The 60948-nt window shown below is 32.9% G+C and overlaps 5 protein-coding genes across 10 annotated transcripts; 3 read left to right on the forward strand and 2 right to left on the reverse strand.

Moving 5' to 3' along the window:
- The first annotated feature begins 25655 nt into the window (after positions 1-25655).
- LOC133699515 (arginine decarboxylase) lies at positions 25656-28569 on the forward strand. Its single transcript, XM_062122785.1, has one exon. The coding sequence runs from the start codon at positions 26094-26096 to the stop codon at positions 28287-28289; it is 2196 nt and encodes a 731-aa protein (XP_061978769.1). The 5' UTR covers positions 25656-26093; the 3' UTR covers positions 28290-28569.
- Positions 28570-35006: 6437 nt separating this feature from the next.
- On the forward strand, positions 35007-39033 carry LOC133698139 (uncharacterized). 4 transcript variants are annotated; one of them, XM_062120969.1, is made up of 10 exons: positions 35007-35159; positions 35647-35708; positions 35811-35891; positions 36260-36284; positions 36376-36408; positions 36505-36626; positions 36745-36875; positions 37409-37632; positions 38359-38609; positions 38712-39033. In XM_062120969.1, the coding sequence occupies exons 2-10, from the start codon at positions 35706-35708 to the stop codon at positions 38805-38807; spliced, it is 966 nt and encodes a 321-aa protein (XP_061976953.1). In that variant the 5' UTR covers positions 35007-35159; positions 35647-35705; the 3' UTR covers positions 38808-39033. The 4 variants fall into 4 exon arrangements, with proteins under 4 accessions (XP_061976953.1, XP_061976955.1, XP_061976954.1 ...); XM_062120971.1 differs by having other exon boundaries at positions 35814-35891; XM_062120970.1 differs by lacking the exon at positions 35007-35159 and adding an exon at positions 35160-35287.
- A 5461-nt stretch (positions 39034-44494) lies between these two features.
- On the forward strand, positions 44495-44985 carry LOC133699023 (small ribosomal subunit protein bTHXm-like). Its single transcript, XM_062122145.1, has one exon. It carries the CDS (start codon positions 44539-44541, stop codon positions 44821-44823), a length of 285 nt encoding a protein of 94 aa, XP_061978129.1. The 5' UTR covers positions 44495-44538; the 3' UTR covers positions 44824-44985.
- A 2256-nt stretch (positions 44986-47241) lies between these two features.
- On the reverse strand, positions 47242-49826 carry LOC133698543 (NADH dehydrogenase [ubiquinone] 1 beta subcomplex subunit 9-like). The gene is made up of 6 exons (XM_062121497.1): positions 49518-49826; positions 49376-49417; positions 49127-49208; positions 48663-48718; positions 47975-48049; positions 47242-47495 (listed from the first exon to the last, which is right to left on the reverse strand). Exons 1-5 carry the CDS (start codon positions 49653-49655, stop codon positions 48008-48010), a joined length of 360 nt encoding a protein of 119 aa, XP_061977481.1. The 5' UTR covers positions 49656-49826; the 3' UTR covers positions 47242-47495; positions 47975-48007.
- Positions 49827-51410: 1584 nt separating this feature from the next.
- On the reverse strand, positions 51411-59053 carry LOC133698556 (kinesin-like protein KIN-7F). Of its 3 annotated transcripts, none has more exons than XM_062121522.1 (16): positions 58811-59053; positions 58255-58436; positions 57590-57692; positions 57253-57494; positions 56456-56545; positions 56275-56375; positions 56063-56176; positions 55896-55977; positions 55755-55822; positions 55566-55631; positions 55349-55473; positions 54253-54589; positions 53691-53795; positions 52630-53595; positions 52192-52511; positions 51411-51922 (listed from the first exon to the last, which is right to left on the reverse strand). In XM_062121522.1, the coding sequence occupies exons 4-16, from the start codon at positions 57470-57472 to the stop codon at positions 51595-51597; spliced, it is 2922 nt and encodes a 973-aa protein (XP_061977506.1). In that variant the 5' UTR covers positions 57473-57494; positions 57590-57692; positions 58255-58436; positions 58811-59053; the 3' UTR covers positions 51411-51594. The 3 variants fall into 3 exon arrangements, with proteins under 3 accessions (XP_061977506.1, XP_061977504.1, XP_061977505.1); XM_062121520.1 differs by having other exon boundaries at positions 57253-57491; positions 58811-59052; XM_062121521.1 differs by having other exon boundaries at positions 57253-57491; positions 58607-59052.
- Between the last annotated feature and the right edge of the window lie 1895 nt (positions 59054-60948).

Below are 60948 nucleotides of genomic sequence, written 5' to 3' on the forward strand. Positions count from 1 at the left end.
GCCACGAAGAAATGCAATTTGCAAACGGACTGTATGGCCTAAGATCCTGAGATCAAGCTTATATCATCAAGCTTTTTTACTCTTAATCAAGTTTTACTCGCTTCTCAGTTTCGGCAACAAAAGTTCTAAGCAGGCTTTGTGAGATTCAAGGGCCGGGATAACCATGCATGGCGTCCCTTCGGGCTACCCATAAAATTGAAGCCATGCCACACTCCACAGCAGGACGACAAATTTTGTTCTTTTATATAGCTATTCAATATTTTAATTGTAAAAGAATTGATTAATTTGTACTCTTTGATAATCACTTTCAACCAATCAAGGCTGAAATTACATCACAACTAGCTAATTGTCCCCCGCTATGCTGGTGGCTTGTGTTCTTTTATTGTTTTAAAAAATTATATTTCTTCAATCAGATCGATAACAGAGTGCACGATCTTTCAACGATGCTTACAAATACTTAGTTTCATGAGTTTTTTATATTTAGTTGTCTAATCCTACTATCTGATTGATGATGATGGAAACTATCCCCTGTAGAAATACTAGTACGCTTTTTATATGCTGATAAAACTGGATTTAGAAAGCTTTATGGTTCCAGTGATACCTGTAAAAAAAAAACACTCTGGTATTTAAATTAGTATAATGTTTGTATAAGTGCCGGGAAAAATGAGTTGTATTTGTGTATAAGAAAAGAATAAAGGGTTCGCTCTCAGACTTAAATGTTCTTTACACTTTTCATTAGATTTGTATTGAGTATTGTGCTGTCTAGAGAAATGATGAGTTATGCCCTCCTATGCTCCTAGATAGGTTTGTTTATATGTACTTTTCTAAGATAAATATCTTAAGAAATATCTAAGTTTTAAAATATTATATAAATATTTTATAAATATTTAAATTATAAGATATTTATGGAGATATATACATTGTATAAAATATCATAGTCTTTTTAAATATTATTAGAGCCCCAAAGTCCCAGCGACACCTTTTACATGTACAAGCAATCATAAGAGCAGTTTGTAGGTGTAGTCGTGGAGCTTAGTCATGGGCAAAGCTGCGAAGCATAGTCGTGGGCGTCACTATGGGTGTTGTCGTGGGTGTAGCCATTGGTATACCCATGTGGGGTATAGTCATGGGCGTAACCGCCAGCATAGCCATATGGGAGTAGTCGTAGGCCTAGCCACTGGCATGTTGTTGGTGTAGCTATAGATATAGCCGCTGGCGCTGGCATAGCCACGATTGTGTTAGAGTTTTATCAGACATAAAAAGAGGTATTGAGAAATAAAAATGAACTGGCTTTTTATTCAATTCCCATATACGGCATCAATGATGAGGCTAGAAAATATCATCAGTAGAAATATTAGGGGAGCTTTTCATAGGTTGATAAAAATGGACCCAAAAGACTTGGTGAGCCCAATAACACCTACAAGAAAAACACTCTGATACTTAAATCAATATAGTATTTGAACTGTAATGAGGAGAGTGAGTTGTATAAGCGTGTAGACAGAGAACAAATAGTATTTTCTAGACTTAAATGTTTCTTAAGCTTTATTTAAGCCTTATATTAGACTAGTGTTCCATCTTATGTTGTCTAGAGATATGAGCTCCGCTCCATATATACTCTTGGATAGATTTGTTGATATAGATTTTTTTAAGATAAATATTTTTTAAAATATATCTAATTTTTAATATATTTTATATAAATATCTCATAATTATCTAAGTTATAAAATATTTAATATAAATATCCTAGATATATATATATATATATATATATATATATATATATATATATGAAAAAACTATCATAGTTTCTTTCATGTATCATCACTAACTCTTCCTTATAAATTCTCACACATATCATTGCAAAAAAATATATGCAAACAAGAAACTTCTATACAAACCTATTAGACTGAAATAATTTTAATTGATTGGTTCTGTTCAATTGAATACAACAAATCAAAATATTAAGTTTATTTAATATTATAAAAAACACTAAAATTGATCAATGTTTTTACAGTGACATGTGAGACAATTTAAAATGAATTATAACTGTGAATTGTTTTTTTTTCTCTTCTCTATACAAAACAATTACCTAGCTTATGGGCGTAAAATTGTCTTTTCTTTGGGATCCAATAATTATTTGTAAATTGGTTAGGGACAATTTAGTCAATTTATTTTTTTATACAGTAAAATTACTTCTTTATCCTTAAAAGCAAAAAAAATAAGCCTTTTAACTAGAGGCTTTTTTTATCTTTTTTATTTTCTTTGCAGGGTAAAATAACATAAATACCCTTAGCAATTGCAAAACATTGAACTTTCAGATAGGGGTTTGTTAATCTTTTAATATTTTTGTATAATAAAATGACGAGTTTAACCTTCTCTAAGGTTGGTTTGGAAGGGCGTTATTATCTTTGCCATATGGTTTTTTTATAATATTTAGATGCTCTTAGAGGTTGTTTAATAATTTCATATTTCAAATTATTATTAAATAAATAAAAGATGTTGACATGTGTGCATCACGTGTCAGCGCATCATCATCCCAGGCGCCATTCTGAAGGCACATGGGTAGTCATCTGATGGATAAAAATAGTCAACTACTATCATTCGATATATCTAGTAATAGTGAAGTCAATAGGATAACACGTGGTATGATTCGCGGTGGTTTAGTGGCAATAGAGTTTTTTTCTCCTCCCCCTCTATTCTCTCACTTAAGCTTTGGTATCCATGTTGAGGCTTAGAAAATTAGTGATTTGTTATGCTTTTATTTTTATTGGGTTATCCTTACCTTATATCCTAGGATGCAAGTTAATCGAGTTAACCCAAGTTGATTCAAGTCTTTTTTAAAAAAATTATTTTATTCTTTGGCAATAAATTATTGCCCCTTAAGCTTTGTCAATTTTTTTTCCATTTTCCTTTATGTTAGGTTATTTCAGGTGCGAGTTAGTCAAGTTAAGTGAACACGTGTTGACTCTGGGTTTTTTTCATTGGTTTTTTATTGATTTAACTTCGGTCTTTTATCTAGTTTTTTTTTTAATAAAAATTTTAATACCGGTCTCATATCGCACTTGGTAGGTTAATAGAGTTAATCTGGGTTGACTTGATTTTTTTCTTTTAATATTTTTTTAATTGATTTTTTTTTACTTTCATCTTTTGAAATTAGATTATTAAAAATTGAGCTTTGTGAATTTTTTTTGTTTTTCTTTTTATGGGGTTATCCCCATCTCATCTCCTAGGTCAGGAGCGGTCAAGTCAATCTAGATTAACATTATCATTATCCAAACATCTTTATTTATTTTATAAAAAATTTGATTCCGTCGTGGCATAGTGCGAGTCACCACTTTAATATGTAATAGACTAGTCCATGTGTTCATTTGTTTTGTGGGTGTAACCAACTATTATATCAAAAAAAATATCTTTTTGATATTTCTAATGAAATTGAAATGGAGTTTAAATTTTATTATCAAACTAAACCTAAATTGTAGGAGATTATTTTGGCAGGTGATGAGATTTGCTTTTTTATTAATTTTTTTATTTAAAATATCTAGAATAGTATTCAGAAGAATTTATTTTTTAAAACACATTAGATCAATGTAAGTAATTTGTTCTTAAATTTATTAAGAAAAATAATAGTTTTGAATAGCATATAAATTGATGGTTTTAAAAAAATCTTTGATTATGATAAAAAAAACAATCACTACAAATTACAACGCTCGATAAAATAAATAATGAAACTTATGAATGTTATTAGAAAAAATACTTACAGACCAAGAAATAGTTTTTATAGCAATATTTGGTCATAGAAATAGATATAAAGAAAATTCTATAATCTTTCCAAATTTCATCAAACTATATAGGAACCTATAATCAATATAAATGAATTATATCCACTAAAATAAGGTTAAGTATGTGTTTGATAATGTGATATAGGATGTTTTTTAATTAAAAATATATTAAAATAATATTTTTTATTTTCTATATAAACAATAAAAAACACCTAAAAATATATTAATTTGATATTTTTTAAAACAAAAGGCAATTTAAAAAACCCGTTAACAACATGTTTAACCACGAAAATAAACTATCCACAAACGGATTAAATAATAGTGGAATCTTTGAATATTTTATGAACTTTTCGAGACCTTAAAGGCCCGGAATATTAATGAAAAAGAGGTTGATGGATCCACTGTCGAGAACCAAGATACTCATTGAGAAGGAAGGAAGGAAGGAAGGAAGGAAAGATGGCCCTGCCTTGACGAATACTTTTGTGAAAATTTTGCCTCAGCTACAAATAAAACAGCGATTATTATAAGTTATGAATGTTTTTTTTCACAAATTAAATAGTCAATGCTATAAGTAGCTAGATATTCACGGATATTAATAGATTGCTAGAGGAGACATAATCACATATATCTCGTTAATTGATTGCTAGAGCAGACATGATCACATGATTGATTCTTTGAATCTCCCTGCGCAGAAACAGAACGAGACTTCCTAGTAAAACTAAAGCTCTATAATTTTTTAATATTTTTTTTATTAATATGGATGTTCGGGTGAGATTGTATATATTTTGATTAATTTCATAAATTTTAAGTTAACGATCATATAAATTTTTATTGGCCACCATATTAGCAACCATAGGATTCGAACCTGAGACTATAGAAGAAGTAAATTTTTTAATCTCAAACTCTTACTACTGACCATCTGGTTAATCTCTATTGTTTTTTGTTAGTATTTATTGCTATTAAAAATAATATTTTTATCGTTTTAGTCATGGCGATAAGATTATCAGTATCATTTCTATACTAAATAAATACCCTTAATATTTTTTTATTCTTCTTATCAAGAAATAATTAAGTATCATATCGCACAACCAATCCCAAGTGGTGAATGATTAGTCCATGTCTCATTTCAACTTTTATATATATATATGGCTAGGTATGAGGTCTTCCTCCTGTCTGTGTTTTTCTGGGCACACACGTTCATGGTAGCAACTGGCAGGTGGGAAATTCACAGAGAAGCAAAGGGAGACACTTGCAAGCAGACGGATTCCATCACCCACTTCCATGAAGCTTGGGAACTGAGAAAGCAATTTATCTTTAATTAGCTTTATCCTTGAATTCAATGCTCTGCCCAAAATCATGGCCTGTTTAATTAATTGAAGTTGGCAGTGGTTACTCCGGTAGTCTTTGATGTCGTACCAATATTTATTTTTTAAAATATTTTTAATTTAAAAATATATTAAAATAATATGTTTTTATTTTTTAAAATATGTTTTTTATATTAGCATTTCTAAACAATTTTAAAAAATTAAAAAAATAATTATTTGGTATTTAAAAGCAAGGCAAGGCTGCGATACCAGACGGGCCTACATATCGCTATTACATGGCAACCATAACGTGGAAATCGCCAATTATGTCATCGCAGTATCAATATATATTATTAGACCAAGCACTCTTGTCTTTATCCTTTTCATTTTTTTAGACAACCTCAAATATATTATTAAATTATTGGGCTAGTCTCAATTTTATACCAAGACTATTTTTTTATATCTATTTTATTGTTAATTTATTTTGATTTTTTAATGAGAACTTATGTTAGATTCATTTAATAAAAAATGTTAAATTTAGTATAAAATTATGTCATTTTTTATTTAAAAAAAGTATAATTTAGATGCAAATATAAATGAAGAGCTTTCTAAAAATAGATGGAGGTTTTTAATTAAGAATTTTTGAAAGTTTAATATACACGAAAGAATTATTTAGTACTCAAATAAAGACTATCTACATATATTGGACTATCTACCATTCAATTTATCTACTCAACCCACGTTTACGTTTTGAATGAGAAAAATATTGGAAGGAAAAAATAATGTTATTGGATTAATTAACAAGTGAGAAATTATTTGAGAGTTTATAATGTCATAGAATAATTTAAATCATATCCAGAGACCTTACCTAACAGTTTAAACTATTGGATTGAGATGGTTCTTTGACATATAAATAGTAGTTTTTTAAAACGATTTGTGTGATATTATTTTATTTTTTTTATTTTTTGTTCTAAAAGATCAAGTTTGAAAAGAAAAAATAAAACTTCCTTTTGTTTTCGTTAAAAAACTTATTAAAAAATAAAATATATTTTTTTTCTATAATAAAATAAAAACTAACACGTTACCGAACCGTATTAAAAGACCTCCTGGGGTGCGTGTAAGGACTTTGGGAACAAGTGTTCGGACCCACAAAGGGACCCGGTGGCTCTTCCTTTCTTTACAAGGCAGGGATGGAAGGAAAACGCATCGTTTCTGTTGGCTGTTGCAAAATTGAGTTTTCCACAGGGAGTTTGTCATGGCTAATTTGTATATTGCTAGTGTGCAGTAAGCAACAAATGGCATGTCTAGTGAGTCGCACGCACATGCATTATGTCTAGAGCGACAGGTCTCCCTTGGCGGGCATATCTAATCAAAAGTATGGAAGAGTAGGTTTTGAACAATGAAAACAAAAGGTTGAAAAGTAGATGATTAAGAATCTTGAAGAGTCTTCGCGGTCGCTACATTGCTCCAATTTTGAACAACCGAAACTAATAATTCAGAAGTCTCGGCATCCCTCCATGTTCAATCTGGCTATAATATTGTATGATTTAAGCACCGGATATATATAAACATATATATTCCATTTCTTTTAGTACTTTCAGATAATTCATAAAATGATGATGTTACAAAAATTCAATAGGTTTAGAAATGAGATTTTTTAGTATTTCCCTTCAATATTCCTCACTACAACGTTTAGAAGACCTTACATCAGCAAAATAGTTTCTTTTGATGGGATTTAGAAACCCTTCTATGATAAAAAATAATTTTTAGTAATTAATTTTAATAAGTTAGAGAATTAGTTTTAAGTTCTAAAAACAATAGTGTTTATTCTTAGTTGTGTATGATAAATACTCTGAAAATAAGAGTATGGATACTTGGAGAATAGAAAAGGTGTAAACTATTTACCTGGATAGTTCAGATGGTATATATACAGCCTATGCACTTTGTCATGTTACTTAAATGGAGGGGTTGGAATGTATTTTTCTCCTGACAGTATTAATAAGAGATAAATATTCCTTACAAAATATTAATAAGGGATATATATCTCTTACACAATATTAATGTTAATGAAAATATGGTAGGTCTTTAGAAGACTTTTTATACACCTATAGATGTTGAGAGATGATTATTCTTAACTTTTAATATTTTATGCTAACAGACATAAGAATACACAAAAAAATTTGTGTGATCTACTATGGGGCCTAAAAAGATTATCAACTCTATATGTATTTAGTTTAGAAAGATTCCAAACTCAAGGGTAATGGGTCTGGCATGATGCTAGACTCATATGCATTTGGGCTTTGCACATAATTGAATGCAATGATATTGGGTCCAGCACCTTACCAAACTCACATGCACTTTGACTTAGTGCGTCGCTGAATTTAAGGATGTTGAGTTTGGCACCTTACCAGACCTATATGCACTTAAGCTCAGCACATTGGTGAACCTAAGAATGTTTGCATCTAGCACCTTGTCGCACTCACATGTATTTAAGCCCAATGTGTAGCTGGACCCAAGAATAATAAGCCTGGCCCCTTGTTAGACCTACATGCATATGGATTCAATGCGTAACTAGACTCAATGATACTAGGTTTGACACCTTGTCAAACCCGGATACATGTGGGCTTAACACGTAGTTGATCCTATAAATATTGGGTATGACACTTTTTCATACTCACATGCATATGGGTTCAACGCATAGTTGATTTCAATGATATTGAGTCTAGAACTTTTCCAGACCCACATGCACTTAAGGTCAGCACGTAGTTGAACCTAGAAATATTGAAACTGACATCTTACCAGAACCACATGTAATTAGGCTCAACATATAGCTAAATCCAAGGATATTAGATCTAGAAGTAAGCTAAGCTCATGTCATCAGGGCTTGACACTCTGCAAAGTCTAGATATATTAGGTCATTACCATGCTCTTGGCTCTTTTAATTATTGGTTTTTAAGCAAACATATCAAAAATATATTGATACATCATAAAATGTTTGTGTTCCATGCACATTTTTATTTTTAAAATGAACAATAGTTGGAGTGGAATGACAAGTTTTCTTATTATCATTCAAAGTGGAGTGAGTCAAATCTAAAACTTTAATTTTATTATAGACTATCATGTCTCCTCCTTTTCAAGTCTATTATTATAAAATCAAATAGTTATTACTTGAGAAGGCGTTCGATGTTGTTGTATTTTGAATTGTATGTTGGGTGTATTTTAAAAGTGTATTTAGTTTGAAAATATATTAAATTGATTTTTTTAGTATTTTACAAAGTATTGATGTCAATAAAATTATTTTAATATATTTGAACAGTTGAAGATCACAAAAAATTAAAAAGATGAAAGTCAATTAGCCTTATATTAGAAAAAAAATGCAAGTAAAGAATCCTTGATCTTTTTGTAAAACAAAATTACATCTAATTTTTTAGATAATAATTGATATTGTAGTAAGAATTGCTTTTCAAAATTCTTTTTATTTAAAAATACATCAAAATAATATTATTTTTTTAAAAAAATTATTTTAGATATCAACATATCAAAATAGTTTATAAATAGTAAAAAAACTTATTTTTTAATTAATTTAAAATAAAAAATAATTCCTTTTAAAAGCATGGCATCATCGAAAATACATCGGTGCTCATAATCTTCATCCATTCTTTCACCATTCTCCAATCAAATGGGAGTCCAAGACATCCAAATCATTAAAGGTATCTGTATTTCTCTATTCTCTAGAAAGAAACCATTAAATCTTATTTGTTTTTACGTTTCAAAAGTATTTTTGAAAATTTTTTATTTTTTTTTTTACTTCAAATTAATATTTTTTTGATGTTTTCGAATCATTTTAATGAGCTAATATCAAAAATATTTTTTAAAAAAATAAAAAATACTTTTAAAAAAATCACAACTATACTCCAAACAACTCTTTATATAGATTGTCAAGTTGGCGAGCCACTCAGCAATCTATAGATTCCATACAAAAGCCACCAAGCCCCTTCCACGTCCCTGCCTGCTCTAGAGTGGACCCTCCTATGTTCATGCAGTCCCCATAAAGGTTTCGGCAGATCCTCCATGAACCTTCTGGACCCACAAAAGTGGGCCCGTTTATGTGGGTCCTTCTTTTAGTGGGCCCGTCCGATACATAACCCCGGAATAACCGCTTGTCTAGCATCAAGGCCTAGCACTAATCAAGCAGCTGAGTTTGCTGTCCTTAGATTTATGCCGACCTATAAGATTCTGCCATCTCAGAAAGCGCCGTTAGGTACTCTCATAAAGAACAATATCACATTCTCGTTATCTTAACATGGGCTGTTGGTCGGCTAGCTTAAAAGACGGAAATACCCTCCATCACACAATATTCGGGTTAATCATTGAATTCAAGACGTGGCAGCATTTGGGAGCATGATCAAGAATGTGTGATCGTTTTTAGCTGAGAAGTGTTTACTCCGTGTCTTGTCATGAACTCTTGATCTCCAAGCAATTGCCTTTATTTTGCTTTACGTCACGATGATCTTGCAGCATATCTCGGACATCAAGATCAAGCCTCTAATGAGAGGATGTTGGTTATATGAGCTTCAAAATATTCCGACATCCTCGTATAATATTTTCCAGCAGAAAAAAAATATTAAAAACAAATTCACAAACAAAATTTTAAAGGTTAGCAATGGCAGAAAAAAAGTTGAAGAAAAGGAATGGCTGATAAAAATAGTTTTTGGTGAGAAGAATGAAACAATTGAAAATAATATACAATTATCTGGCTATGAATGCCGTTGATAGTGCAATTGTTATTGCTAGTACCGTGAAAAGAAAGAAACATGTCTTATGTGTAATCATCAAAAATTTGACAAAAAAAAAAAAGCTCCATCTTTTTCATTTAATTTGTTTATCGCTGAATCTTCAATTACTTCTTAAAACACCATTATTGTCTTGTAAATAGTTGAAAATCCATTGTGGATTAAGAAAAGGGAATGAGAAAGTCTTTTGTATGTGCTTTAAGTATACATGTGATCATGTGTGTCATGATTTATATTATTTTTTAATACATCGTTTTAAGTGAAAATCTTTTAAGTTTGAAATTTATACAGACTCACACTATCTTATACTTAATTTTTATCAAATAAATAAATATGGTAAGATTTGAACTTGTGACCATTTAGTCATTAAGGCTCTGATACCATGTCAAATAATCATCTCAACTCAATAGCTTAAACTATTAGGTGAGGTCCCAGAATATAATTTATATTATTCTCTAACAATTTTAGCAACCACTAGTTTGATAATTTACGGTCACTACAAGAATTTTGTATACTTTCGATGGATTATTTTGTCGATATTCGGACACTTAATATGTTGGAAATACTTTTACTGATAGATTCATGAATGGTTACTGCATGTTAGAAAATTTATCATCGGTGATTTTTATTCAGTCGGTCATTACATTGATAATATAATCACTAACAGAATTACAAATAGACAAAGTACACCAAAAAAAAATTATCGACATCATTCATTCGGTAATTTTATTGGTGAGTATGACATATCAAAGACATAAAAATCATTTGCAATTTCATTGGTGTTTTACTTTCATATTACCGACGAAACGAACCCATTGATAAGTACATGTTGTTGGTGGTATTTGTTATAATTTCTTTCCAACTCTCTAGAATTCCTCGAAAGATTTAGCCCATCTATGATTCTGTATGCAATAATGAGTGGCATTTCATGTAATTTTTTATCAACTCTATGGAACTTTTCAACGTACTTAGTCTGTCAATAAGTCCTTTAGTAATCTATTTAATTGTTTAAAAAAATTATAATCAACAGAGCAAACAAAAAATTAAATTAAATTAAAAAATCAAATATTTATTACATATTTAAAAAATTCATCAATTTAAATACAATTCATCCAAAAAGAGAGGGGCTGAAGGAGAAGGAAGAGGCGTATCTTCATTGGAATCGGGGGCGATGAGGTGGACCACATATACCACCCATGTTTGATATCAGCTCCATGTACAATTGCCAAAGTTCGGTCGTCTTAGCACCAAGTCATTCTGTCTCAACAGCAAGTCAGGTCATCCAAGCTTTAACTTGTTCATTTATAATCGCTTGGAACTTCAGAGATTGAGTGTTCAAAACTGATTACAAGTATCCAATGGTTGAAATACTACAGGTTGTCCGCAAATCCTTGCTTGTAGTGTTTGAGAAACAGTAAACCCGATTTCTATTGAGTCCACCAAAAGATTCAACCTCCAACTATTAATTCGGATCGAGTTTTGGATAGGTAAAATGATCGTCTTTGTATCTCTCTTGCAATCGCGTGTTATATGTTTCCTGAAAAAACTAAAAAAAAAAAAACAAGTTAGCAAATTAAAAATAATAATAATAACTTGCAAAAATTATTTAAAACCAGCTTTTCATGCATTTTTGAGTTCCGCTATCCAAATCATTTTTTTTTTATGATTATCACTTTGCATGTGATTTTGTACAAAAAAAAGCTTCATTTGTCTTTATTCATGTCCAAGAATCATAACCTGTAAAAAAAAGTTATTGTTAGTTAAAAAAAATTATATAGAACAACAATTTTAGAAAAATATATAGATGTAATAAAAAAAATATTACCAAATAAATTGGAAACAAATGAAATAAATTTACCGATGTGAATGGTAATTGAAAAGCGGGGTTCATAAGTATTCCTTGCAACTCTCGTTAAAAATTCATCAGTATCATATAGGGATTGTTCTATCTATAAATGAATTGAAAATAATCTCAATTCCAAACTACTCAACCGCTCTTTCATGTAACTCTTTATCTCTTCTTTTATTTTTTCACACCGTGTATTGAAAACTAAAAGTATTTTTTTTAATATTCTTATTTATTTATTAAAAAATAGTTTTTTTCAGGAAAATGAATTTCATAAAAAGTTAATTATTATTTTTATTTGATAGCATCATGATTTTTCATGTCCATCTTTTTTATTAAGACAAAATCTCTCTATAAAATAGTGATGACTGTATAACTTTCAAATCCAAAACACTTTTATTTAAAATATATATTAAAGAATATAATATAAAACTATTCTATAAGATAATAACTTGTTACGCAAGATAAATCAAAATTTGGTATACTTAAAATTGATGAAATTATGCTGTGAACCATGGGATTGTTTTTCTCCTCCCGAACATGCTATATATCTACCGGTTAGGCTACCGAATCTGAAAGAAAATCTCAATAATTTTTTCAACTTTTTATTTCATGGATGAGATATAGCAGTCCTCATCCATGAGGTGTCCATGCAACTCATGATTTTACAAGAGCCTAACCAACACGAAAGTAGTGTTTGAAATGAGGAAAACAAGCAACGGCGAAGCCCGGTCAAGAAAGTTCTTGCAAACAAGCTGATTCAATATCCAGTTTCACCGAGAAGAAAGAAACTCGGCTGAATTGTTTTTGTGTTTTAAAAATATTTTTGATTTTTTTATTTTAAATTAATATATTTTTTTATATTTTCAGACAATTTTGATGCGCTGATGTGAAAAATAATTTTTTAAAAATAAAAAAAATATTTTAATATATTTCCAAGTGAAAAACAGTTTAAAAAATAATCACAATCACACTCGCAAACATATCACGTCAACAATAACACAAGATATTAGTTTAGTTGTGGCCAATGATTAGGCGGTTCAAAAACCTTGGCTTTTGGACATGAAAAATCAACATCATCAGCATGGGAAAAAACCCAGCCCAGTTGAAACCATGTGACATGTTGAAACAAAGAGAAGAAAAAAAAGGAATCTTGATTCCTAATTTCATGACATGTTCAAGCAAACAAAACCCGCAAGTTTTTCAAGTCAAAATAGCGTTCGAGTTACGGGTAAAAGAAGCACATGAGATGTCTACTTCAGCTAGTTTTTGCACGTGTACCCAATGCCTCCCTGGTCTTCGAGTTCGTGTCACCATTCTTCGAAAGTCCAATGGCGAGGTTTCTTGATTAAGAATCGAAGTGATTAGCATTCTCCTCTGTAGTTTAAAAGGGAAAAAAATGCTTAGCCATATTAATAGTTTTCATGGAGGTGTTTAAAATTGTAATAATGATTGTTTTTAAAAATATTTTTTGCTTGAAAATATATTAAAATAATATTTTATTTAATTTTTAAAATTTATTTTTGATATTAACACGTTAAAATTATTTGAAAATCTCAAAGAAATATTAATTTGAAGTGAAAAATTAAATAAAATTTTAATTTTTTTAAAAAATATTTTTAAAACATAAAAAAAACATATCACTTGTCCAGAACAAGAGACCTCCTGATTGTCATGTAAAGCAATGCGATAAGAGTTGAAGTCGTGTCCACTATTCGGTGTTTTAATTAGAAGATTTAGACTGGAATTGCTATACTTATTGTAATCAGTCAGTGACAATATTATAATTATAAACTAATTATAGTCTTTGACACGAGTAGAGTGACCAGATCTTCGAGTTGGTGGGATTACCTTACATCGCATCATTCAGGCTGACTATGGTTTGATTATTTTCTCCTTTTTTGATATTTATTACTCTCTTTCAACTTGACACGGTACCTTTGCCAATAAAACTCCCGTGATGCTGTTTAGAGTGGGTTTGAAAATATAATTATGGTTGTTTTTTAAAGTATTTTTTATTTATAAATATATTAAAATAATATTTTTTTATTTTTTAAAAATTATTTTGATATTAGCACATCAAAATAATCTGAAAACAACAAACAAAATAAAAAAAATAATTTTTTTAAAAAAACACTTTTAAATTGTAAAAACAAATAGGAACTTAATATTTTTTTTTATTCATTTCCCATAAAAAAACAATTCCGCCTCTCGTATTTAGTGAAAATAAATTGTCCACAGAGGATTAAAATATGGGAATTCCATGGCATTGATTGACCCGGTTCTTTTTTCCCGAGATGCTTTCAGGATAAGAAAAGCAAGGAGCTAAAATCAAATTTTGCCATGCCGCTCGAGTCCAACGCTGTCCATTCGAGATGTTAATAATATATGGACTTATGGACCCGACAAATGGATATGTAGAGCCCCTGTGATCCTCGAGAATCTGAAGTGTATGTGGAATGAACTCCCAAGGGATAAAGGGTGACCCTGTAATTTTGCCCCTCAACAACACGCAAGCTATGGCGTCCTCGGAGAGGAATTTGAACAGATCTTCTTGTGACCACCGAATGTACCTAACGCTACGCTTTACTAATTGGTCGCTTTACTTTTTTTTGCCCCATTGTCTGATCCTATTTTTTGTACATTTTATTTAACTTTCACTTTCCCCTTTTCATTGCTCGGGTGAATTTCTTACGGTGTTTCTTATTTTATTAGCTTTTACTGTTATAGTTTTAAAAGGAATATATTTTTAGTCGTGATTTAAAAAAAAACATATATTTAGTTAAAATTACCATGAGATGGATTTTTATACGCAAATTAGATAAAAAGTAGGTCTCAACAAATGAAAAGCACATCACTTTAGTGTTTACAAGGCTAAGATTTGAAATGCAGTTATGTGTGGGGTTCAATGCCAAAACTTATAACAAAAACTAAAATAATTCAGGGTTTCACAGTGTAGTTTCCACAGTGAAACTACTATTTTGTTGTTGATTGGCAAGATCATTTAACTTTGTTTTAGAGGCAAGAATATCTTTTCCACATGACACATTAGTCATTATAAGAATAAACAGGGTTAAATAGTTTTTTTGTATTTTTATTGCACCATGTAATTGCTTTCTGGATAGCAGAAAACATTAAACTTTGATCAATGAGATTTTTAGTCTTTTACTTAATTTTAAAACAGTTGGATTAAATCATTGCCCTTGAAATTTGAAAAGCTTTGCCTTTGATTCAGGAGTTCTTTTTGCATTTGGTTATTTGATAGTTGTTAGGTATCATTGGGAGTAGCATGTTAATTTCATAAATAAACAAAAAAAAGTTGAAAGCTCAAGAACAATGTTTGTCGAGTTCAGACAATGTGCGGTGTCATTTGGTGACCAAAACCTTACTTTCAGGGCAGTGGCCGAAGCATCTCGACATCCTCTCTATGTGCAATTGGCGTGTGTGGCTTCGTTGTTGTTGGTTTGGCGCGTATGACCTTTTTTTTCCTTGTCTCCTACTTTAATTTTTGTGTTGGCCTTAAAAAAATCAAATCAGCACGAGGTTTCTTGTCCTTAAGATTTTGCTCCTATTCTCTTTATTACAAATTTTCTTATTTATAATAAGTTATGAAATTAATGATTTTTTTCAATTTCATTCCCAATAGAATTTTTTATCTATCAGATTTGGTTCTTATTCTTTTTATTACTATTTGTTTTATTTTATATGGTTTTTTATTTTTATTGTTTTTACAATTCCATCATTTTTGGGTTTTTTTCCTATCAAATCTAATATTTTTATTTTTATTATTATTAATGCTATTTTTTTTCACTTGATTGATTTTTTTTTTATTCCATCTCCTAACATTTAATTGGTTAGGTGTTTAGATTTTTAGTTGGGTTGGGGTCTATTATTTAATGAGTTGCAGGTTTAAAAAATTAATCTTGATTTACAAAACTGACATGTGCTTCCTTACCCCCCCCCCACCCCAAGCTTTTTTTTCATCTTCTATCATTTTTTTTATTCACTTTCTATAAAAAAATTTAATTGTTTTGAAAATAACACGGGGTTTCTCGGTTTTCTTTTGTATTTGTTAAATTTATCTTTTTAAAAGGATTTTTATTTTTAAATTAATTGATTTTATCCTCCAACATTTAATTCTTCGTGTGTTGCGTTTTTGGGTTGATCCCGGATCGAGAATTTAACGGATTGTGAGTTTGAAAGTTTAATCCGGGTTTATTCAGGCTTGCTTGTTTTTTTCTTTTTTTAAGCTTTTTTTTTTACGATTTCATCTCTCAACATTCTTTTTATTTATCTTCTATAGGATTTATCTTTCTTTTAAATTAACAAGGGTTGCCTCATATTTTTTTCTGGTCTTTGTTAAATTTATTGATTTTATCTTTCAATAATTAATTTGACGAGTATTTAACTTTTTAGTTTAGTTTAGGTTTATAATTTAACGGGTTATAAATTTAAAATATCATTTTTTATGTCGCATGAATATCAAAATTTAGCCCTCAACATGGGACGAGCTATTTTTCTGGTATAAACGATCTGGCTAACTATATATTCTTTTTTCCTATGTAATGGAAAAAAACAAAAACTAACACGAAATCAAACAACTTCTTAGTCATGATCCGAATACCAAAATTAACCTTCCCTTTTCATTTGGTTAAAAGTTACGGTAGTGATGTTTCTTTTCCCTGTCCTTTTCGCTATGTCCCAGATCAATCTTAACGTGTAATTTAATTTTCAATTTCCATAAAAAAAAAACAAATGAAATAATTTTGATCCCTAACGTTTCAAATGTTTTCCAATTGGGTACTTGTGTCCACATTGTCGATATCCTTTGAAATTCTCCTCATAAATGGTGTTGTAAGACACACAATACTGCATGTATATACATATATATAGAGAGAGAGAGAGAGAGAGCTGAACAGAAATCGAAAGAAGGCTCGATTGAGAAATGTGTGAAACATTAGAGTTCCAATTGATACAATTTGTTTTGTTCGGGGACGAGATTGAAAATATTGAGTACACTAGAAACAAAGTTGATGCTTCCCTCTTTGCCTTTTTTTTTTTTACCTAAAGAAAGATCTGGGGCTTGGGTAACGTGTGGGGTGCGCGTCAAAAATGAGAGGCGAGGCGCTAGGTGTCAAGTTGTCAACATTTAACGTAGCGTTAATTCCTGCCGATTCTATAGAAGATAAGATTTAGCTTTGCCAATGCCAGAGAAGGGCGACTGGTCCTGGTCTTCGTATTGAAAGTTTGAAACCTTCTCGATCCAAGCTTACCCCAGTCACCACCCTCTTTCCTCTTTTTTCTCGTGAGATATCTAGTGCCTCGTTAGATAAGATTATCCTTTTGTGTTCAGTATATAGTTATTTTTTAAAATATTTTTTATTTAAAAATTTATTTAAATAATATTTTTTATTTTTTAATTTTAATTTTAATATATATATATATATATCAAAATAATTTTTTTAAAAAATTGAAACTCTAACAAAAAAAAAAAACACACACTACCCAACCATATTGCCAAACGCACTTTAAAGGCTTCGAGACCGAGGAGGTCACCTTTTTCAAAAAACTTCTCCATGCAAAACACCCGGCTCAACCCCACACGCCCTTTTAACTTGTTTTTCTTTTTCCGTCGTCACGTACTGGGCCCGGAATCTGATCATTCAATGAAAATAAAAAAAGAACAAAATTTAAACTTCCTAATCAATCTCTACTCTTCTGTGTTGTGAAATAATTTACTGTGAGTGATTGAAAAAGTTACCATAAAGAAATTATTATTCGATATATTGAATTCTATTTCTAACCATTTAAACTATAGATATTAAACCTGGTTTGAGATAAATCTAATTAAAAAACTAGGTCCAGGTCACATGAGTTAATATAAATAAATCTAGAAAAATTAAAAAAAATATTTGAAATTTTAATATTTCATATAAAAAAATTAAGAAATAATTCACGTGGATATTATATATATATATATATATTGTAAATAATAAAATTTAAAAAATTATTTTAAAATGTTTGTTTTATCTTGTATATTAAAAAAAACATAATTTTTTTTCTTTTAAATATAAAATACATTACCAATAGACTTCCAGTTTCATATTTAAAAAATAAAATTTTATTCTTACTACCTATAAATAAAAATGTGCCAGGATTGTGCGTATAAAATTGAAATGAGCAAGAAAAAAAAAACCTTCGATTGCCCTCTTGGGCAAGGCAACACTTACCTTTTATCTTCGTAGGCAAAAAAATTAGTTTGTAATGGGAACACTCACCCATTAAAAAATTGTTCCTACCAAGGATAAATATATTTTTGGAACAATGACAAGAGATCCCAAGTTGATTCGACGAGTTACTCGAGTTTTTTTTTACCAGCTAGAATCCCAGTTTTTTCTTCTTCGGATTTGGTCAAGGTGCTGGGCCTGATAACTATGATTCAAACACAAGAAGTTTAATAAATTCTATATATTAAATAATATCCTATCGGATATCCGGGATTTAGGTTTTACCTGTATAATATGCAGCTTGTATTACATTGTATTTTATCATCTAAAAATGCTAATACCTGAGGAAAAAAGAAAAAGAAAATGAATCTAATTACGAATTCCAAGAATTTAAGAACTTTTATGTATTTTCAGATTCTTTTGTTTTGTTTTGAAAAATATTTTTTGGAACTTTTTTTTAAAATAAAACAAGGTGAAATAATTAATTATTTTCTCATTATTTTTATTGTTATTTATTTTATTTAAAATAGTTTAAGAATGAATTTTTGTTTTTCAATTTCATTTTCCCTCAATTTTTTTTATCAATTAAATTTAGTTTTTAGTTTTTATTTATTTTATTTAAATTATTTTTAAAATTTCATCTTCCTTTAATTTTTTATTTATCAAATTTAGTTTTCATCTCTTAACTAACTTAAAAATAAATTATTTTTTAATTTATTCTACATCACATAACTAGACACTAAAATTTATTTTACAATTTATTTTTTATAATACTATCAAATATAAAAAATAATTTATTTTTTAATTTATTCTACATCACATAACTAGACACTAAAATTTATTTTACAATTTATTTTTTATAATACTATCAAATATAAAAAATAATTTATTTTTTTATAAAAATTACTTTGCGGTAAATAAATACGTGCGCTTTCCTTTTTGGGCGATTGATTGCAGTATCACCACGCGTCAATCTTTTATGAAATACCTTTTGATTTTGATTTACTTTTCACAAAAATGTTATCTATTAATAATGCACACCTAGATTCCAGAATCTAAAATAAAAGGCATCCGACACGGACGTGGCAAAATCACGACTCTAGATGAAAATCCTCAACTCCAAGAAACTTCCTGCCAGTTTCCTTTGAGGTCCAAAACCGCACGCACATGAATTTATCGTGGTATCTAAACTTACTCCAATTTATCGCCAGAAACAAGACCTGACCATGGGTCCCAGGGTCCCTAGGCCACGCGGCAACCCGACGCTGATTAATCGATACTAACGGAATCCAATCTCTAGACGTTATAGCTAGACCAGTCCTCCTCCCTGAAAAAATCCTCAAGGAAGGAAAAAGGAAGAAACGTTTCCTTTGTGGTTTTATTTTTCCAAATAAATTATTTTATTCTTTATTGTCAAAGAATAAAGAGTTGATGGGATTGGACTTTGACGGTTAATGCGTTCAAACATTGCAGGAGAGCACACGCTTTTATTAATTGTCAAGACTATTAATTATTTAGCTTTTAAATGCTTCAAAGTTAAAACAAGCATTACTTTAAATTAAATTACTTAGCTTTTAAAACAAGACGGGTGTCCTCCTTTAAAAATACTTAATTATTTTAACAAATTAGACCTACACTAAGAATACTAGTGTTTTATGGAATTTAATTCCAAAATACTTATTTTGGTTTTTTATAATAAAAATAAATTTCTTCTCGTCAATTATTTTAACAAATTAGACATGTACCAAGAATACTAGTGTTTTATATAATTTTTTTTATGGAAATTACAAGTATATATGTAAACTCCTAGTTAAAGTTTTTGAAATATTAAAATTTCAACCCGAAGATAGAATAAGTTAAATTAAATCAATGATATTGAATTTAATTACAATGGATGAAATTAAAATAAATAAAAGAAGAATATAACACTAATTGTTAGAAAAGAAAAAAAAGTGGGGATGCAATGAAATAACTAGGCAATGTGGGGTCAATATGTAAATATCAATAGATTTAAGTACAACTACCATATTTTTTCTCTCTCTATAAAGCTAATAACAAAAGAGATAGAGAGGGGATAACATTTCTCAATTTCCTTCACCAAAATTGAGTGAAAATAGTACAAATTGAAGGGTTTAGGTAAGATCTAGGCTAAGTAGTTAGGAAACAACATCAAAGCAATAATCTAAAGAGAATGAGTGAAAGAAATTTGGGGATTTAGAGAAAGAAGGGAGCCGACCAAGAGAAAAAAAAGAGTGTCGAAAAACTTTGATAGGTTAAGAATCGCAGCTCATTTTATCATCAGGGAAAGAGTTTTAGACTTGATTATGCAAGTTAAATTGAATACGAATAAGAATTAATGTCTAAATTGTAAATTGTAGATTAGGGCTCATTAGAAAATTTAAGGGAAATGAGAAATTTGCCTGGTTTGATGTAATTGAGATGGAATGAACAAAACAACTTATAATAATAAAAAAGTGAAGAAAAATTCATAGTTTTGTTGAAGGTGGTAGTGTCGGCCAAAAAGGGAAATATGGAAAAATAAAAAATAAAATGATGCATGAATGATGTTTGATTGTACTTATTGTAGCATGTGTTAAGATGTGGAGAATGAATTGAAAAGAAATGAAAATCTTGTGTTTAATTTGTTATTGAAAGATTAGTTATGATTTGAATCATGAACATTGTAACTTTGCAAGGAATTGTAGAATTTTTGTGTAATGTTGAAGTATAATGAAGGAATGTTAGAAAAAATAAATGTATTCTCGATGTTGAAGTATAATGAAGGAATGTGAGAAAAAATTATTGATTGTTAGGGTGTTATGTTTAATAATATTATAAGATATGGAGAGTGCAAATACTTGTTTTGAATGGTGAAAAAATGAATGAAAGTACTTTGTTGCATGTTAAGAGCAAATATTGGAAAACTAGAGAGCTTCATTACCCAACTTCCAATTGAGTTTAGGGCTTGAAAAATAAAAACAAAACTTATAACCACCCCTAATTTTATGACCAAAACCACAAGCAAGAACAAAATAATTTAGCTAAGATTAAGTATTGTTTTTGCAATCAATCAAAAATCTGAAATTTTCCTTTATATTTTTAGATACTAAATTACTTATTTTTCTTTCATATTTTCCAATTATCAAATTTCACGTCCTTTTTATCATCAAGGACTTTCTCCTCTCATCGCAATACCTTTTCTCAATCGCAGATACAGATATAAATTTAAACAATTCAATATAATATGTCATACACGAATGCAATCAATAAATTATTTTACCAATTACAATTAAATTACGTTACATAATTAAAAAGTTATACAAATAGGGATAGCTAAAGAAATGATAATTGAATTAGATACATAATTAAAGAAGAACTCATAATTAAAATTATACTACAACATAAAAAAAACTTTTGATAAATTATTAATGCATTAAATTCTAAATTCATATTATATAATAAAATAATAAACTCGTTTATTACAATGACACCCAATAAAATATAAGGAAACTAATTTATTGCTCATTCATATATGGAGATGTACCTGAAAATTTATTTAATACAATAATTCAATTACACAAACAAAATAGAATATCAATAAATTCTTTCTTTCTTTCTTTCTTTCTTTTAAAAATTGTTCACAAGATCATTAAATTAATTCATCCATCTAGCATTATATCTCATTTAAATCTTTGATGTGATACTTCATAAAAATCCAAACACAAGTTTTCAAACAAGAAAAAGTAATTCCTTAACCTTGTACATCAACCAAAAATATAATTCTTTTCAATGCCCATTGAACAGGGCATTAATTTCACTAATAAGTGATTAGTTTCTTAACCCCATATTAAACAGGGCACTAATTCCATCAATCTGAAAGTTTGTTCAACGAATCGCCAATTCATTATGACACTAATCTCAATAATCAGAGAATTAGTTCAATGTCTCCCATATTCTTCCTGGCACTAATCTTAATAACCATGAAATTAGTTCAACGACTCGTCCATTCACTAGGACACCAATTCTATTAATCCAGGAATTAATTCAATGATTTGCTCATTCATTAAGGCACTACTCATTGACCACGAAATTAGTTTTTCATTACGCCCATTCACCAGGGCACTAATTTCATTAATCTAGGAATTAGTTCAATATCACATATTTTATTTTCTCAAATAAACAATATAATGTTTGCTAATTGATTTATCATAATTTATCAAATAACAATACATATTGACTAATAATAAATTCAAGGCACTGTATATTTACTTGATGACTAAGCACATGCTAAAGTTCTTTGTTGTGGTGTTGGTTTGGCAGCCTCTTTTGCATCGGCAAGAACATCAAATCATTTCTTTTCTTTTGTTATACAAGAAAATTGCAATTTTTTTATTTACTTTTGATTCAAGTTTTCAATTAGATAAATATCAAAACTTTCAACTTATACCATAAACAATAATTTTTATTGTACCAAGTTTCTTTTCTCATGTACAACAAGTATACTTTCTTTCTCACTTAACTGTCTTAATCAAGTTTATTTATTTATATCAAACTTTAACTATTATCATTTATTGTACTTTCCATATTAACATAATCAATAAATGAAATCCCTCAATTTATTCTTACATTTGTTGAAATTAGAATTAAAAAGGAAACATGAAAATTCCTTCTTTTCTTTGTTAATTTTCTTTTTTCCATTCATCAATTAATATTCTTTTCATTTTAATCAAACTGAATTTCATCAAATATGTCAACATTCCCAATATTTCAATTTCTTCCCCTTTTTTGGCCGAAACATTATGTAAATGGGAAAAGGGTTTGATTTTCTTCCTATTCTTCAAATTCCTATATTCTGACATAATTCATTTCATCAATTAAATAAAAAATATATCTTTCTTTAATTTTCTTTGTTATTGGCCAAAAATTAAATTAAAAAAAAACATAAAAATTTAATGTTTTATTCACTCTTCAACATTAATTTCATTTGTTTTCTATACAATTCCATCATCTTATCAAAATTTCCATTTTATTTTATTTGGATGAAAATTCCTTCTTCAAGAACACCCTAGATTTTGCTTCAATTACAAAATTTCTTATTTTCTATACTTACTTCAACAATCTTAACACGATTTCACAATCAATTTTAATTTTCTCCAAAATTAACCAAGAACCATAATTTTAGTTTCATAAAGTTTAATCAATTCAGAGCATGAAGTCTTCAAGAATCTTATTTAAAGTGTTATGGAACCTTACCAAGTAAGAGTCAAAACTTTAACACTTTCAGATTGAAGAATTCCCTAGCTTTGATTTTTCCTCTTTTTACCGAATGCTTTCCCTTCTCTTTTGAAAAATGAAGTTTTTTTTTTCCCATCCTGCACACACACACACACATAACTAGGTCCTTCAATGGTAACTTTTATGATTTTCGGGTAAAATTTCTCAAATCTTGACACCTATTTATACTAAATTTTACCCGAGCTATTTCAAATTTCACTAAATTACATGCTGCTGCTTTTAGTTTTTCGCAATTCACTTTCATTTAAAATTTATTCATTATTCTATGTTTTTTTAACACCCATACAAAATATTTTATTTTAAATTCTCGAATCTATCATCATTCTCATAATTTAATTTATTATTTCCCTCCATTTTTCATAATATTATCTTTTATTATTATCAAGAATTTTACATTGATGTTTACAAGACTAGAATAAGTTTCTTTATAAAAGTTGCAGTCAAAGATGTTATCTTTTCAATGAGACTGACCTTACTTATTTTGAAGTTATAAAATTCTAGATATTGGTTAAAAACCGAGAGAAGGTTAGATTAAATCTCGCTGGATAATTTTTAAATGTTGCAATAACTTTGTAGTTTTGAATGTGTTAATGGTAGAACTGAGTTTTTTCCCTTTAGTAAAGTTATAGCCTTGTATCTTAGTTTTTGGAAGGAATAAACCATGAGCAAAATCAAATTATATAGCTTTAGGTATAGTTATAATATTGATCAATATTCGTAAGCGATCAAGTTAAATTGGCTAAAAGTAGCGAACTTTAAAATTTGTTTAGAATTGCTCTTAATGTAAGATTTAAGTGATGGAAATTATAAGAATAAAATTATCAATATGGATTAAATACTTAATGATGATTAGCTTAAGTGATGGAATCATGTTAAATCATTTTAAGTCAAGAATAAAATGATTGTTCATAGAGTTAAAATTTCAAAATAAATTGAGGATTGAATAACAAATGATATTGTTCCTGTTGATACAGGAGAGGTCACATGACTTACTCAGCAGCAGGAGACCATTTCACACGTTCAAACATCGAATAGGTTCTCGACACCTTAAAACTAAAGTATTATTTAAATTGTGATTGCAATTTCCCTTAAATATAACTTAATGTTATTTGATAAATGTTAAATTATCATAGAAACTATTGGTTAAAGAGTAATTAAAAAAACTAGTTACCTTGATAAATGAGACTAGTACCCTGATTAATAGGCGATTAGAGAAACTAGTTAGCCTAATTAATGAGACTGATGCACTGATTAATGAGTAAATAGAGATAATTGTTTCCTGATTAATGAGACTAGTGCCCTAGTTAATTAGATTAGTGCCCTGATTAATGAGCAATTGAAGAAATCAGTTAATGTGGTAATAGAACAAAAGCTCAGTTTGGGTTAGAAAGGATATTTGTATATCTTTAAATTATGCTAATTGCATTAGTTGGTGTGTGTGTGTGTGTGTAAAAGAAGCAATAATAAATACTTATTTTGTATAAAATGACTGCATTAAATAAATTTTTAAGTACCTCGTAGTGTCATGTCGAATATCAAAACTTGTATTTGTAATTTTTGTTTAATCAAATAATTTAAATGAAAGAAATTAATATTTTGCTTTGCAATGTAATTTTGTATAAAAAAATATGTATGAAACTAAATTAAATATGAATGATGTATCTAAAATAGTTTTTTTTTTAAAAAAATAACATGTGTGTAATTATGTTGTACTCATTTTTAGATTTGCTTTGTTTTAAAATAAACTCATGTCTTGATTTATGTTGTGATTAAATTAATTATCTTATTATTCATGAGACTTCTTGAATAATACAATATTTGATTTATTTAAGTAAATATTTAAGAAAAAAAAGAAGTTTGTTCTTTTGATTGGGTTCAATATAAATAAGGAAGTCTCGTATGGTAGGATAATGTTGAATTTATTATTTGTAGGTTATGAAAATTATTAGAGTCGATAACTTCGTATTGAAAAAATCTAAGAAATTATGCTGTATTTTTTGCAGAAATATATTTTTTTTTCCATACTTTCAATAATATAATACACATACACCAAAAAAGCTTGTAATTATGTATTGTGTAATAAATAAAGTATATTTATGATAATTTATGATATTTCCCAATCATTTTATATTTAAAAACACAACATTAAAACTTCCACCTTCATTATTTATCCTTAATTACTCATAGCAAAACAGTAAACAATACAGCACAGCACATCGGATCCAAAATTACTATTCCCTTTCTTTTCCCTCCAGCGTCACAAATAATTCCAATGGTAGTTTCACGAGGAGAAAAACCCGAGAAATTGAAAAGATATTTAAAAAGGCCCAAGACCCTGGCCCACAAGCCCACTAGCCTCCCTGCCGCTCCCCCCCTATATAATCGACCCAACCGTTCATGCAATTCTCGCCACTTGCACCTTCGTGTCTTCCTCCATCTCTTCTTCCTCCGCAACCCTAAATCCTTCGCTTCTCTTCCCATTCTTCCTCCTCTAAAAACAAAAACCCAGATCTGCATGGTGTGGTCTCTCTTCAGCTCTTAGATTTGGTGTTTCTTGCATTTGCACAAGAATCTTAAATTATCAAATTGTTACCATCTTCTGAGTGGTGGGTCGGGATTAGAGAATCAAGTAGGGTTAAGAGAAGGAGGTGTTGTTACTGTTTCAATAGATCCCCTTACTGCTTCTTTTGAGGGGGTAGCCGGGGCCTCGCGCCTCGGCGGGTTTTAAAGCCCCCACCTATACAAAAATAGTGGAAATAACATCAACCAACAATTTCTTCTTAGTTCTAACAAACTTCTTCTTCTTCTTGTTCATTTCTTTGTTATAACAACAAATCTTTGCGGAAGAGGATGCCTGCCCTGGCTTGTTGCGTTGATGCTGCGCATGCGCCTCCCGGCTACGCTTTTCCTGCCGGGGATAGCTCTCTTCCGTTCCCGGTGCCATGTTCGCCGGGCGTACCTCTTTCAACAACCTCCATCCTTACCGCCGCCGCCGCCTCTGAAAATTCCTCTGCTCATTGGTCACCTTCCCTCTCTGCCGCGCTTTACAAAATCGATGGCTGGGGTGCTCCGTATTTCTCTGTGAATTCCTCCGGCAATGTTTCCGCCCGTCCTTATGGTACGGACACGCTGCCTCACCAGGAGATTGATTTGCTAAAAATAGTGAAGAAAGTTTCGGATCCAAAATGGGTTGGTGGGCTGGGGCTCCAGCTCCCAGTAATTGTTCGCTTGCCTGACGTGCTTAAAAACAGGCTCGAATCTCTGCAGTCTGCTTTTGATTTCGCAATCCAGTCTCAGGTCTACGAGGCTCATTACCAAGGTGTTTATCCTGTGAAATGTAACCAGGATCGGTTTGTTGTTGAAGATATTGTGAGATTCGGGTCTCCGTTCCGGTTCGGGTTGGAAGCTGGGTCAAAACCCGAGCTTCTCTTAGCTATGAGCTGTTTGTGCAAGGGAAACCCGGAAGCGCTCTTGATTTGTAATGGGTTCAAAGATGGAGAGTACATTTCTCTCGCGTTGATTGCGAGGAAACTCGCTTTGAATACAGTGATTGTGCTTGAACAAGAAGAAGAGATTGACCTGGTTATTGAGCTGAGCAAGAAAATGTCTGTTAGGCCTGTGGTTGGTGTTCGAGCAAAGCTGAGGACAAAACATTCGGGTCATTTCGGGTCCACTTCAGGTGAGAAAGGGAAATTCGGGTTAACTACGACCCAGATTTTGCGGGTCGTGAAGAAGCTTGAACAAGCAGGAATGCTTGATTGCTTCCAGCTGCTGCATTTCCATATTGGATCTCAGATCCCCTCTACATCCTTGCTTGCTGATGGTGTAAGCGAGGCTGCGCAGATCTACTGTGAGTTAGTCCGTCTTGGTGCCCGTATGCAAGTCATAGACATTGGAGGTGGGCTTGGTATCGATTATGACGGGTCTAAATCTGGTAATTCGGATCTTTCCGTGGCATATGGGCTTGAAGAGTATGCTCTAGCTGTCGTGCAAGCTGTCAAGTTTGTCTGTGACCGTAAGAATGTTAAGCATCCAGTTATTTGCAGCGAAAGCGGGCGTGCTATTGTTTCTCACCACTCAATTTTGATATTTGAGGCTATATCTTCAAGCTCGACTAGTGCTGCGTCAATGACTTCGTATGAAATGCAGTATTATCTTGGCGGGCTTACTGAGGATGCTCGTGCTGATTACCGGAACTTAACTGCTTCAGCAATAAGAGGTGAGCATGAGGCTTGCTTGTTGTACGCTGATCAATTGAAACAAAGTTGCGTAGATCAGTTTAAGGAAGGAAATATTGGTATGGAACAATTAGCTGCTGTTGATGCATTGTGTGAATTGTTCTATAAAACCATTGGTGCATCTGATCCAGTTCGCACTTATCATGTGAATTTGTCTCTGTTTACTTCAATTCCTGATTTCTGGGGGATTGGACAGTTGTTTCCAATAGTCCCTATTCATCGACTTGATCAAAGGCCTGGCGCGAGAGGAATTTTGTCTGATCTAACATGTGATAGTGATGGGAAGATTGATAAGTTCATAGGTGGTGAGTCCAGCTTGCCACTTCATGAAATTGAAGGTGGTGGTGCCGGTGGTAATGGTGGGAAGTATTACTTGGGGATGTTTTTGGGCGGGGCTTATGAGGAGGCGCTCGGTGGAATTCACAACCTGTTCGGTGGCCCTAGCGTCGTGCGGGTTTCACAGAGTGATGGGCCACACAGCTTCTTAGTCACGCAAGCTGTGCCTGGCCCGTCATGTGGTGATGTCCTCCGAGTTATGCAGCACGAGCCTGAGCTCATGTTCGAGACCCTGAAGCACCGCGTCGAAGAATATTGTCACCATGATGAGGATAGCGATGATGGTGATAGCGATCATGGAATGGGAAGCATTGCTAGTTTAGCCAACAGCCTTGCTAGCTACTTCCATAACATGCCTTATCTGGTGGCTCCTTGTTCAGTTACTGCTATGAATAATAGTGGCTTCTACTACTGCAACGAGGATGATTACAATGCTGCTGCTGATACTTCTCCCTGCGAGGATGAGAAGTGATCCTATGTCTGTGCTTGAGAGTAACATCCCCGTTAATGGTTGGTTTTCTGTTGGAGGTCGTCATGTCAATTTTTAGTATCTTTAACTTTTATTTTTGTCCATTTTTAATGTTCATCAAAGAGCAAAAGATGTAACGATCAGGACAGTATCTTTTGCATTTCCTTGTGAAAGAGGGGATGGAGAAACCGAATAATCTACCCTTTTGTAAATTCGGAAACTTGTCCCCTCCTTTTAGTAGACTTTTTTCAAGAGTTCTAGTGCAATAGTTCTGGCTTTTTTATTTTCCTTGTTCATATTCTTTCGAGTTACTCATGCTTGGCACGAAGTTAAGTTTTCAGTTAGGCCCAATTGAATTTCATGCTCCGATGGTTGCCTTTGTTTTTTTTTTTTTTTAAAAAAATGGGTGTACTTTCTGTTTTGTTTTACTACTGACTCCCTGATCTTATGTAGGGCCTTTTCCTTCAATGTGGTTTTGATCTTATGTGGAAAAAAAATGAAAATGGGGTGTCTTTTGATGAAAGGCTAGATTACACGATTCGGTGCTCATGTTTTGTGGGGTCTCATTGTCTTTATGCTTTGTCTTGGGCCCTGACAGTTGATATGAAAATTAGACTTGAATTGTTAGCTGCAACGATTACTGTTTGTTATGTTGACGGACCAAACATTTCCTTGCTGAACAATCCTCAGATTCTAGTGATAACTTGTTTTCTTAGTTCATACTTGACGGCTTTGGCTATTGAAGTGGGGTTTCCCTGTGTGTTGGCTTTGTATTTGCGAGGAGTGAAAGTGCAAAGTGGAAGTGTGTGCTTACATACTTCGGCTCGAGGGTGTTCTTTCTTTCAAAGGAGTCGCCTTTTTTTGACCACAATTTCGTGGGCTTCTGTACAGCCTCAATGACAACTTGTGGTCAAAAGTGGAAGAAGGGCGTGCTTATTGTATTATGGGTGAAGCCTGGTGGGTGGTTGTGAGGCACACAAATACTGTGATGGATATTTTTCTATGAATTGTGAGATAAAAACAAAAGACCACATTACTCGGGAGATGTTTCTTCGAGTCTAATATATTCAACGAGATGGGAGAGGATAATAGAAACAAAAATAGTGTTGCTGCCAGTTTTGCTGGAGGTTGATTTGATGGTGTCTCTAATCTAATAATAAGTCAAAGATCCACTTGATGCTCGTATAATTAATTAATTAATTAGGTTTCTCATGTTGTATGAGATATGAACTTCATCATTGACTTTGGAATCCGATGAAATCGGAGTGTAGAATGCACAGTAACCTTTCTTTTGCTCCTTCTTGATCTCTCCTCCTTTATTATGGAACTGATTTGTTATTTGTCAATTAAGGAATCTAGCAACAGGTAGTGGCATTCAGAAAGAGGCTAATATTATGTCCAACGCTGTTTGTACATGCTTAGTGAAAACCAGAAGCACGAGTAATTGAGTATATGTTCTTGCGCGCGCAGGCGAATTTTTATGGTTCAGGTTCTCTTTTCTTCTACTTTTAGAGAGACGCGTCTCTTGAGCCTTAAAGTCTCGAAGCTGGGGAATTGTAGGGGAGTTGACATGCATCAATTTTTTTTCTTTCTTATCTTTGATGTTAAGGAGAATAGAACATCCCTGTTCACCAAACATGTAGGAGAAGTGGACATTATGGGCAGAATAACAACTTTTCTTTGCTTTAGAGTTTAGTATTAAAAAGAAAGGACGAAACTAAAGAAAAAGGCATAATTATTGTTCGTTGCTAAATAATCTTTCATGTCCAGGAGGCATGATGTGCTCCCGGCTTCCCCAGCAGTTGATTATATATTACTACATTGTAGAATAAGCATCTTTAGTGCGGAAGATTATTTATGAGTTCCAACTGGATTGAAATCTTATCTTCGGATGCTGGATGTAGGTTGACCTTCTTCTACTCCACAAATCTCAGGATGCTTGCCGTGGGCAAATCATGAGGGGCTAGGACTGCAAAATCAAGCGTATACTTGGTGTAAAATAGCGTATCTGTAGCGAAGACGATGTACATATTTGGATTCAAGGAATAACACAGTACTAGGTTGTTTTGGCTCAACTGCATTCAACATGTTCTGTGACTGTCTTGTAGGTTACTCAGAAGACTGCTGTGTTCCTATTACGTACCCGGTACCAAATTTCTGTGTTGTTGCATGTATACGACCAGCTCTCATGGGGTTGATGATTAATTTAGCGCTTTCTAATTAGCTCTCCGCTTGATCTTCTTATTGGTCCCCGTAGTATTGAACACATTAATGTGTATAAATGCATGAAAAAACGAGGGATTCTATACGTAGAGCCAATTAGTCTGTCTTTTTATTAAAGAATCTGCAAGACTGATATGCTAGCTTTCAGGATTTTTTTTCTGATAACATTTTAACCTTGATGTCTGCCCAATGTCTTTCAGAGGATTTTCTGAAGTTACAACCTATGCGAATCCACTGGAGTAATGTTAAGAAATTCCATCAGACTATAGCTAGTCTTGTTGGGGGAAACGTATGCGGTTGAATTTCATTTGAAATTTATTTCTTAATACTTAAAAAAATTTCAATATGAGAAATCTCTGAATTAAATTCAATTTAGAGGGTTATAAACACGCCACAAAGCATAACTATATATTTTCTTAACATTGGCTGGTCCTACATTTGAGTTAAAGATGCTGGCATAGAAAATTAAGCTACATGTGTTCTCAACTGAGCGGAACGAGTTCAATTCACGGGACATTAATGCATGCCATGAAGAATAAGACTTCTTAAAATGTCTATTTCTGTTATGTTTGGAATAAGAACAAAGCACAGTATGTATTTACCTTTCTTTTCTGGTCGGTTTTTCAACTGTTGTGTCCAAGTCAGTCAATCTACTCTTCTCAAGAACATGAGCTCTTTCGAAAAAAGAGTAGGGAAATCCTTGCAGAGACGCTAATTGTATTCGGATTTAGACAGACAGAATCGATGGAGTTAATGTGCTGATGCTGTCGATGACTTAGAAACATGCAGGTTGTTCTTGTGATTGTAATCAGCGAAGCGTTTATAATCTATGAATAGAGATTGATTTGGGGATTAAAGAAAACTTGCCCTTAAGATTCATCCGAAAAGAAATGTAATTTTAATGATGTGCAAGATAATTCGAGAGTTTCTTTCACCAAAAAAATAAAAGAATTGTTAACAAAGATGATTGGCTACTGTGACAATTGTTTCCTTCGGTTGCATTTTGAACATTGTTCAAGTAGTTTTGTCTTGTTTATGAGAGTATGGTAATGATTGTTATTTAAAGTATTTTTTATTTAAAAATATATTAAAACATATTTTTTTTAATTTATTTTTAATATTATTATATTAAAATGATTTAAAAATACTAAAAAAATATTAATTTGGTGAAAAAAAATAAATTTTTTTAAATTAAAAAAAAAACATTTTTGAAACGCCAAAATAAAATCCTTTCTCAAAAGAACCACTGAATTATGCCAAGGAAAGGAAACAAATGGTTATACTAGCTCACACACCTTTGATTCCTTGAATGAACAGGTTTGAGTAAGAACAAGCATGCGCCATTAGAATTTAGAAGTGCCATGGTTATGTTGTCTTCAAGGTTGTCTAGAAATGCACCAGCAGCAACTGTAAGAAGGTCAAATATGGTTGACACTGTAAAGAGGTTGCTGAACGATGACAGTTGACACTGTAAAGAGGATGCTGCTCATAGTTGCTTTTGTGTTCAACTGCCCCGAGCTACATTTTCATTCCCTATTTTTGTACGTGCTCCCTGCTGTTGTTTTCTATCGGTCTTTCGGTGGTAAATCATGGATTTTTTTGGGTTTTAATTAGGAGTGTGTTTCTTTTTGTGTATAAAAAATATTTTTGAAAATTTTGAATTATTTTTGAATTATTATTTTTTTATGATTTTGAATGTACTAATGTTAAAAATATATTTTAAAAAATAAAAATATTATTTTAATATATTTTTAAATAATAATTATTTTAAAAAATAATAATTACTATAATGTCAAACACCATCTAAAAATAAATCAATGTAACAACAATAATTATAATTGTTTCATTAACTATAAAATAAAAAAGAACGAGGTTTTATTATAACCCTTCTCATAAAGTATTATTTATTGGAATAATATTTTGTTTTTTTAATTCATGTTTTATTTTTAATTTTATTTTTTAATATTAGATTTTTTTTCTATTTAGTTATCACACTCTCATGATACAGATTCTAGATTTGACGGATTAACCTGGTTTGGTGGGTTAACTTGGTTGACTTAGATTTTTTTTCTTTTTTTTTTCAATTTTATCCTTTAATATTGATTTAATTGAGAATTAAACTTCATGGTTTGTTTTATTTATTTTTCATTATGTTATCCTAGTCTCATGATCCAAGAATAGTGCTTAACGAGTTAACTTGAGTTGACTCGGATTGTTTTCTGTGTCTTTTATTTAATTGATTTTTTTTTAATTTTATCATTCAATATTAAGTCGATTGAGAATTGAGTTTCATAATTTATTTTGATTTGTTGTTTATAAGAATATTTTGATCTCACGATTAAAGTCACAAGTTTTGATATTTTAACCTTGATTAAATCAGGTTATTTTTTTAATTTTATTTCTAAGATGTTATATTAGTCTCATGACCAGGGTCATGAGTCCTTCAACATCGGCCTTGCTTTTTTATTGGGTTGTCATCGTCTCATGACTTGGGTCGCGAGTTTGACTAGTTAACCTAATTGACTCATTTTCTCTTTTTTTTTAATTGACTTTAAACAATTTTTTTTTTTTGCCTTTTGCTCTTTTTTAAGCTGTTTTTTTTTCTTTGTTTTTTTTAATGAATATTTTTTGTTAATGTTAAATTTTTTACCTATTTAGTCATCAAACTTTCATGACACGAGTTTCAGGTTTGACGGGTTAACCCTGATTTTTTCTAGTTTTTCTTTTTAATTAATTTTTTCGTTTAATTTAGTTTGTTGATGTTAAATTTTTTCTATTTAGTTATCAAACTTTCATGACACAGATTCTGGGTTTGACGGGTTAACCCAGCTAATTCTGGGTTAACCTGTAATTTTTTTTTTCCTATTCAGTTATCAAACTTTCATGACACGAATCCCAGATTTGACGGGTTAACCCAGTTAATTCAAATTTTAACCTAGTTAATTTAATTTTTTTTCTTTTTCTTCATTAGTTTTTTTCTTCATGTAGGCTTTTCTTTCTTTGTTTTTTTTAAATTAATATTTTTTTTGTTTAGTATTTTTGTTTTTTTTGCTTTTTTTTTCTTTTTAATTATTATTTTTTAAAAAATTAGTTTTTTAATATTAAGTTTTTTTCTATTTAGTTATCAAACTTTCATGACACGGATTCCAGGTTTAACGGATTAACCTGGTTTGACGAGTTAACCTAGTTAATTCATATTTTTTTCTATTTCTTCATTAGTTTTTTTTCTTCCTGTAGGTTTTTTTTCTTTTTAATTAATCTTTTTTTTTCACTTTAGTTTATTAATGTTAATTTTTTCCTATTTAGTTATCACACTCTCATGATACGAATCCCAGGTTTGACGGGTTAACCTGATTTGGTGGGCTAACCTAGTTGATTCAATTTTTTTTATTAGTTTTTTTCTTCTAATTTCTTCTTTAAATATTGTAATTAACTATAACTAAAAGACATCAATCTTTTTTCTTTCAATTTCATGACACGAATCCCAGGTTTGACGGGTTAAACTAGTTGATTCAAATTGTTTTTTCTTTTTCTTAAGTAATTTTTTTCTTTCAATTTTTTCTTTTAATATCGATTTGATAAAAAATTAAACTTTATGATTTGTTTTGTTTACTGTTCATTAGATTATTATGATCTCATAAGGAATTTTATTATACCCCTCCTTGCAAAGCACTATTCATCAGAATAATGCTTTGCTTTATTGTTTTTTTCTTTTCAATTAATATTTTTTTTTAATTTTATTCTGTAATATTAAACTTTTTTTCTTTTTAATTATCACATTTTTATAACAAGACCTTCCAAGCAGACTCATATCCAAGGCTCCGGGTTTGATGTTGCAACCGAACTCACTTACACTTAGGTCATGCAAGTTTAATATTATTATTAATATTATAAATATAACTTTTGGGCCAGGAGTAGCAAACAGACCCAATACTTTTAGGTATAACTTTGTAGAAAAAGCTATTACTCTTAGATTTTAATTTTTTTTGATATTTTTTAAACAAAAAAATTAACACATAACGTAGCGCGGTACACGTTTCTAGTAATCCCTATAAGAGAATAAAAGAAAGCAGCTCCCTTTTGTGATACCCATTATGCCCTCCGTAACGAACAAAGAACTTTGGACATCTAACAAGGCAACGAATTAAATCTTTGCATGTTTTCTTTATAATGATAATCACATTCATACTTTTTTGAAAAACGACCAAAGGGACTGTCCACGTGTCTTTCCCTCTCTTGCAGGGTTCATACTAGCCAATTCAGCTGGCTCGGTGTTGCTGTAATTTTTATTTTATTTTATTTATTACACCGATTATATTTCAAATCAATTTTAATATTTCAAGACTAAACAATTTTAGATTTTTTTTTGGATTATTTTAATATACTAATTTTAAAAAAATAAAAAAACATTTTAATATATTTTTAAATAAATAATATTTTAAAAAATAAGACAATAAAGAACCAGACAAAGGCCGACGACAGTAACATACTCGTCGAAGACAACGACGTGGCGTTAGCAATACGCACCGAAGAGCATCTGTCTTTTCACCTCGTAAAAAAAAAACAATTATTCGTTTCCTTATTACACAATCGTTAAAATTCCTTTCGGCTTCTCCAATCCAATTCCACTAAGGAATTGTTTTTCCTCAGGTGATTCCATTCAATTATCAATTCCATTCCCTCTCCTTTTTTCATCAGCGTCTTTTAGTTAATTAACATAAGATCTCTAGCTACTTTACAGTTACTTGCTCTCTAATCCGACCACAACCTGAGTTAAGGTTGTCTTTCTAAAAGAATTTGGCTTATAAATTCTCTAATTCGAGCTAAATTTTAATTTCTGTTATTTTAATGCTATAAATTGAAACACGGGAGTTTCAATTTTGCTTTCCTTTTTTTTGTACTGTTTATTAGCAGGGGAAAAGAGGTTTTTTTATGGTTTTTTTTTAATTTGAAACTGTGATTGATTTCTATTTTGAGCTCCGTATTTTGAATGAAATTCAAATGCTTGACTATAACCCACTCTCTATTACTATTTAGCTTGTTCTGGGTTTTAATAAATTTTGAAAAAGCTGTGCACTTGATTTTAATTGAATGTGCATTTTAGATTTACACATTTGTTGCTGTCTTGTTTGAATAGGGAGCGGGAAGGTTGATTGATTGCTCCTTTTTTTCTATTTGCTTTGCTCAAAGTACAAAATGGTATGTTTTTCTTCATGATGGTTATGCCTTGTTCAACTCTTAATTGAAAATTGTTGCTTGAGATTATATAATATATTTTTTGGTGTTTTGTGTGTGGAGCAGCAGTTTTTCGATGGATATGGATATCGCGGGACATCGTTTGAGCAGACATATCGATGTTACCCTGCTTCATTTATTGAAAAGGTTGGGATTTTTTTTTTCTCCTTCTGTTGGTTCAGTTCACTGATATGATTTTGAGGTGTTCAATAGAAGAATGGCTGTGATCGTTTGTTTATTAATTGGCATTGTTCTGAGTTTTGGGTTATGAGGCTTTAAATTTTATGGCAACTGTCTACTCATTGGGAAAAAAGCTTTGTTTCTAGTGCTGCAAAGGACTATGTAGATATGATAAACAGTAGCTGAACTAGCCTTTCTTCCAAACTAGTAGAACTTAGGATAGTCTATGTGTATTATTCTTCCACTCTGCTTTATTTTGAGCCAAGCATTATATCACCAATTGCCAAGGTAACTCTCTGATGACACTGATTTGATTCTTTTTAACTGCCATGCAGCCACAAATTGAAAGCGGTGATAAAAGTAAGTCTTCAAAATCATATTTGGGTATACATACTTCTTTCTTTTACACTTTAACAATCCCTTGATGTTGCTCTTATTTCTATTGTTACAGTTATAATGCCTCCCTCAGCTCTTGACCGTCTTGGTTAGTTGTTTTAATGGTGTTTTTTTATTTTTATTTTGGATTGTAATTGAGCCATGATTGAGACCTATAATGCCAATTCTGGATGAAATCCTGCAGCATCTCTGCATATAGATTATCCAATGTTGTTTGAGCTTCGGAATGCTGCTGCGGAGCGGGTGTCTCACTGTGGGGTTCTGGAGTTTATTGCAGAGGAAGGCATGATTTATATGCCATACTGGGTAGGGATTGGATTTCTTTTTGGATTATTCTTGGCATATTTATTTTGATTTTTTTGTATCCCAATTAAAGAATTAGACATCAAAATCTTCAATAGCTGATTTTTTTTTCTTTTGCCAGATGATGGAGAACCTGCTTCTACAAGAGGGAGATATAGTGCGCGTGAAAAATGTTACTCTTCCCAAGGGAAAATATGTTAAACTGCAACCTCACACAAAGGACTTTTTGGATATATCCAACCCAAAAGCTATGTGAGTTCATTTTTTTTTGTTTGAATATTAACAATAGAAAATGTATGTGCACACTAGTCACTGGCCTGGTACTGTAGTGCCAGTAATCTGAGGGATGTTGCTGTGCTAGAACCTTCAACGCAACATCTTTAGCCTAAAAATGTCTAACCAGCCCAGTTGCAGGAATTTTTCTTTCTTATGTAGCAGATTTAAATAAAGCAGTTGATATGCATTTGTAATATTCAAATAAAAAGTATTTTTCCATTCTGAGGTTTGAGCAAAAAGAGTTTCTTACATAAGCTCCACTTGTATCTTATTTCACATTCTCTATTGACTTCATGATATAAACTCTGGTCCTCTCTTGTCAAATTTGCTTTTTGGCTGGAAACTCTAGGATTAGTGGATGGGTTCACAGGATCAGATAAACCATTTTTTTTCATTCTCTCACACTTCCTTATATTCTTATTCTTCTATGTTTCATGTATGCCTACTTATGTATTTCCTTATCTAAGGTGGATATCCTGTAATATGACTGGACTTCCTTTGGCATGCAGCTTAGAGACAACATTAAGGAATTATTCCTGCTTAACCACGGGGGATAGTATTATGGTGGCATATAACAACAAGAAATACTACATAGATATTGTGGAAACAAAGCCATCAAATGCAATAAGTATCATTGAGACGGACTGTGAGGTGGACTTTGCACCTCCCCTGGATTACAAGGAGCCTGAAAAGCCTGTTGCATCTGTTTCTCCAAGCAAGGCAACCTCCCAAGGTGCATGCATATCTTTATTCTTCCATGAATTCATTTTGTAGTATTGAATCAGTTAATTTGAACAATTACAGTAGTCGTATAGAGTTGGGCACCGTTTGGGACACAGTTTGCACCGTGTTCCAGGAAATTTCATTTTGTTTTTGCTTAATTTTTTTTTTATGTTTTCAGATCGTCTTAATATGCTGATGTCAAAAATGATTTTTAAAAAATAATAAACTACACTCTTAAACACCCTCTTAGTCCAGCTCTTCATGCTTTTAATGATTGGTTGTCTTTGTATGCTTCTCCACTTATCTGAGTAAAATCTGTCTTCTGCATCAATGGCTGGAGCAGAAGCATGGAATGATTATTTTGATACATTTATAGACGAAAAGCACTTTGAAAAGCAACCGCTACTGCACTCTCAAACACCCTCTTAGTCCAGCTCTTCATGCTTTTAATGATTGGTTGTCTTTGTATGCTTCTCCACTTATCTGAGTAAAATCCGTGTCTTCTGCATCAATGGCTGGAGCAGAAGCATGGAATGATTATTGATATTTCTTGTGTTCTAATAAAAATTCTGTCATGCCTGCTGTAACAATATTTAGTTAAAGAACATAGAAAGTGATCAGAAGATTTTTTTGGGGGGGATGAAAAATGCTTGATTATGACATGGAATTTGATCAGCAAGTTGTAAAGAAGGTTTGCATTTTTCATTTTATCAAAACTTATATTTGATTCTTGCAGCTGAAGAGGTTCCAGCTGAGACTGGACCAAAATTCAACCCCTTTACGGGAACAGGTAGACGCTTGGATGGGAAACCGATGAGCTATCAGCCCCCACCAGTTTCATCAGGGTCTAAAGACAAGCAACCTGCTGTTGCCAATGACAGCAGGCAGCCTTCTCTCGGATCTATTTCAAAAAATACTGCACGCCAGTCTCAGGGAAAGCTTGTGTTTGGGTCAAATGCAAGTCGCTCTCCTAAGGAAACACAGCAGGTGCTGTTTTTCTTCCTCTAAGAAACTGCCAACCACACTGAGCCAGTGTGGAAAAGACGTTAACAACAGAACTGCAAATTGATTGTTTCTTTGATTTTGCAGGGAGCTGGAAAAGAGACCAAACAAGAGCAGACCAAAAAGGAAGAACGGCCAAAATTCCAGGCATTCTCAGGGAAAAAGTACTCATTGAAGGGTTGATTGTATTTTCCAACAATCATCGTGGTATGCGTCATACCTGGTCTGCCCTTTCTGGATCAGGAAAAAACAATAGAATTTCTATGTTGATCGAAGATGTTGTATCATCAAAAGATGGAACAGTAGGTTCTCATCTGGAAAAAGGAGTGGTGTGTTAAGCTTCAAAGTGGACATGCAATTGTGCCTTTTCCTCTGTATCCTCGTGCCAGGTAGAAACATTTCTCCGCCACCCATTTTCGTAGTCTGTTCCAGTCACTAGATTCGAAAGGTTTCCTTGGTTTTGCATGGGGAACAAAAATGACATGTTCGGGTATGACCTAATCATGTTAGATGCTCGTAGTCTTCTGCTTCAAGTTTAAACACACAAAACATTTTAAAAAAACCTAAATTAAAAAAAGACTAAATAAGCAAAATATATATATAAAAAAAATCATAGAGGAGGGATACTGTCTGAAGCTAAAAAATTATTAAAAAAAGATAATAATTAAACTAAAAAATAGAATTAGAAAATAAGAAAAAGGTAGTGATAATCTAGGTGACGCAATTGTGTTTAAAAGAAATAAGAAAAACAAATGAGTTGGGTTAGAGGCCTGATTGAGTTTAATAAATTGATTTTATTTAAATTAGATGATAAAAAATGATCGAGTTTAATAAATTGATTCTATTTGAATTAGATAATAATAAAAAAAAAACATGACAACTTAGAAAAAAAAACTTTAGAAGTATAAAATTGAATATAAAAGAAAACGAATAACCTGAGTCAACCCAAGTTAATGTGATAAACATATAACATGGGTAATTAGGGGTAAGCTAAACTAGTTCAACCTACAAAACTCGTGATCATGGTCATGATATAATAATAATCCGATAAAAAATTAAAGATAATTACAAAACCAATGTTTTTAAAAAAATGTAGAGTGAGGAATCTAGAAAAGGAAATTAGCCAAAAAAATAATGTCAACCTGCATTAAATTTTCAAACCTATGACTCGGGTCATTAAATCATAAAGTAGCATAAATGAAAAAACGTGAAACCTAATCCCTAACAAATCAAATGTTGAATAATGAAATAAGGAAAAAAATTAATTACAAAAAAGGATCTAAAATCAAAAATTATATGAGGGTGAAAATCAAAAAAATAAATAAATTAGAGGACAACAATTTTTTTATTGGAGGGTTAAATTGAAAAGAAAAATTACTTTAACAAAAGGAAAAACAAATCAAAAGAATGTTGGCAAAAATGGAAAAAATAATACACCATAAAATTTGATTAAAAGATGAAATTAAAAATCAATAAAACTTTAACAAAAATACCAAGGATACAAATTAGAAATCAAAATAATAAAAACTGAATTAGAAAAAATAATACATGACAAATTATAATTGAAGAACTAAATTCAAAACAAATAAAATTTTTATAAAATGACCAAGAAAAGAATAAAAATAAAAAGAATAAAGATTGAGATTGAAACAAACAAAACAAAGAGGATTAATATGTATTTTTAGGGGAGAAGAGTGAAAAGAAGAAATTAAAAAAATAGCTACAAGTTACAAACCACTCATCTTTCATCGGCACACACTTTACCAAGAGAAAAAGGATGCAGCGACGCTTCCAAAGAGATGTCAAGAGGTGGCATTTGATAGAAAGACGTCGCTGCACATGTCTCCCGAAAGATGCGGTTGCATCCACTCATTAGTGCCGGTGTCATGCACCAACAACTTTCTTTTTAATATTTTAAATCATTGAAAAACAAAAATACCCTTGTACCCACTCAAAATTTTTTTTAAAAAAACCATAAAACAGATAAAAACACCCTCCAAATAAAATTTTAAAAACATTTGATCCTGAGAGTATTTAAATACTTCTATTGTTCATTTAAAAAAAATTATCACAAAGCTCCTAGGCAAAAGGTTTTTTTTTTTCTAAAAAATTATTTTAGTAATTTTACTATTAAAAAATACACTTGTATCCCTATAAACAGACAAAAACACCCATATTGCAAGGCTTTATTTTGTGCTAAGAGGGGTAAAATGGAGAAAACACCGTGGGTTCACTTTGACATTCAAAGTGTTTTCCCACACATTTTAGAGTTTCTTTTAATATAATTTTTATCCTCGTTTCCTTCAACATGATTAATTGAGGAGTATAGATTTGGATTTTTGGATTTGTCAAGCTGCCCATTATGCCAAAGTGATGGAATGTTGTTAGCTACCATCCAAGCAATGTCTCGATATTCCTTCCTCGACCAGCATTTCTACTGGAAATTTTTCATAATCTTTAGGCCTGGAACCATGAATGTTGTCATCTCGTGTTCTTCAAGCTCGGCTACCTGGCCTGGAACAGTTCTTACTTTAGCCTTGACAATCAACCTGTTGATAGCTACTTATATTAGTGGGAAAAAATGCAACAATTACGCGCAAAGTGGTAATCTAGTTGAACAAAAAAATGCAAGGCTCAGCAAGTTAATGCCTAACAGAACATCATTCTGAGAAAAAAATTGCTCAGTTCCAGAGGACCAAAAAAACATGCTTCAAATGCAGATATATAACTTCTTTCATCCATCTCTATATTTTGAGTCTATGCCTCTCTGGTGTTGGTAGAAGCTTGATTCTCACATCAAAGAATAGCCATGCAAGCCACAAATGAGCTGTCTCGATTCTCATGAAAGAATGGTTTTAAGAGCATCTTTCACACGAGGATATTTAAACTGGAAACCCAACTCTTTGGCTCTAGCAGGAAGAACCCTCTGTCCATCCAATACCTGCAACGAACCCAACATGCCTGTTTCAGCACTGTGCCATGTGGAGGAAAACGAGAAGAAACAGAAGGTGTGCTAGTCCTTACAGCCGTAGCACCTTCTCCGAGGACTGCTTTGAGGTCAAAATCGGGCGGCTGCAGGAAGCCACGACGGCCGGCCCATACCATTTCCCAATCGTTCACACATCTCAGCCAATCGAACAGGATTTGGTGCAGCTCCATTGATGACTCCTGGCATTAGGTTAATAGAGCTGATTTCAATTATTGTGAAGTTCTACATTAAAGAGTGCTGAAGTTATGTCCAACAAAAAGACTCCATTACCATGGAAAACAAGCTCATATGGGAAGGAAGTGCAATTCTGCTTTGGGAATGTACAAAGATATCCACAGAGAAGCATGACTTCATAAATCTAACGCTTCTTAAGATTCACTGAGGGAATATAAATCTCACACAATCGATTCAAATGAATAAAGGACCATGTCCGATTCCAAGTTTATATATGTAGCACAAGAACCCAAAACGCCAGATTATCTGGTATGGAATGTGCAAGACAAACATATCTTACAATCGTAAGGTTGAGTTGCTCCCATAAATGTGCAGTTGAGAATAGAAGGATAAAAAACTATACTTGTTAGACCAACCCGATGTCTAACTTAAAAAAGTATGTTGGTCATTAGGTTGTTGAGTCAACTTATATCACCGGGCCAATTATTTTCTTTTTAAAATGATATTTTTTTAAAATAAAAATTATTGGTATTAACCTAGTTGAGTTTGAATAAATTAAGAGTTACGAGTCAACCTATCACAATAATCAAGTTTGACCAGATCAATATCTTTTCTAGTTCAAATTAAAATTTGCCCAAATTAAGATACAAGTTATGGGTTAAGCATGAAAAAAAAAAAAACTCATCAACAATTTATTTCCCTTATTTTCCATGTGAAATAAAGACAAGAAAACCATTTTTTGAAAAAAGAAGAGTACCTTAATAAGAGGGTTTTGTCAAGGCTTCATAAATGAGATTCACAATGTCGTTCCGGTGAATCCAGGAGAGCCTGCATAGAAACAAGAACATCATAGGGGACGTTCATCAATGATCACTATACTGATTGCTTACATTTGAGATGAACTTATTGGATTAAAAAGAACTAAAAAAAAATTAATTCTTTCAAGTTCTGTGAGAGAAATAATAAGGAAGAAGATGTTCAAACAACCATGATAAAAATGTCGTTTGACTTCTTCCACAGGGACTAGGTTCAGAAATTATGCCAGGGGACATTTTGATTCGGAAATACAAGGCTTATGAGAGTTTCTAAGAAAAATGGTTCTTCCAGAATGCTAATCAATGGTAACTTGGTAGCAGAAAGCTTGTTTTCTCTCTCTTTTTTTTTTACAAATAATCACTTATCATTGTTGTCCAGAGTCAAAGATCCATCGGCAAACATCATGAATAAAAAAATTATTTTAGCTTAAAAAAAACAAACAAATACATGAAAAGACAGAATATCATTTAAAAGAACTATTAGGTATAGTTGTAAAACTCGAATCGGCTTGACGGATCATCTCATAACCTGATCGACTCGGGATTTGAATTGGTTTAGGATGAAAAGGATAATAGAAAAAAAATCCTAGTTAACTAACTAACCAGGTCGACTCGAACCTGATCCATTGAAAACAAGACCCTAAATTCATTGATTTTGTTTTTAATTTTTTAAAAAACTACATTGTTTTAATCTTTAAAAATAATAATTGAGGGTTAACTCTCTCGGCTTGCCCTGCAACTATGCTATAAGATGAATGCTTCTATCTTTGAAAATTCCAAGTAGGAACAATCCCCAGTCATTATTATGTGAAGTAAATTACAATTTTTATTTTTATTTTTATTTAAAGAACATGTATACCTTCTGGGTGTGATCAGTGACACAGCATATCCTTGATCTCTTAGAGCCATGAACCTGGAACAAAAGTTAACATACACATTGCCTAAGCAAACAAGAATCCCAATGCTTCAAAACAAGAAAACTATAAACAATGTGAAGGCAAGTAGAGATAGAGTTGCTCCATGTTAAAGTAGTGACTCTACTTAACACCAACTCCATTTTTAACGATCAGAAGCAACATTTTGCTGTCTCTGTGTCTGTGTATGGGGCTACAATGGTGGGTTTTGTTCCATGAATTCTCACGAATTGGCCCAATTTCGCTCATGAAATTCTCCTACAAAATCCAACCATCAAACTACTTAAAAGGACCAATTTGATCCATGATACAGATCATATCCCGCCATTCGAAAGTGTATACACTTGAGAAATTATCTAATACTTCCTGACATTGTAGTCCCTTCTTCTTACATTACATAAAACCAGAGCTCATCAAATTGTCCTTTTGTTACTATAAAGATGGCAAGTTTAGTCCCTGTTGTCTTTGGTTCAGGATAGAAGGCTGGAAGCAAGTTACGATAAATTAAAATCAAGAGGTTGTTGACTACTAAGACTTGAGATCTTAAATTCACAATATAATGCTTTTTTAAAATATTTATTAAAACATATTTTCTAGATTGTGAAGACGTTAAGATTTAGAATTCAAAATTAATATATTTATTAAAAAATATTAATGTTCAGATAATTCCTTCGTTATAAAAAAAATAAGATGAATTAAAGCAATAAATGGTCTGATATATGAGTGAATTCAGCCTGGATTATTGGAAAATTAATAAATTGGCCTATCATAATCATAATTTAATTTAGATTAGATAAGAGCAAGCAAGCGCACAAATGGGAACAGATTAGAAAACAAGATAAGCTAAATAAGTAAAGACCTGATAGGCCCATAAAGCAAAAAAGAAACCCAGAAAGAAATACTCTAGCACTTTAGATTGGCCCATTAATATTACAAAAAGGCCCACCCATTCCTGAAAAACAAACTAAAACCTCGCAAACTTCACTTCACAGAAGAAGGGGATAATCACTAATCAGTGAGAAATGGCGACGGTGATGCAGTGGTGCGGCGCAGTAGCGAGGAGGGGGATGGTGGGTCAGAGATCAGCGTTATTCTCAACATCATCAGAAACATCAGTATCAAGCGGTGCAGCAGCGATGGCGCCAAACCTTTGTGGAAGAGGGGACAAGAAAACGAAGAGAGGGAAAAGATTTAAAGGAACGTATGGAAACGCGAGGCCAAAGAAGGAGAAGAAGATTGAAAGAATTAAAGATAAAGTTGAGGTGCCCAGGTCCACCCCTTGGCCTCTCCCTTTCAAGCTCATTTAATAAAAATTATATAAATTGTTATTTCTAGCAGCTGCCCCCCTTTTCTTTTCAGGATTTGAGGTAGTTAGCATCGTGTACATTGGATGTGGGCTTTTGATGAAATTGTGTTTTGTAGTGTTTTTTCCAGAAAAAAAAATATGTTTCTTTTGAGTTCGGTTCAAACGTTGAATTTGTCTTTCTCTTTGGTATGTTTTGGAGGGTTTTTTCTTCAATTTTATTTGGATTCCTGTTAATTCGAGGGACTTGTAGAACTGGGATTTGAGGTTTTTCGGTGTAAGGAGAATTTATCTACAAGTGGATTGATCTGTTCTTTGTTTTAGAGATGGTTAAAGTGGCGAAGAGTCTGGTTGAGCACAAATGTAAGTCAATTTTAGCCTGGAAAGAACAAAAAAAAAGGTGGTTATGTGGAGAACTGTAAAATGGACTTAATAAGATAGTTATCAGACAATTCAGTTTCTCCTTAAAACGAGTGTATTGTCTTGAAGATGAAATTCGATAGTTTTAGTCATGGTAAATATTAGTTTCTGATACTTATCAATGCAGATTCCTCTTAGTGTGAAAAACCTAAATAACTTAGGTTCGAACTTTTTTGTGATTGAGAAAAATCTGATGACAAGAGGACTGAACTGATCATGCTCAGTAAGATTGTATCTGAGTGGATCTAGAATTCTAGATGTAGTATGTAGTAGTCACGTGGAACAGAACCTTGGCACCACTGCTTTAGCCTTGATGAATGCAAATTCCTTTTTTTTCTCTTTTGCAATTGGCTTAGTAAATCCAGTCCTAGCTCTGCTAGTGGAGCAACTCCAGTGGCGAAATAAATTAACTGCCCGCAGAGCGTGAGCAATTGTAATCTCTAGATTTTTCATTCTAGTGAGATGTGTCTAAGTCGGTGAGCATATACATGAAGGAGATTTAAGATAGGATGGTAGAACAAAATGACTAGATATACAAGTCTTAACAGAACCTCTCTTGATTTCATTGTTTTTGCGATTGAAGACAGTTTTTTGTATTCTGTTTACATGTTTCAACCATTCCCGTTGGCATGTATAATTGGATGGAATTAAGATAGAGTTCAATTGTGCAACCATCTGAATTAGATTTGCCCTTTGTTTGATAAGTTGTCAAGACTTGAAGTTTATTGTCTTATCCTGGACTAGGACGAACTAGTTGCATCAGAAGAAGCTACCCTCGGAGCAACTTTAAGAGAGCCTAACTAGACAAGATTCTTAATACATTCTGCTTTTTTACCTTCATTACTTCCAGCTTCCTCCTGCAATTGCTCTGAGAGATTTAGAAATAAGTCCGCTACTATTGGTATCCCCAGTATCAGAAACAAGCAGGCGAAGAGCATAGTTAGAGTTCCCATACAAAAGGCCCAGTCGGCATCAGCAACATACCTGCTTGAATGTTTTGCGAGTTTGAATCCACTAAAGATTGCAAATAGGAGCATTAAAATAGCAACAATCGACAGGGTTATTCGCATTATTGTTGCATGTACGGCAGCAGTACCCCAATGCTTCACCTTCCACATTCTTGCCCTTGCCTCTTCGTCATCCATAGGACAGGGCAATAGAAATAACTGACCCAGATGTAAGAAGGTTTGATAAAGGAGCTTGCCCAAATTTCAGCCTAGAGAAAAATGTTAGTATATGCATATAAAAAGCCTGTGTCTCTGTTTGATCCAACAGATAAGTAGATCATGCGTTCTTTACATTTTTCTGCAGCATTGCACATCCATTGCCTCTTGTGTCACCCAACAAATTGGAAAGCCATGTTCTTCTCATTTTATTTTTATGCCCACTCTCGAGACGCACCAACTTCTTTTGGTTCTTGTTTGATGCGTGACATGGCTAAATTTTTTGGCACCGACCTTATGATGTGGTAATTCTTAGCTATAGCCAGTTATTTCCCTCTCATTGTTGGACAGTTTACAAGATTTCAAGGCATAATTCTTATTTTTTTTTTACGTTTTTATATTATTTTTATATACTGTTATTGAAAATAAATTTTAAAAAATAAAAAATATTATTTTAATATATTTTTAAATAAAAATTACTTTAAAAAACAAAATAACATTCATTTTCCCCCTCCTCCCAAGCTCTCAGCTTTGAGCCTCTCCTTTGTAACCAAAAAACAGAAAACCTTTCCTAGCTCCCCTCCTCAAACTGCTGTTAGACCATCACTAACCAGTTTCAGACGATCCAGGGCCGCTAATGAGAATATTAACAATTACTACTGGCTTATCAAGAAGAGAGAATCGTGTTTTAACTAATGTACTGTTTGTTTTGAAAACGCCTGTCAGTAGGCTCAAGCAGAGCGTACGAGTTTTTCCAGATTCAGCAAGTTCACGCTCCATTCTAACCATACCAGGAATCCAGTTGCTGTCCTATGCTTCAGAGTTCAAACACGAAAAAATATGAAAAATAAACAAATTAAACAAGTTACTATTCACTTTAAGGATCCAATGCCTTAGCAATCCAGTTATGCACCATCTCATGAATGCTTGGTACTTCAAGAGCACATATCCTTTCTTCATAGAAAAAAGCCAGATACATAAAATGAAAAACGGGAACATGCATAATGTCCAATTTCTGCCTTGACTGAATAGCACAAAGCTGATGCTAGCTTCTATCACATTATCTCCGGCAGCAGTCATAGATCATCTCAATCTGCACAGGAGACAAAGTTGCAGTTGTTGTAAGAACAATAGAGCTCCTCCAACTTCAATGTTAGAGGAATGCCAAGGAGAAGACAACTCAATCCAATACTTAATGCTAGTTCTTCAAGAAGCAAAATGCTAAGTGAAAAAAAAATTGTAGGAGCCAGCAAGAGGAGTTACTATATACAATCTCCCAATTCATAAGCACATCACACCCACGAGACTCCAAACAAAACCACATGCAGGTTGCCCAGCAAGCCTCATTGATCTCTTTTTTAATCTTTTGATCACTATGTTGCATAAAGTAATTGGAACAGATAAAAATTCCACCAATACTAATTTCGAGAACAAGAAGATGCCGATCCCATATACATTACCATCAGACCAGATTGGGAATTGGATCAATATAGATACATCCAGGTGCAAGTTTCTTGAGAAACTAGAGCAGGCAATAACACTATATGTCAAGAGAATGATTAAAGTGCTAACCTTTATTTTTCGCCATGCAAAAAGAAGTGGGCTTTAGTCATTATCTTCTCGGCCATAGTTATACACTATCTCAATCTGCAATACTACCAAATTATTAGAAAGGGAAAAGGCACAAAGCACAAAAAGCATAGCTACTTCGATGAAGTTGTTAATGTTCGTGCCAAATATCCACCAGTAATTGGTGCGATCACCTATCAAATATAAGCAACTGTTCAAAGATGCACTCAAAAAACAAAACAGTGGAATTCCTTCTGGAAGAAGCCCAGGCGAACCCAAGGAATGTGCATTTTTAAGAATATAGGCCAGCCTGATAAGATGATACCTAGCACCAAGGCATAATGTTATTCTTAAGAACCAAATACACCAGTCTTCCAGTTTTCTAATTTGGACCAATCTGTGTTCACTGGGCTTAACTTTTACTAGGGTCAATCACATATAAATCCCCAATACAAAGCTTGCAATGATGGACAATGTTCTTTACTTTTCACATTAATAGAATTTATCCAATTTAGCTACTAAATAAGAATGAGATATTAATGCTCAGCTATCCAAGATTTTATGTGCATCCATGTACTTACACGATGCAGATGCACAACACAAGAAGCCAACGAAAAGTAATCGACTACAAAAGTTCCATGTTGTCTGCCACATGAACAATAAAAATTAAATAATTAATCATGATCGTTACCCCTTCAGGTGGAGTCGGGTTCCGAGTGAACTTGCTACCGCCAGGAGCCCAAGGTACTGTACACAAATAAGATCAGGACCTGAGAATGCTATCTATAAGCTTAAAAACTAAAGCATTACTGTCACAAAAAAGCTTCATAACTTCTAAAAACCACATGAATCAATTACGTCCACAAAGGGAAAAAAGTTATTCAATTAATTTAACACCTTGCGACTTCCCTCCCTTTAAAGTCCCCTCTTTTCACATTTTCATTGCACATTGGAACCTGTCATTCAAAAGCTGCGACTAGAGAAGATGCTACTCTTTTCTTTTTGTTTGAGTTTAACTATCTGTTAAGACCCAAACTTGACGCTGTCCAAATCACCCTCTTTGCTCACTCAATTTGCCCACCATTTTAACACTTGTCTTAATTCAACCCTACCTTCCCAGGAAACCACAAACCAGTAAACGAAAAAATTAAATACCAATATAAGGATCAGGGTGCCGCCACTTATTGTACTGTGCCTCGCCATCAGCTATCATTCTATCAATTGTATCCGGATCTTCCTACAATTCCAATTACAGTTCCAAGAGTAGGCAAAAAAAAAATCAGAATCCCTGAATAAAATGCCTAATTAAAGAGTTAAAAAAAATTAACAGTCTGAATTAAAAAAAAATATAAAACCAGATTAAGATGTCAAACATAATCCTAGGCATTCCAATTTCCAACGAACCACGTGTTTGCTTGTTTCGAACCTCGCGCGCAGAAGATCGGCCTGGTCGCAGAAATTAAAACAAAATGGAGAGTTAATTAGTAAGAAAACAGAGCAGCAAGATCTAATCGAAGAATGAGTGTGAGCGATTAGAAATGGGTACGTCTTCGTAAAAGAGGTGGCGATGGACTGCCCAGTTAAGAGTGTCTTTGAGAGCACGGCGGTAGAGGATTCTCACTCTCTCCTTCTGTGCTGCTCTTCGACCCAGGTAGCCCGCTACTGTTGCTGCTGCGACGCTCATCTCTCTCTCTCTCTCTCTCTCTCTCTCTCTCTCTCTCTCCCCTCCAAAGGCTTCTTAGTTTCTCGCTGCAGAAGCTATGAGGAGAATCAAATGTCAGGCAAGCGCTGTGAAAGTAAACCTACAACGGCATCGTTTTCTTAATAATTTAGAAGCTAGAAAGTACTCCACTTTCATTATTAGACCTGGCCCTCGAGATGAGACCTTGCAAGTTTTTGTATCTGCAGGACCACGTCCATCAAGAATTTTCTGAACTCAAGGATCCGGCCCACCCTATGAACAGATGCGAGCGTTTGTTTATAATTTTACACGCATGTATTTACATATCTTTTTTCATCATTTTAATCACATATCATGAGTGATTTTTGATACCTCAGTAAATTTTTGTATATATTCTTTTAAAAAAAATTCGATTGAGAAAAACGCATGGATATAGTTTTTCCAAACTCTTGGATGTGGTGGGTTATCAAATCCAGCGAAGTGATCTAGTGTTTTGCTAGGCTAACAAAGTAGAACTAGAATGTATCTTCCACAGGTTCAAGCCCAAGGATTTTTGCAATCACACCTGGATGTGGTTGAGCGCTCCATCTTCATCTAGGTCTAACGTGTGGTCGGATTCACTACATTCATAAATTCAAATATTATGTATGAATTTAATGCCACACCTCCATAGATTTTACATAATCTTAAAGGGATTATTTGTTAACAAATAAACTTAATTAAATAAATCTACACTTCACCAATACCATTAAGTGTATTAAAATCTCTCATGACCCATCATGTCTCCATTTCTTAGCTTGATAAAATGGATGGAACACAATTCATAATATAAAATTAATTTATAAAGGTGAAATAACTTTTAAACCTCTCTACTCTAGCAAAATAACAAGATTGAGGAGTTACAAATACTCTCTAAAACACTAAGGTAAAAGTTTCACAATCTATTCATTCTCAATATTTTTAGTACATATATTTTCAAAGTCTATCTCTCTAAAATATTATTGTATTTTCTTTTTCTAAAAATTAATTTACTTAAGCATTTGAGAATTCCTAAATCTATATAAAAAAACCTTTTACAAGTACCAGCTCCTATCCATCTTAACTAGAAAAATAGATTACATTGTTAGAATGAAGAGATTAACCAATTATCTAATATATAAGTTTTGCTTTTTAATTGCTTAGATTTTTTGAAACATCATTAAATTGTTAACGAGAAATAATTGGATAGGAGTAATTTTAAAATATTTATTTTGAGATTAATTTTTTAGAATAATGTATTATTTGTTGATGTTACTAAAATAACTCATTTGAAATGAACAATCTTATCCATCCAATAATTACGAGATAATATGCTCCCATTCATTCATTTCATTCATGAGGAGCCACATCATTATCATTATTGATTTCATATGAATGTGAGATACGGAGAGAATTACCTTGAAAATATTCAATAATTTTCTTATATATTTTTTACTTTCAATTTGCGAGGGTAATTCAGTGAAATACAGTGACAATTGGAAAGCAAATCATTGATTTTTCCGTTGAATACGTTCCACCCAAAAAAACAGTTGCTGAATTTTGCTCTAACCCTAACTAAATTATTCCTTCAAAGTTTCTGGTCGATCTCGAACCTCACGAGAAGGGATCAGCATTCCGAGAGTATATTTAAAAACTTGCTCTAGAAATTTTACCATCACTAGACCTTCAGGAATTTTTTTTGAAAATAGAAGGATTTCAAATGCACAAACATGAACAGAATGAGCAAAACAAAACCCGCTTCAACATTTAACACGATTCAAACTCCTACAATTTTTACAACTCTAACAATCACAGAAGTTATTTGTTTATGATTTCATTCATGAAAACAATGATAAAGGGGCCTATCTAATTCAAGAAATCACAGCTCTCGGTGTAGTATATATATGTGGCACAAAAAAGAAGCCTATAAAAGGGATGACTTGCTGTATGTCCATCCCAAAGACCTTCGCTTTGTGCTTGAGGTCGGGGGAGTAAAGCTAAGCCCAAACATCTCCTTGAGAGCTTGTCCCTGTTCTACAAATCTGACCAGCTTTGCAACAACGGCAGCACTTTCCATTACATGGTCAATGTCCTTTGTGTTGCTCCATATGCGGTTAGCCAACTGCAGCCTTCTTCGCTTTGAGCTCAGCCCAATACCCCACTTCTTGTAAAGTCTGTTTCTCTCTTCTTCTGAAAACCTCTTGTTCATCATCTTGCTTAGCATCCCTCTCTCACGATGAAGAGCCTTGATGCTGTCTCCCCGGATGAACATAGTTAGTTTACAAAACTTAAAAGCAAATGTATATTTATTTCACTAAGCAGCCTGAAAATTTCAGCTCTAATCAAACTTCAGAAAAGCCCCCCCCCCCCCCCCCCCCCCCCCCCCCCCCCCCCCCCCCGGTCTCGATTCTCTTGGTTTAACAGATCATGTGAAATATACATGCTTGATGCAAGTATATTTCACAATACAGGTGAAAACATATGTGGATATATGCATGCATGGATAAGAAAGAGAGATTACCTTGAAGCTAGTGTGAGAGTCCGACCACCTCCCACACCCTGATTACCTTGAGAAAATGTTTCCTTGAGGAAGGAAAGTCTCCTAAGCTCCACTTCCATGTATATGGAATCAGTGGGATCGCCTTGAAAGAGCAAGAAAAAGTAAGTTCGGTGGACCAATGAGACATTGCAAGTTTGCCAGAGTTCCAGTATTGCTCTCTGCTGTCTCTCAAATTCAAGAGGCCAATTGCGAGGAGTTTCCAATGGTTCATGCATAGGATCCAACCCTATGTCCTTTGAACTTTTATCATATTCACCAGTCATTGCCTCTGTCTCCTGAACCTGCCACATGATCAAACCGAGCCAAAAGTGAATCTTGAGAGAAACTCGATCACTAAGAAGTAAAGACACAACTTCAAGCAATGACAATGAAGACAGTAGTATACAAGGATGTTCTCACCTGAGCATCAACTAGTTGCTTCTCATACTCCTCCTGGGCCATCTCCTTCAATCCTGCTACAAAAGTGTGGATGCTAGGAATGTCCTCATCTGCAGAAGTTCTGATGCTCTGTGCTCTGAAGTCATCTGTGCAAGCACTTCCAAGAGATGACTGGGAATCATTTCTCGACAACATTGTGCCACTGGTACCGAAATCCAGCGGGGGAATTTTCCTTCGAGATCCTGCTGGCCTCCCGGTAAATTTTTTCTCGAATCCATTTGGTGGTGTGCTCTCAATTTGTTCTGCCTTCTCAAATCCAGGAGAGGAGCCACTCATGAAATTCTCTCTACAACTCCTGCTCCTTGTTAAGTTAGGGCTTCTAGAAGTCGTCAAATCAGCTACTGACTGTGGAGATGATTCATCAGGGTAAGGACTCACAAGAGCATCAATTGTCCTTTGCACATGATGCAGTCTCTGCTCCAACACATCATATGTAAATCCATTTTGCATGCGACTTCCTTCTCTATCTCCATTGGCAGGAGTAGATACTCCTTGCCCTATGGCTCCGTCCCTGAATGCTGTCAACGTCAAAGTTCCTTCATTTTCACCATTTGATACCGAATGGTGTTCAAAATTGCTCCGGATCCTTGTTTCTTCCATTTCAATACACTGAACTTCCTTGCAGTAGTCATCAGCATCTTCTGCAGCATCCTCCAGACTCTGAGATGAATTGTATCTGACAATCTTCTTTCCTATTGACATTGGAGGAGAAGTGCCATCAGATAAACCATGGTCATCTGTATTGTCATGAAGGTAAGGTTCCTCATCATCATTGCTCCCAGTGTCACCATCATAACGAGCATTGTTGAACTTTCCGACACCTCCATTCAGATAATGAGGACCACCCATGCCTGATGATTCAGATACTGAACATTCATCTTCCCAAGCATCTCCTGTTTGTGGATTATGATGATGACTGATCCCATTCTGAATTGAGAGTATGGAGCAATATTTAGCAATTACCAATTGGAGTAATATCATCAAACATATAGTGACACTCTCTGATTAGGAAGTAAACATACCTCTTTTCTTGATTTTTGACCATTTCCAACCACTCTCAGCAAATCCTCTAACCGAGACTGAGCAAGATCCCTTTGCTTAGTCAACTCTTTTATCTCCTTCTCCATCTGCATGGAAGGAACCATTTAATCGGATGAAGTCAATGCATAACGTGGCACTCAGATAGATGATACAGCATCTTTCTACACTATACGTCATAAAATATCTTTTTAGTCTTTTTCATCATATAAGCTCGTTTATACAGCAGGGAGTAGGGAATGCTGACTAGGACCATCTATGCATTGAGAAAATTATATACTGGTTGGGCCAAATGATAGCAATGGGTTGGGGTGGGTTCTTGTGTACCCCGCACCCGGACCTGCCTCTAACCATCAGATGTGCACTATAAAGAAGCTACCAACGCATTATTGATTGAGAGTTAATTGTCATACTTCTGCTGGTGGTAAAATTTATCTGCGAAGTTCAAAACTGAAATAATTGATTCTGAATTGAAAAATCAACAGCGTCTAGTGCCTAAAGACTTTGGTTACTGTTAAAACTTTTGTTCATCTTTCACATAATTACCTTTTGAATTTGAAGATCTCTCTTTCTCAGTAGTGATACATAATCACAAGTTGAGGAAGCAGGGGCAGGACTTCTTAACTCACTCTCCAACCTAGCCACTTCTTTTTGCAAATGCTTAACCAATGCCTTATCAGACATGACCACATTGACCTGTGCTTTTGTAGTAACTTCCTTTGCACAACAAGCAAACAAAAGAGTATTTCTAGATTGCTCAACATGGCTACGTGCAGGGCTCAATGTGCAGATGATGGCAGTTCTAGCATTGCCACCCAATGCAGGCTGCAATAACCGTGTCAGCTTAGAATCTCTGTAATTGATGTGTCCCTGTCTCCCCTTACTGCACAAATCATAGCACCAAATAGCTGAGATATGAATAGTATAAATCTATAAATTGAAAAGATTTCAACTTTCAATTTAGAACAGTGGCAGGGGGAAAGGAAAAGGCAACAAAGAAATCAGTGGGAATAGAGAAAGATAAGATAAAGGCAGCTCTGTCATGATTCATAAGCAGTTCAAATAAACAGACAACATTAACAAAATGCTCTGAAACCTGTCTGTTATCACTCGGTATAGTTCTAGAACAGCTCACTGTGAAATACATATGCCTCCATGTGCATGTGTGTGCATGTCTTTGTACTTTCATGACATGCCTACATGGTTAATAGCCTTCGAGTGCATGCATGAGACTAGCCCAATCTTCCTATATTCAATTTTAGCTATCTGCATGACACTGCCATTTTAGTACTTTTATAAATGACTAGCAACATGGTCGATGTCAATATTTCAACACAAATCATCTAAACTTGAGAATTTTTATTGAAAAATATACCAATGTCAAGCATCTTCGGAAAAATATTCTTTAGTATCATGAATGGCCATGACAGCAAATTGAGTCCTAAGCAAATGCTGAAAGGAACTAGATTTGATCCCAATGGCAATTAAAGATTAGTCAGTGAATATCAGCGGTGTCAGAAAATCTAGATGCAGATGAACAAAGTCAAATTAACCACCACAATGAAATAAGCATGCTTAACCCACGACCAGTTTTGTCACAAACACAAAAGCTAAAGTTAAAAAGAACATATGAAATAACAACCTTAGCTTGCGAATAACCGTTCCCAGAGTCAGTAAACTGCGGTTAATGTGGCAGCCTTCTTTCAATCTTGCTCCAGTGGATAGTGCCTGAGATGCACGCTCACTTCCTGCCAAATCAACAAAATTCTGCACCAAAACAAGAACTTGTTATAACTTCTCATCTTTTATTAATATTTTATCCCTACTTTATTAATTTCAAGGGTATAAATGGTCCTTACAACAGTGGCAGAAAGAGTGGTCGAATTTTCCTTGCCTAAAAATTCACGAGCAGAACTTTCAATTGTCTGCAAAAATAAAATAAAAAAGAAATAATCTCAATAATTCCAATTCAAACTCTACACATTTTCATCTGCAACTAAATGCTTGTACATCTGTACTAGGGAAGATTTGAAAGGAAAGAGGCATACCAATCTAAGGATTTGATGCGATCTGGAGCTTTTCTCATTCAAGGAGGTCTCCCCTATCCGTCTTTGAGCTGTTATAATACTTCAAGATAAGTAGATGTACAAAACCCAATAAAAGCACCAGGACTTTTTACAATGCTTTACCTTCACAAACAGAAAGAAGCTCCTTCAGATGATCCCAGTCCTTCAGTGTTTCCTCAGTGGCTTTTTCCACTACAGTCCCTTTCTGGCCAAAAAAAGAAGAAAACAAACAAATCAGACAAATTCGTCAACATATTTGTGGAAGCTAGACAGGATAAAAGCGTTTTCACCTCTGGATCATCCAGCAGTCGAAGTGGGGTGTCATCTGTGCTAAGAAGATCTCTAATAGCTTCATTGTATATCTCAATTGCTGAGAACTTCAAAACAAATGCTCTTTCTTCATGCTGTAATAATAAAAATTGTTATATATAGGTAATAATTTAAAAGGAAAAAAAAAGCAACGAGGAAACAAAAACAATTCTAAATTAGAAACTTTTATTACCCTATGCATGTAGTCAAATATATCTGCCACTGTATACTCAGTAATTCCCATCATCGTGTATGTTTTTCCACTGCTTGTTTGCCCATAAGCAAAGATACTTGCTGGAAAAAGCAAAAGTAGGTGAAATATCTTCAATTATTGGCAAATAAGGTGTTAAAAGATATACGAGCATCATACTTACAGTTAATACCACTGACAACTGAAAGGGCAACTTCCTTGGCTCCTGCCTCATACACTTCCCTTGTAGTGTCGTTACCTCGAAATACTCTGTCTATCCCCAGAGCATGGGTAAACGATAATGAGATGAAGCAATTAGGCAGGGAATTATGTTTCTGAAAGCTAGCTGTTAAAGTTTGATGCACTGAGATGTACAATAATGTTAAAAATGAGCTAATGGAAAAGGTTATGATCAAATGTATATGGAATAGCTATGAACCAAAAATCAATGCTTTCTCCAGCACACCACTGTTCACAGTTCTCTAACTATCTGACTTGGACTGCAATGAGAATACAGTTCAGCACTTCTAAGATCAGGGATTACTCAAAACCTTCAGCTTCCCAGAATGTTAACAAAAAACAAATGATCAGGCAGATGGTAAATGACATGCGAGGTAGAAAATCCACTATGGGTTTCCCTTTTGTTCATTGACAATTTGTATGAGCCTATAAGAAAATCGAATTGTTCCGGTCTCAAAAGCATCCTAGCTTTTGTTATGCAAGCATTACAAAGTATGGGGAGCTGAAAAGCTCTCCAGGCTACCGTATTAAGAATATGCACAGGATTAGCTATATTTTGAGACAATGATTCCTGAGATATTAAAGGCTACCTAAAATCTCAATCTGACCAAGCAAAATAATTACCAGAAAACAGTGTTGCTCGGGCACAAAACATTTAAGGCCTAACCTCATCAAGAGGGACACATATCATCTCATTTTCAATTTTGACACCAAAAAAAAAATCATGGAGCATCTCCTTACCAAAAGTACAAGCTGATGGAAAAGTGGAGCCTTCACGAAGGGTATTCCGGTACAAGATGGTGGTGTCATTGATGCATTCCCAATCTGCAACTTCATTTGCCAAAATCTCCTTGTCGCTCAAAGGCCTCAACCTCACCAAAACAAGAATCTTCTCCTCACGGGCACTCGCCATTTGCATCTTTGCCATCTTCAGCAGCTCTTCCTTACCAATTGATCCCATTCTCCAATCTACGCTTGTTCTTCTCAAGCCCACCAACAAGTAAATCAAATAAGTCCCATAATTTTCAAATGTTCTGATTAAAAGGAAAATCTAAGTCAATGAGTCAAAAAAACTCACTGGTGCACTTGCTTTCCTGTGATGCAAGACGGTTTAGATGTTAAAAACAAGGTTGTTGTATTTGCCTAAAAGACAATAGGCCCATCATTTTACTCGATAGTCTCTGCAGCAAGATGGCAAATCATAGGTAAGAATCTAACAGACCCCAAAAATAAGCATAATACACGCTAATTATATGTCATATCAACAACAACAATTGCAACTAATCATCCTTTTTAACCATCCAACCACCCAAAAATACCTTTTAAAGTCACCTATAAATCTAAATAAAAAAAAAAGGAGAGAATGCCAACAAAAGATAAAGACTTTAAAACAACAACAATGCCAATCTTGGATTTCAATCTAAATCACCCTCCCAAATAGATTAAAAAAAATCATAGGCATTATTTAAAAATTGTAAAATCAAACATAAAGGTAACTAACCTTAACAACCCATATCCGAATTTCTAGACCTTACCTTAAAAAATGGTTCCTAACCAACTTGAATGCTTGAAAACTAAGTAATAGAATTCCATATTTCTAAGAACTTCCAATTCACAACCCCAAAAAAAACCCATATCAGCACCGACTTAACCAGTGCACGGTCCCCATTGACATGTCATATACATACACATGTCAGTACATCCCCACGTATAAAAATACATATATGTATGCGATATACTTACAAAGCATGGGTCATTGTCATGAAACGGTAAGCGAACACAGTCGAAGCAAGCAATGCAGCTCAGGTAAGATATCCTCTACATTTTATCAAGCAAAACGCCATCGTTTCTAATTCTCTCTCTTACTCCCTGATCTGAAGGTGAGAGGGTGTTACCTTCTTCTTCAAATCTCGAGCTCTCCAAGACTGCAACCGCAACACAGAAGCCAAAAAATTAGTACCGAAACACAGCTTTTAATAACACCACTTACTTGTCAGTTAAAAAATTATTTAAAATCCCCGAATTTCACGCATTTAACCGTTACAAATTAAAAAATACAACGGTAAAAACAAATTTAATTAAACAAGAAAACAACCTCGAATGATTTAAAATTAGTTATTAAGCGTAAAAGAAATTAAGTGATTCGATTTAGCTTTGTGCTTGAACATGAACTGAAGCGTAGCTTTGAAGAGAAGAAAAATTGTGAATCTACTACTTTACGCGTCGAGTCGAATAAAGCACGCAAAAACGGAAAATGTGAGTCAAAAGGAAGGGTAAAACTGGTACTGAAAGAACAAACCGAATACAACAGTAAAAATCGGCGAGGTTTTTCACTCTCCACAAACAAGATCTCTTCCACAGAGAGGGGGGGAAGAGGGAGTTTTGTTCAGTTTTATTTGGCTTGGTTCTAGCCGTTAACGGCCAAATAAAAGGTGTACTTGCGTCTCCCTCTCTCTGCAGCTTCTCTGTCAGATGTCAGTGGAGAGCAAATCTGATGGAGCGTCACGCTAATGCAGCCTTGAAGGTTTATGCTGTGAAGGGCAAAAAACTTTTCTTCCACTTTTAGATTAGCAGTGTTACAATTTGGTCGATATGTTGATATTAGCTCCTTAGTTTCCATAAGATTACGGTATAGTCCTTTACTGCTATTAAATAGCTTATGAGAGAGTATAGCGAGCTCACCTCTTGAATTTTACAAGTTTTTATCACCTGTGTGAGAGTTTGGAATAAAAAAAATGAAAAATAAAATAAAATAAACTGAGAGAGGGTCCACCGTTAGATTTTGTTCTGTCAGCTATTTATAGATGGTCAGGCCGATCTTGTGGTTTTTCATACCCTACAAGGGCATTATTGAAAAGATCTCAAGTGTGAGTGTGGAAGTGAAATACTGGTGAGACTCCAAGGAGAAGTTGTGTGACCCTTTTGGAAGGCTGGAAGGGAATCACGTGGGAAGAGGACTTTTTCTTGTTTGGCGCCACGTGGTACTTGTCGTTTTCGAGAGGCGCCATATCGTTTGGTCACAGTTGGAGTAGGACCACCGATTGATGTTTAGGTGAACGGTTGAGATGTTGAGGGAATAAATAGTTGAGGTGAACAGAAAGTGATGAGTTGGCTACTTAATTACGTTAATTAATACAACAAAAAAATTAGACTGCAGTTAATTAAGCAATGAAGGAAACGTCCCCTTCACTACTCTATTGTACTCGTGGTTGTGGGACTTCAACGAAAAGACATTTGCCTAGGTGTTTCTGTTAGTTGAGATTTAAGCTTTAGATTCTTGTTTTTCTATTTTAAAAGTATTTTAAAACAAAATTAAATATTTTTTTAAATTATTTATATATATATATATATATATATATATTTCCAATAAAAAGTATTTTGGAAACCAACCGAAATTATATTCCCAAATAAACTCTTATTATTGAGAGGTAACATTTTTATTTGTACCGAGGTGTATAGCAATGCCATCAAAATATTATTTATTTTAAATTTAATTATTTTTATTTAGAATTAATTTTTTAAATAATTTTTTATTGTTTTGATATTTTAATATCAAAAATAAATTTTAAAAAATAAAAAATATATTATTTTAATATATTTTTAAATAAAAAAAATATTTTAAAACATAATATTTACGGCAACTCATTCCCAACAGTATAGTTACATTTTAAACTTCAGCTATAATTAGCAAAGAGTATGTGTGCGTGGGGGTTTGAAAAGTACAAAATGTTTATATCCGATCATTATACGAGTTTATTTTAATGATAAAAAAGAATATTGTGCTTGATGAGTAATTATAAAATATTCTTTTTAGTGTGTGTGTATATATATATATAATGGAAATATTGAAGATTTTCTCAATCGGGAATTAAGATTTATCTATTTTTTAATCTCCATGTGGATGATATAAAGGGGGATGGATGGAATCTTTTGGTGAGAGGGGACGAGAAATTTAATTTCAATAGATGGGGACTGGTTTACTAACGGCGCAGCACTGGAAAATAGTGTTGGGTGAGTTTTTCTTAACAATTAAATTAAAAAACTTAATTTTCTTAATAATAAAATTGTCTCTTGTTCATTAATTTTTTTATCTAGGCATTGGGGTAAAGTGGTTATTTCACCATGGCATGACTATACTTTACAAATTATAAGGGTTAGATTGGCCATTTTATTTTTTTCACGGTAAAATTATTAACATAATATTGGATTAAAAAATTTTAATGCATGTTATTAAGTGGTGTTTTGTTCTTTACAAAATTTTCAATTATTTTAATATTTTTAAAGACAAAATCAACATAATTTTCTCACATGTTTTTTTTTATCATTTTACATTTGTTTTATTGTAAATTTAAAGGTTTCTCAAGGTTATTATTATAATTAACATATATTAATATTATTTTAAAAATAGTTGTTGGCGTATGCATACGCGTTAATATG

Source organism: Populus nigra, chromosome 7, assembly GCF_951802175.1.
Source record: "Populus nigra chromosome 7, ddPopNigr1.1, whole genome shotgun sequence".
Lineage (NCBI taxonomy): Eukaryota > Viridiplantae > Streptophyta > Magnoliopsida > Malpighiales > Salicaceae > Populus > Populus nigra.

What these genes read in the sequence shown, in the direction of transcription:
- LOC133699023 (XM_062122145.1), top strand. Translation starts at nt 44,539, where the DNA reads ATGGCGACGGTGATGCAGTGGTGCGGCGCAGTAGCGAGGAGGGGGATG.
- LOC133698556 (XM_062121522.1), bottom strand. Translation starts at nt 57,472, where the DNA reads ATGGGATCAATTGGTAAGGAAGAGCTGCTGAAGATGGCAAAGATGCAA. An exon ending in TATTTGACTACATGCATAGG is followed by an intron (nt 56,177 to 56,274) that starts GTAATAAAAGTT and finishes TTATTATTACAG; the next exon opens with CATGAAGAAAGAGCATTTGT. An exon ending in CGCATCAAATCCTTAGATTG is followed by an intron (nt 55,632 to 55,754) that starts GTATGCCTCTTT and finishes TTATTTTTGCAG; the next exon opens with ACAATTGAAAGTTCTGCTCG.
- LOC133698139 (XM_062120969.1), top strand. An exon ending in TGATTTATATGCCATACTGG is followed by an intron (nt 36,627 to 36,744) that starts GTAGGGATTGGA and finishes TTCTTTTGCCAG; the next exon opens with ATGATGGAGAACCTGCTTCT. An exon ending in CTCCTAAGGAAACACAGCAG is followed by an intron (nt 38,610 to 38,711) that starts GTGCTGTTTTTC and finishes TTGATTTTGCAG; the next exon opens with GGAGCTGGAAAAGAGACCAA.
- LOC133698543 (XM_062121497.1), bottom strand. Translation starts at nt 49,655, where the DNA reads ATGAGCGTCGCAGCAGCAACAGTAGCGGGCTACCTGGGTCGAAGAGCA. An exon ending in GCCACCTCTTTTACGAAGAC is followed by an intron (nt 49,418 to 49,517) that starts GTACCCATTTCT and finishes TTCTGCGACCAG; the next exon opens with GCCGATCTTCTGCGCGCGAG. An exon ending in TCGAAACAAGCAAACACGTG is followed by an intron (nt 49,209 to 49,375) that starts GTTCGTTGGAAA and finishes TTGGAATTGTAG; the next exon opens with GAAGATCCGGATACAATTGA.
- LOC133699515 (XM_062122785.1), top strand. Translation starts at nt 26,094, where the DNA reads ATGCCTGCCCTGGCTTGTTGCGTTGATGCTGCGCATGCGCCTCCCGGC.